Source organism: Bos mutus, chromosome 19 (genome assembly GCF_027580195.1).
Source record: "Bos mutus isolate GX-2022 chromosome 19, NWIPB_WYAK_1.1, whole genome shotgun sequence".
NCBI classification, from domain to species: domain Eukaryota; kingdom Metazoa; phylum Chordata; class Mammalia; order Artiodactyla; family Bovidae; genus Bos; species Bos mutus.
Window position 1 is genome coordinate 61,890,377 of NC_091635.1, and position 72,089 is coordinate 61,962,465.

Below are 72,089 nucleotides of genomic sequence, written 5' to 3' on the forward strand. Positions count from 1 at the left end.
CTTTTGGAAATGCCCCTTTCCTACCCTGGGTTTCAGATTCTTTTTAAGCAAAATGAAAAGAGTGAATTAGATACTTTCTAATAAACCCCTAATTCTCAATAACTAATATTTTATTAATTGCTTATTTATTTGTGGGCCTAATGCTGGCCTCTATACACTTTAATTCTAAAAAACCTCATTTGTAATATAATATGAAATCCATGATAATTATTCAGTTTATGGTGAAACATGTTCAACATTTCCCAGAATCTTCTAATTTTGGAGAGCTCTTAAATTCAGCTTGGAACTGAAACAGCAGAAGCAGGCTTTTAATTCTATTACTTACTGATTACCTCATCCTGGACAAGTGAAATAAATATTCTAATTCTCAGCTTTTCTATCTATGAGTTAGAAATTATGTATTTATCTCTGAGTTATATTCAAATTAAGTATGAATGATGATTACAAAAAATAAATACTCAATGTATGATAATTTTCTAAATAAGAAATTTAGGGCCGATGATATATGGGCAGGGTTGATTACATGCTATTTAACTGACTAAATAATTAAAATGCCTGTATAATTAGAAAGTTTCCTGAGAGAGGAGATGGGCAATTCTCAGTGGAAGAAGTTGACATCTTTGAAATTCCCAAGGGTTTTTTTTTTTTTTTTTTTAATGTTTCCACAGATTAGGCTGATAAATAGTTTTCTGAAAGCCTTGGTTGAAAGATGAACGTTAAAGAAATCTCCCGCTAAATATTTGGTGAATTTTTACATGGGAGGTAATGCAGGCTCAGGATCAAGACCAAGACTTGAGATCAGAGAGTTTTGAAATGTATTTTCAGGGTTGCTCCTCAGTAATTACATGTCCTAGAGTACAATGTTGAACTTCTCCATGTTTCAGTTTTTCTATTTTCAATGTTCTCAAAAAGATTCTTAAATGAGGTAATTTATAAAATTCTTCACACAATACCTAGCATATATGAAGCAATATTCCGTTTTGATCATTACTTATATTAATAATTGCACATCTTAAGGAAGAACTTTGTAACTTACCCAGTAATAACATCTCTCAAGAGGAAAATAGGCTTCATTTCCTTAGTCCTTTATCATCTCAGAACTTGTAATATTTTGGATACCATGGAAATATACACAGAGATGAGAAAGAGCTGTTGGACCATTTTACTTCACAGCAAGCTTTGAAGGAGATTTCTACAAACTGGCTATATATAAATGAATCAAAAAGAAAATAAACCAGAAAATATACGATGAAATAATCCACAAGGTAAAAATACATAGACTTTTATGAGTATTTTAGCTTATTTCTCTAAAATGCCATTATTTTTAATATATATTTATTTATTTTAGTTGTGTGCTAATTACTTTACAATATTGTATTGATTTTACCATACATCAATATGACTCCATCACAGGTATACACGTGTTACCCATCCTGAAGCCCCTTCCCACCTCCCTCCCTGTACCATCCCTCTGGGTCATCCCAGTGCAACAGCCCCAGGCATCCTGTATTATGCATCGAACCTGGACTGGTGATTCATTTCATATATGATATTATACATGTTTCAATGCCATTCTCCCAAATCATCCCACCCTCGCCCTCTCCCACAGAGTCCAAAAGACTGTTCTATATGTCAGAGTCTCTTTTGCTGTCTTGCATATAGGGTTATCGTTACCATCTTTCTAAATTCCATATATATGCGTTAGTATACTGTATTGGTGTTTTTCTTTCTGACTTACTTCATTCTGTATAATAGGCTCCAGTTTCATCCACTTCATTAGAGCTTAAACAATTCTGCATGTAAGTGTTGCTAGTAAGGTTTTACCTGAGGCTAAATGAGGACTGCAGCCCAGTAGACAATGTTTCAGAGAGCCCTGAGAAACTGCTCTGAGGAAGCAAGGGGAGGAGCTAGGCTCTATAGGAGCTTTGCAACAAAGGGCAGGTAGTTGGGATCATCAAAAGATTACTGTTAATTAAAGAAACCAGATACGTTAAGGAATTTACCACTGTCCTACATATAGGAAGATGCAAGAGTCTGGATTCACTGAAATATCTCATTTGATATACACTTCAGCTATCGGGGTCCAGTAACCTGTGGCTTCACATCATAAAATTCCTTTACCTTAGGGAGTGGCTGTCCTCTGAGGATCCTAAAACGGCATATACTCTTTTCTTCCAGAATTTCCTCAGGGCTCACAAGCTCACATTCTCATTGTTCAGCCTCTCAGTCCTGTCTGATTCTTTGTGACCCCATGGACTGCAGCATGCCTAGCCTCCCTGCCCTTCACTATCTTCTGGTGTTTGCTTAGATTCATATCCACTGAGTTGGCAATGCTATCCAACCATCTCATTCTCTGTCATCCCCTTCTCCTTCTGCCCTCAATCTTTCCCAACATCATGGTCTTTTACAGTGAGTCAGCTTTTCACATCAGGTGGCCAAAGTATTAGAGCTTCAGCTTAAGCATCAGTCTTTACAATGAATATTCAGAGTTGACTTCCTTTAGGGTTGATAGGTTGATCTCCTTGCAGCCCAGGAGATCCCCAAGAGTCTTCTCCAACACCACTGTGCAAAAGCACTAATTCTTCACTGCTTAGCCTTCTTAATGGTCCAACTCTCACATCTGTACATTAGCTTCCCTGGTAGCTCAGAGGTTAAAGAGTCTGCCTGCAGTGCGGGAGACCTGGGTTCGATCCCTGGGTTGGGAAGATCCCCTGGAGAAGGAAATGGCACCCCACTCCAGTATTCTTGCCTGGAGAATCCCATGGACAGAGGAGCCTGGCGGGCTACAGTCCATGGGGTCGCAAAGAGTCAGACACGATTGAGCAACTGAACTGAACTGGAAAAACCATGGCTTTGACTCTATGGATCATTGACAGCAAAATGATACCTCTGCTTTTTAATACACTGTCTAGGTTGGTCTCAGCTTTTCTTCCAGGAGCAATGATCTTTTAATTTTGTGGCTGTAGTCAATGACTGCAGTGATCTTGGAACCAAAGAAAATAAAGTCTGGCACTGTTTACAATTCTCCCCATCAATTTGCCATGAAGTGATGGGACTGGATGCCGTGATCTTAGTTTTTGGAATGCTGAGTTTTAGGCCAGCTTTATCACTCTCCTCTTTCACCTTCATCAAGAGGCTCTTTAGTTCCTCTTCGCTTTGCTTTCTCCCATTAGAGTGCTATCATCTGCATATCTGAGGTGGTTGATATTTCTCCTGGCAATCTTGATTTCTGCTTGTGATTCATCCAGCCTGACATTTAATATGATGCACTTTGGATAGAATTTAAATAAGCAGGGTAACAATATACAGCCTTTTCATATTCCTTTCCCAATTTTGAACCAGTCCATCTTTCCATATCTGGTTCTGACTGTTGCTTCTTGACCTGCATTCAAGTTTATAAGGAGGTAAGCCACATGGTCTGGTATTCCCATCTCTTTAAGAATTTTCCACAGCTTGTTGTGATCCAGTCAAAGCTTTCATATAATCTATGAAACAGAAGTAGATGCTTTTCTGAAATTCCCTTGCTTTCTCTATGATCCAACAGATGTTGGCAATTTGATCTCTGGTTCCTCTGTCTTTTATAAATCCAGCCTGTATATCTGGAAGTTTTGGGTTCATGTACTTCTGAAGCCAGCTTGAAGAATTTTGAGCATTACGTTGCTAGCATGTGAAATGAGGAAAATTGTATGGTACCTTGAACACTATTTCCCATTGCCTTTCTTTGGGATTGGGATGAAAACTGACCCTTTCCATCTCACAGTGGAGGGCTGCAATTGCTGAGGGCTGTGACACCCTTGTTTCCTGATATGGCAGAAATTTTTCCAATTCTCATTATAATATCCAGAGGAAAAAGACTTTTTTGAAAAGTGAAATCAGATTTTCATAAAACATGAAAAGAACACATCAGAGAAATTTTATTTAGCTCATTGATTAGTGAGAGAATTAGTACGATATAATCACAGTCAAAAGGAAAATTCACTGTACTATATTTAATATTGTTCAATCAGAGATATGTAATGACTTTATAAATAAATGCAAGATTTGTTTTATCTCTAATGATCAGGGAAATCAATCAAACTTGCATCTGACAGTATTTGTATATCTATGGAAAGTAATTACTTCCATTCTTGTCAGTTGTCTGTTACTCCAATAACTGTAAAATAGCTTACAGTCAGTAAAATATATAAATCTCATATAATTATGACTCCAAAGGGAATGCTACTGATAACACAAACATCTTTATTTTTGTTGCATATTAGTCTTTCACAGTAAATTTTTCTGAAAAAGTTAAATTTATTTATCAGGTTTATATAAAACAGGGACTGATGCCTTATGAATAAAACAGATTTATACAGAGAAAAGTGTTTTCAGACTTATATTTTTGCACTTCAGTTCAGTTCAATTTAGTCACACAGTCGTGTCCAAGTCTTTGCGACCCCATGAATTGCAGCATGCCAGTCCTTCCTGTCCATCACCAACTCCCAGAGTTCACTCAAACTCACGTCCATCGAGTCAGCATCTTCTGTCGTCCCCTTCTCCTCCTGCCCCCAATCCCTCCCAGCATCAGAGTCTTTTCCAAAGAGTCAACTCTTCATATGAGGTTGCCAAAGTATTGGAGTTTCAGCTTTAGCATCAGTCCTTCCAAAGGATACCCAAGACTGATCTCCTTTAGAATGGACTGGTTGGATCTCCTTGCGGTCCAAAGGGCTCTCAAGAGTCTTCTCCAATACCACAGATCCAAAGCATCCATTCTTCAGTGCTCAGCTTTCTTTATAGTCTAGTTCTCACATCCATACACGACTAGTGGAAAAACCATAGCCTTAACTAGATGGACCTTTATTGGCAAAGCAATGTCTCTGCTTTTTAATATACTGTCTAGGTTGGTCATAACTTTCCTTCCAAGGAATAAGTGTCTTTTAATTTCATGGCTGCAGTCACCATCTTCAGTGATTTTGGAGCCCCCATAAGTAAAGTAAGCCATTGTTTCCACATCTATTAGCCATGAAGTGATGGGACTGGATGCCATGATCTTAGTCTTCTGAATGTTGAGCTTTAAGCCAACTTTTTCACTCTCCAGCAGGAAAAAAAGAGCGCTTGCAATCCTTCTATGTTTATGGTCGGGGGAAACAGTCATAATTGTCCCATGCATGTTAGTCTTTCAGTCGTGTCCCACTCTTTGCATCCTTATGACTATAGACTGCCAGGCTTCTCTGTCCATGGGATTGTCCAGGCAAGAACACTACAGGGGGTTGACATTTTTTCCTCTAGGGGATCCTCCTGACCCAAGGATTGAACCCATGTCTCCTGCATTTCAGGCAGATCTTTTACCAGCTGAGCCACCAGGGAAGCCCTATTTGCCCATGGTGAATGGCAATTTATCAAACATTTGCTCATCACCTAATAGATTTCAGGCACTGAAGCCATAGTAGCAGATTCTATGGTAATAGCCTCAAATGGTGCTAGTGATAAAGAACCCACCTGCCAATTCAGGAGACATAAGAGATGCAGGTTCATTCCCTGGATTGGGAAGATTTCCTGGAGAAGGTCATGTCAACCCACTCTATTATTCTTGCCTGGAGAATCCCATGGACAAAGGAGCCTGATGAGCTATAGTCCATACAGTCACAAAGAGTTAGATACAACTGAAGTGACTTAGCATGCAGGCACACATGGTAAGAGCAGAAACAGAGCTGAAAAGCTTTTATGTTCTGGATGGTTCCAAGTGTAGTGTGTCATAAGTAGCATATATATTTCCTTATATTAAATACTTCTGATAAATACTTGTCAATGTTATATGTCTTTTCACAGTTAGAGCTGAGGGTTCAAATGTATATTCACGTGGAATAGAAAATAACTCTTATCTGTGTGTTCAGTTCAGTTCAGTTCATTCGCTCAGTTGTGTCCGACTCTTTGTGACCCCATGAACGCAGCACTCCAGGTCTCCCTGTCCATCATCAACTCCCAGAGTTTACCCAAACTCATGTCCATTGAGTCAATGATGCCATCTAGCCATCTCATCCTCTTTTTCCCCCTTCTCCTCCTGCCCCCAATCCCTCCCAGCATCATGGTCTTTTCCAATGAGTCAAATCTTCGCATGAGGTGGCCAAAGTATTGGCGTTTCAGCTTCATCATCAGTCCTTTCAATGAACACCGAGGACAGATCTCCTCTAGAATGAATTGGTTGGATCTCTTTGCAGTCCAAGGGACTCTCAAGAGTCTTCTCCAACACCACAGTTCAAAAGCATCAATTCTTTGTTGCTCAGCTTTCTTCACAGTCCAACTCTCACATCCATACATAACCACTGGAAAAACCATAGCCTTGACTAGATGGACCTCGGTTGGCAAAGTACTGTCTCTGCTTTTTCCTGTGTGTAGTACTTCTCACAGAGAAGGCAATGGCACCCCACTCCAGTGTTCTTGCCTGGAAAATCTCATGGATGGAGGAGCCTGGTGGGCTGCATTCCATGGGGTCACAAAGAGTTGGACACAACTGAGCAACTTCACTTTCACTTTTCACTTTCATGCATTGGAGAAGGAAATGGCAACCCACTCCAGTGTTCTTGCCTGAAGAATCCCTGGGACAGGGAAGCCTGGTGGGCTGCCATCTATGGGGTCACACAGAGTCAGCCACGACTGAAGTGACTTAGCAGCTGCAGCAGCACTTCTCAACTTACAACATACATCTGAGAATTATAATTTGTAAGCTGTTGGACAGATAGGCGGGCTCATGAGGCACTGAGATGACTTTGTAGATTCGCTTTCAGCAGAAATAATAGAAGAATCTAAATCTCATGTAGACAGAACACTGATTTCTCAATAAATTACACACGAAACATTGTTCTATGGGTGTTTAACAGGTGACAGGTGCTAGGTGTCTGTAGAGATGGAAATCATCTTGGAAACATTTATAAATGGCTTGAAACAAGAACTGAGACAAAAGTGACAAGGACATGCTCCACAGTAAAATAATCATTATTTCTTTGTTGTAAGAAATTCAGCTCAAATTTCTTACATGGTTAATTGGTATCTTTTTTTTTAAACTTATTTGTAGATAATTCAGGACATAGGAAGCTATTACTTCCTAAATGGATGTCCTCACATGTCCCAACAACGTGACTGAATTTGTTCTCTTGGGACTCACACAGAATCCACACTTGCAGAAAATGCTCTTCATTGTCTTTTTGCTCATTTTCCTGTTTACTGTGTTGGCCAACCTGCTCATTGTCATCCCCATCTCCTTCACCTCCACACTTTCTGCTCCCGTGTACTTCTTTCTCACTCACTTGTCCTTCATAGATGGCATCTTCACCTCTGTCACCACCACCAAACTCATCATTGACCTGCTGTACCAGAGGAGAACCATCTCCTGGAGTGGCTGCCTGATTCAGATCTTTCTGGAACACATAATGGGAGGTTCAGAGATCATCCTTCTCATTTCTATGTCCTATGACCTATACGTGGCCATCTGCATGCCTATGCACTACATGACCATCATGAGACAGGGGCTCTGCCAGCTCCTGGTGGTGGTGGCCTGGATTGGGGGCATCCTGCATACCACCGTGCAGATTCTTTTCTTTGTAAACTTGACCTTTTCTGGTCTCAACATCAATGATCACTTCATGTGTGATTTCTTCTCACTGTTGGAACTCACCTGCAGTGACACCTACAAACTTGGCATCATGGTGGCAGCTAACCCTTCAGGAATGTGCTTATTTTATTTTATTTTTATCATGCTTCTCATCTCCTACACAGTCATCCTGCACTCTCTGAAATCCCATAGCTCTGAAGCATGACACAAAGCCCTCTCTACATGTGGCTCCCATTTCACGGTAGTGGTGCTCTTTTTTGGTCCCTGTATATTCACCTCTATGTGTCCTGAGGTCACCTACCCTGTGGAAAAATTTGTGGTTATGTTCTTTGCAATCCTCACTCCCGTGTTAAATCCTATCACTTACACAATGAGAAACACAGAGGTGAAAAGTGCCATGAGGAGTTTGTTGAAGAGGAGAGTGACTCAGGCTATTCACGGTGCCAAGAAAGTAATTGTTTATATATATTCAGATGGCTACACCTGTTGTAAAGTGTGAATGAAAAGTAAGAAATTTTGTAGATCAAGAGGGAGAGAGATCCAGGAACTAACACTTGTTGGTTTCTTAATCTTGGCTAGTCATTATTTTAAACATACTGATATTTTAATGTACACTGTCAAAGTTTCATTGTTCATAGGTTCAGAATAGGCAATGAAAAGAACATTAAATCCACAGTTTGATGATTGTAGAGTAAGAAGTTTTTCTCCAGAGTCTTACTGCTGCTTTTTCAGATTTCTCATATGCTACTCTGATGAAATTGGCTTTTCCATAGGACCTTAATCTCATTTTTTTTTTCCATTTTTACTTACCCTGTGGTAATGCAAACATTGGATAGAATCATTGGGTAAATGCATGGTGAAGAAGGAGTTGAATGAGGGAATAATAGCTAATTTTTCCCCTGCACTATGGATTTATCAAAAGCAAAATGAGTGTCACTGACAAAAGAAGGAAAGAATATTTTACACTGTAACTCTAATTCTCTTTGTAATAGAGAAGATAAAGCAGAAATTTTGAAATTACTCTTAATTTGCTCTTTTTTCTTAAATATCCCTATGGCTCACATTTTTTTTTTATTGAATATAAAGAAAACATTTTCATTTTTTATACCAAGACTTGAGGAGCCATTTGAAACAAGAGTAAACATCTCTTGCAAATCTCAACAGAAAAGCAAATGGTTAATTTCCAAAGCTGTTGCTCTGCATATCTGATCCATATAAGTACATTATATGAACCCTTTATTATCTACCAGGCACATTCACTTCAGTTGATTTATCCACAACCAAAACCGGTAGTTTCTTTATCATTGTTCCCAAATTACAGAGAAGCAAATTGAAGCCAAGACAGGTTTACTGATTTACTTGCCTCACATCACACATGCTTCTCCCATAAAGTATGTCCAGGACCTATAACTCCAGAATGAAGTTCCCTTACAAACTTTCAACCTAGGGCTTCTAACTCAGTTTCTTTCAAATGAGTTGTCTGTTGTATGTTTTTTCAAGTAGATGGAAAAAATTATCTGTGATCTTATTGATTTACCTCTTTTGTGAAGATAGTGTTAATGTGTTGTAGCTTTGTCTCACGTGTTACAATATACTTCAGCTGTACAAGTTTATTCATTTATTGAAAGTTCAAGTTATACCACTTCACTTTTACAAAGAAACATTAGTATGGTAATGGTAATCTAAAATGGAAAAGAATCTCAAATATATATATATATATATATTCAGTTCAGTTCAGTTCAGTTCAGTCGCTCAGTCGTTTCCAACTCTTTGTGACCCCATGAATTACAGCACGCCAGGCCTCCCTGTCCATCACCAACTCCCAGAGTTCACTCAAACTCACGTCCGTCGAGTCGGTGATGCCATCCAGCCATCTCATCCTCTGTCGTCCCCTTTTCCTCCTGCCCCCAATCCCTCCCAGTATTATACATGTATGCTGCTGCTGCTGCTGCTAAGCAGCGTCAGTCTTGTCCGACTCTGTGCGACCCCATAGACGGCAGCCCACCAGGCTCCTCTGTCCCTGGGATTCTCCAGGCAAGAACACTGGAGTGGGTTTCCATTTCCTTCTCCAATGCAGGAAAGTGAAAAGTGAAAGTGAAGTCGCTCAGTCGTGTCCGACTCTTTGCGACCCCATGGACTACAGCTCACCAGGCTCCTCCATCCATGGGATTTTCCAGGCAAGAGTACTGGAGTGGGGTGCCATTGCCTTCTCCGTTATACATGTATAGATAGGTATATTTATAAATAAATCACCTTGCTGTGCACTTGAAAGGAACCCATTGCAAATTAACTGTGCTTCAATTTAAAAAAAAAAAAAAAAAGCAATATTTAAAACCTCACCAACATTTGTATGGTTATGGAGTCTTGTGTGTTGGCTTTTGTAAAAACAACGTGGTGGATGCATGTTGATGTATGGCAAAATCAATACAATATTGTAATTAGCCTCTAATTAAAATAAATAAATTTAAATTTTAAAAATCCCATTTTTTTAATTAGTAAAATCAAGTATTAATGTTGTTCTTCATAAAAACCAAGTGCTTAAAGTTAACTTCAGAAAACTGGGAGTACCTATAATGCTCCTCTATATACATGGTGAATACCAGGTCATCCTATATTGTTAATAACTATAAATCTAAGCTTGTCTGACTACAACACAGAAGCCCATGTTACTTATCACAGATGTCACTTTCTTAGACTCAATGATTAACTGGAGCTATTTATTCCATAATTTGAACATGTTTGAACATGGTACTGGGGTAATGGCATTTAGTAAATTGTGCATAATTATCTCAAATTCATAGGAAACAGCACTTTTTCTCACAATGTCTAAGCCTGGAAGATGATAGAATCAACATTTAATCTATTAAAATGGTCTTTTGAAATTTCTGGTGAGAATTAAACCATTCAACAAATCAAGGCTAAATGATATGTGGTTTATTATGATGAGGAGATAAGAGGAGATGAGAGTAATCCAAGGGCAGTGAATAGAAAAGTCTTGAGTACATGTTGTTTCTACTCTAAGACCAAAGGGAAGATTTGAAGATGAAAAATAAGACCAATGATTGTGTTTTAGGGGGCTGTATCAGAGGCTCAATAGAGGAATGAGAAAAGTAATGCTGCATGAATAATAAATTTTCAACAGAAAACTTGGAAGGTGTCAGAACTGAAGAAGGATGTGTAGGCTGTATGGAATCTCAGTGAGTGAAGTTTTGCTGGTTGTAAGTTTAAATCTCCTTTAGAAATTCCTTTTCACTCATTCCCAATAATCTCTCCTGAGGAACAACTGCCATGTAACTACTTTTGATTCATTAAAAAAAAAAAATCACATTAGGCACAGTTATGTTTCTCCATGGCAAAACTAATACAATATTGTAAAGTTAAAAAATAAAATAAATAAATATATTTTTTTAAAAAGTTAAGGAGACAAAATGTCTGGATCTGGTGTATAAGGATACATTGTTTTAATATGGAATTTTTATTTGGTTAAAATTTTAGGAGGCATTAAGTGAGTAAACTGAGTTCACTATTGTTGAAGGCCAACTATGAGGCATACATTTTGACAGGTTCTTTACAAACTTTAACTCTCTTATCGTAGGGACAGGTATTAGTTGATTGAGTTTCAGTCCATTGTATCCAAGAGGGAAATGAAACTCAATAAAGTTAAGCAAGAATATGAAGTCTCTTAGAGTTGGATTCCTTTATTCACTCCACTTCACAGAACTCCTCCTGTCATGAGGCGAAAACATCAAAACATGGATCTGACCACTGGCCACATTGTGAAAACTGTCATTGAGGCATTACTCTTTTTTTGGGAGGGAGGGGTTCAGTTTCTCTTTCTTATTCTCCATTTACCAGGCTACTTACACTCTCTTGACCCCTCTCTTTTGCTCGTGTTCATGCTCAGTCACTAAAGCATGACCCCTCCAATGTCAAGGAAAAATCATCTGATGATCTCTTTTCTGCACATATATTACCTTCATGGGCATCATGAAAAATGTACTCAAGAAATGGAATTCAAATGTCTGAGTTTCAAAGGAAGTGCCACTTGGGTGAAAGAGATGCTTAGTTGAAAACAAGGAACTCAGTCATTGAGGAGATTGACATTCTGTTTGAACATGAGATTAGCACCTTGAATAGTTAAGTAAGTACTATGTCCATAGGGCTTTTCACATTGCTATGCCATAGTGTTAACATGTATTACTGGAAAGAAAAATGGCTTAATGAGAAATTCACTTTCATAAATTTTGACTTATTTAGTTTATCCCCACATAATTGTTCTGTTTATTCAATGAGACAGAGAGTTATGAGACCTGGGTATACCTGTTGAAGATAAAGGGTTATTTTTATGTGAAAATAAGATTCCAGAGAAATAGATGGATAATAATCATGTAAAAATAAAAAAATTTAATATTTTTAGTAATGGGTAAGATGAAAAATATTTTTAAAGAGTGTGATAAGGTGAGACTAGCTGGATATAGATCTGTGTAGTTGTTTGCAACACAGCAAGAGTTTCGGTTTGGTCTGAGTTTAAATAATCACATTATGTCAATTTCTTTTATTTTTTTAGGGTTTTTTTTTTTTTTTCCCTAATGTGTATTTGAAATGTGTGCAATATCTCTTACCACAAAGTAAAAGTAATTTCTTTTGGGGTGAACATTTCTTACTGTTTTTATACATAATGCACAGATACACATAAAAACATACATAGGTAATATATTTGTGGTATTGCTATTTTAAATGAGGACGTGGTTACGAGAATATAATTTCTAAGAAAGGAATTTTAAGGGACAATAGTGGTCATTCCCTTCTCCAGGGGAGCTTCATGACCCAGGGATCAAACCTGGGTCTCCTGTATTGCAGGCATATTCTTTACCATCTGTGCCACAGGGGAAGACTAAAATCCCCCTAAATTGTAGAACTTTGAAAGACAATGAGGATTCTTTTTCAGAGAACCAAAGGCTTGTAGAAAACATATTTCGTATTGGTCACACACAAAATCACATACAGTCCAAGAAGAAATAGAACTCTGAGAGGAACCTGAGTCACACACCTTGCTGATATTGGGAAGAGCCTCCCAGAGAGGTGGAAAAAATATTACAATTCACATTGAAACATAATTACTAGTAACAAACATTTTAGCCAGCTATCCCATGACAAGGACATGGTGCTGACAAGCATTGCATTGTAATCCTCACCTAGCGTTTCAGTGGTGGAACCCAGTCCCACTCATCAACTAGGTGGCATCAGTCTTGGAAAACTCCAGACCAAACAGCTAGCTGGGCAAGGACACACCCCCACCCACCTGCCATCAAGATGGCTATCTTAGGACACCTTGATCCCATAGTGGACCTGGGACCCACCCAGGAGATGACCAGCACCAGCCCTGCATCCCTTCTTCCCAATTTTTCAGAGTTTAATATTTCTGTCTCCTAATCTGATGATCTTTACATTTCTCAAGACATTTAATACCATTGTGTCACATCTATCCTCAGGAGAGTTGATGTTGCAAAGGATTTTAAAATGTTCCTCAACCTAAAACTAAGAACTAAATTCTTTCTCATGGCATAACAATTATAGAAAGCATCATTTGAAAGTTTAATTACTTACATTTCTTTTTCACTCATATATTTCTATAAATTTTGAATTACAAAATTCTAGTTTTGATCTTATTTGTTTCAGATGCTTGACACCTTCAGTCAGAAGACCTGATATGTATTCCATGTAAATGGGAAGACTAGAATCCTAAGAGTTATACAGAGCTTTTCCTATCTGAACAATATTTGAACATTGTTTCCATTAGTGGCTCATAAAGTTGCTGCTGGGGTTTTTGTGGTGGCTCAGACAGTAAAGAATCCATCCTCAATGCAGGAGACCCAGGTTTGATCCCTGGATCCGGAAGATCCCCTGGAGAGGGAGTGGCTACCTGCTTCAGTATTCTTGCCTGGGTAATCCCATGGACAGAGTAGCCTGGTGGGTTATGGTCCATGGGGTCGCAAAGAGTTGGATACAACTGAGCAACTAACAGTTTCATTTTTTTTACTTTCCAAGTGTAGGAACCCTGGGCTGAGTAGCACTATGTGGGGCTCAGACACATATACTCCTTTGGGAGAAGCTCTACAACTGGATTTCCCCCCTTAGGTATGTTGCCTGCCTGAGGTATGAGACTTGACTCTACCCTGTATACCCGAGTCCTATTGGTCTTTGTGTAGTTCCTATTTCATGTATTTAGTCATAGAATATCTGCTAGTTTTCTGATTGTTCTCATTAACAGTGACAGAATGGCATTGAAACATGAATAATATCGTATATGAAATGAGTCGCCAGTCCAGGTTTGATGCATGATACTAGATGCTTGGGGCTGGTGCACTGGGACGACTCAGAGGGATGGTACGGGAAGGGAGGAGGGAGGAGGGTTCAGGATGGGGAACACATGTATACCTGTGGTGGATTCATATTGATATATGGCAAAACCTTTACAATATTTTAAAGTTAAAAATAAAATAAAAATAAATAAATTTTTAAAAAAGTAGTTGAAATTTTAGTGTTCTATGGGAGGATATGAATTCAGTGTCTTCCTATTTCACCATCACAGCCACTTCAACTTGTTTGTCTTGATGCCAGTGTCACATGCTTCATATTACCATAATTTTATAGTATGTTTTAGAATGAAGACCTGTGATCATTTTGGTTATCGCAAGTCCCTTGGTATTTCATATGAATTTTAGGATGGATTTTTTTTATTTTTGTCTACAAAAATTTTATGGGGGTTTCACAGAGATTGCATTGAATCTGTAGATCTTTAGGTCACCTTGATGTCTTAATAATATGAAATATTCTTGTTCTTGAACATTTTTCCATTTATGTACCTTCTCTAACATCTTTTGGTGATGTTTTGGAGTTCTCAGTGTGCAAAGCTTTTGCATCCCTACTTATGTTTACTCAATCATTTTGTTCTTATCATTGTTGTTATAAATGGAATTTTTCTTAATTTTTTTCCCTTCTTTGTATTATTCAGTGATAGTATAGAAATCCAACATCCTTTCTTGGTAAAAATAATTTTTTTCATCAAATTTGGAAGAGAAAGAAAGTATCTCAGCATATTAATATAATAATTAAGATTGTGCTAGACACACAGCTCACGTCATACTCAACATTGAAAGTTTGACAAGTTTTCCATTAAAATCAGGAAAAAGATATGAACTAACACTCAGCATAGTATTGGAATAAAAATTCTTGTTGTCTTTAGTGTTTTTACATATAAACCAGTTCATCTCTGAAATAAGATAATTACCTTTTACTTAATTTTACTGCCTGTAAAAGTGCTTCTAATGGAAGCCACTTTCTATCTTTTGGATCTCATCTGAAGCACAACTTTTAGGTTTGGCCATGATTGATTACCTTATTCATGATAGAATGAAATCCTCTTATTTCTATAGGAGCATAATGGGGACTTCAGCCTGAGAGACAGCACCTCAGATAGCTCTGTGAAGCTGTCCAAAGAGATGGGGAGGGGAGGTCATTATACATGTGGTTTAGGTGAAGGGGAGTTCATGCAATCCAGCATGTACTTTTTCAGAAGTTTTCTGCTAGTCACACGGACCAGATTTCACCATGAAGGAACTTAGTGCTTTTCTAGATATGGGGAAAATTTGACTCATAAAATCAGTTCCTGAGAGTATCTAACCATCTGAAAACCTATTCTCAGTTTTCCCCTGAGAATAGAGTGTCTCACGCTCCACCCTGAACTCCATGTAGAGTGTGTTGAATGCAGAAGCGTGTGATTTGATCCTTGTAGAGTAAATGACAAGTGCCCACCACAAGCACCAATTTGTAGTTGATAAGACTGCAAACAGTTTTTTAATCTGTCTCCTTCTTTTTTTGTCAAATCTATTGTAACAATATAAAATCCATGCAAGGGGGAACTTTTATATGATTTCACCCATTTTATTAATTGACATGACCTCACACAGAGCATAGTGTGTGTGAGATTTAGTCAGTAAGTAGTGTCTGACAACTTGAGACCCCATGGAATGTAGCCTGCCAGGATCCTCTGTCCATAGGATTTCCCAGGCTTCTTTTCCAGGGTATCTTCCCAACCCAGGGATGTAACCTGGGTCTCCTGCTTTGCAGGCAAATACTTTACTCAGTGATCTACCAGGGAAGCCCCACCCATAGCATAGTTTATGTACTGAAATAGACACATTAAATTCAATTTAATAATTGGTTACACATTTATATATTAATCTGAAGTGATGGCAAATGTTTATATACTCAACCAAACATCAACGCAGAATGAACTGAGTAATAAAGGAAAAGAAAAAAAAGGCCTTTCCTGGTGGCTCAGATGGTAAAGAATCTGCCTGAAATGAGGGAGACCTGAGTTCGATTCCTGGGTTGGGAAGATCCCCTGGAGGAGGGGATGCAACCCACTCCAGTATTCTTGCCTGGAGAATCCCCACGTACAGAAGAACCTGGCAAGCTGCAGTCCATGGGGTTGCAAAGTCAGACATGACTGAGTGACTAAGCATGCAGGCAAAAAGAAAAAACCTTGCTATGGCAAGTGGGAAAATACATGATAAATTATTCTCCACTGGAATAAAATGTTTGGGCTGATATTTTGTTGTTGATGGCAGTATTCTGAAAATGTAACCATTTTTTTTACCCTTGTCACATTTTTTAACATCAATGTGTGATGTGGTTTGTAGCATATTTATACAGATTTATTTTTTAAATTTAGTTAAAAATCCCAGCGATTTTAATTAAGAATGAATCAGTCTTCAACATATTAACATTTGGTTCTATGATTTAATGTTAAATATTGTAAGGGATAAATTTCCAGTGATCTTCAACTCTATTGGGAAAAAATGATATCCTTTTAAGAATTGATATAAAATTTTAAGTAGGTCTTTTGTGAGGCTTAAAGCAGACATGGAAGAAAGAAAGCACAAGAATATCTCTCAAAATCTCAAGTCAACTTGTCTGTCTACACCAACATGAGAGGATGAAAGAGACTAAAAAAAATGAAGGGTATTTTCTATTTTAAAGTTAGTAGAAGAAATTACTTGAGATAAATTTCCCTTAGAAATGGCTGGTTTCTTAGTATGGAAACATAGGATTGGCTGCTCTTTCCAATAAATTATCTTAACATGGTAAGCATTTCCCCCCTCCCACCCTGTGCACTGTGGAATTTCTTTTTCTTTTATTTTTAATTTTTATTTTGTTTTTAAGCTTTACAATATTGTATTGTTTTTGCCATACATCAATATGAATCCACCACAGGTATACACGTGTTCCCCATCCTGAACCCTCCTCCCTCCTCCCTCCGCATACCTTCCCTCTGGGTCGTCCCAGTGCACCAGCCCCAAGCATCCAGTATCATGCATCAAACCTGGACTGGCAACTCGTTTCATACATGATATTATACATGTTTCAATGTCATTCTCCCAAATCATCCCACCCTCTCCCTCTCCCACAGAGTCCAAAAGACTGTTCTATACATCAGTGTCTCTTTTGCTGTCTCATATACAGGGTTATTGTTACCATCTTTCTAAATTCCATATATATGTGTTAGTATACTGTATTGGTGTTTTTCTTTCTGGCTTACTTCACTCTGTATAATAGGCTCCAATTTCATCCACCTCATTAGAACTGATTCAAATGTCTTCTTTTTAATGGCTGAGTAACACTCCATTGTGTATATGTACCACAGCTTTCTTATCCATTCATCTGCTGATGGACATCTAGGTTGCTTCCATGTCCTGGCTATTAGAAACAGTGCTGCTATGAACATTGGGATATACGTGTCTCTTTCAATTCTGGTTTCCTCAGTGTGTATGCCCAGCAGTGGGATTGCTGGATCATAAGGCAGTTCTATTTCCCATTTTTTAAGGAATCTCCACACTGTTCTCCATAGTGGCTATACTAGTTTGCATTCCCACCAGCAGTGTAGGAGGGTTCCCTTTTCTCCACGCCCTCTCCAGCATTTATTGCTTGTAGACTTTTGGATCACAGCCATTCTGACTGGCGTGAAATGGTACCTCATAGTGCTTTTGATTTGCATTTCTCTGATAATGAGTGATGTAGAGCATCTTTTCATGTGTTTGTTAGCCATCTGTATGTCTTCTTTGGAGAAATGTCTATTTAGTTCTTTGGCCCATTTTTTGATCGGGTCATTTATTTTTCTGGAATTGAGCTGTAGGAGTTACTTGTATATTTTTGACATTAGTTGTTTGTCAGTTGCTTCATTTGCTATTATGTTCTCCCATTCTGAAGGCTGCCTTTTCACCTTGCTTATAGTTTCCTTTGTTGTGCAGAAGCTTTTAAATTTAATTAGGTCCCATTTGTTTATTTTTGCTTTTATTTCCAATATTCTGGGAGGTGGGTCATAGAGGATCCTGCTGTGATGTATGTTGGAGAGTGTTTTGCCTATGTTCTCCTCTAGGAGTTTTATAGTTTCTGCTCTTATGTTTAGATCTTTAATCCATTTTGAGTTTATTTTTGTGTATAGTGTTAGAAAGTGATCTAGTTTCATTCTTTTACAAGTGGTTTACCAGACTTCCCAGCACCACTTGTTAAAGAGATTGTCTTTAATCCACTGTATATTCTTGCCTCCTTTGTCAAAAATTAAGTGTCCATAGGTGCATGGATTTATCTCTGGGATTTCTATTTTGTTCCATTGATCTATATTTCTGTCTTTGTGCCAGTACCATACTGTTTTGATGACTGTGGCTTTATAGTAGAGCCTGAAGTCAGGCATGTTGATTCTTCCAGTTCCATTGTTCTTTCTCAAGATTGCTTTGGCTATTTGAGTTTTTTTGTATTTCCATACAAATTGTGAAATTATTCATTCTAGCTCTGTGAAGGCTACCATTGGTAGCTTGATAGGGATTGCATTGAATCTATAAATTGTTTTCGGTAGCGTACTCATTTTCACTATATTGATTCTTCCTATCCCTGAACATGGTATATTTCTCCATCTATTAGTGTCCTCTTTGATTTCTTTCACCAGTGTTTTATAGTTTTCTATATATAGGTCTTTAGTTTCTTTAGGTAGATATATTCCTAAGTATTTTATTCTTTTCGTTGCAAGGATTCTTCAATATCTGCAAATCAATCAATGTAATACACCACATTAATAAATTGAAAAAGGAGCATGTGATTTAAAAAAAAAAAAAATATTGAGAAAAAAAAAAAAAAAGAAACATATGATTATCTCAGTAGATGCAGAGAAAGCCTTTGACAAAATTCAACATCCATTTATGATAAAAACTCTCCAGAAAGCAGGAATAGAAGGAACATCCCTCAGCATAATAAAATTTATATATGACAAACCCACAGCAAACATTATCCTCAATGGTGAAAAATTGAAAGCATTTCCCCTGAAGTCAGGAACAAGACAAGGGTGCCCACTTTCACCATTACTATTCAACATAGTTTTGGAAGTTTTGGCCACAGCAATTAGAGCAGAAAAAGAAATAAAAGGAATCCAAATTGGAAAAGAAGAAGTAAAACCTTCAGTGTTTGCAGATGACATGATCCTCTACATAGGAAACCCTAAAGACCCCACCAGAAAATTACTAGAACTAATCAATCAATATAGTAAAGTTGCAGGATATAAAATCAACACACAGAAATCCCTTGCATTCATGTACGCTAATAATGAGAAAATAGAAAGAGAAATTAAGGAAACAATTCCATTCACCATTGTGGAATTTCTTTTAAATTATCTATAGTGTAAATAAAAACACTCTCTGAATAATCAGAAGACTCTTCGGAGAAAATTCACAGATAGTTGAACGAAATAAAATACTTCTTTAAGTAGTAATGCAGCTTTCAAGTTCCAGGTAAAAGAATTCCAAGATTTATGAATAGCTTAAAAAGTCTTTTTTCAGACTGTGATCAAGCCTCCACAAGGTAAGACTAAGTAGTGTGAATCAGGCTTCACAGTTGTATAACTTTATTAGTTAAGTAATTAAATTGTTTTGAAAGAAGACAGATTCTAATTCTAGTTTTATCACTTAAAAATTTTGTGACCTTACTGAAATTAATGAGATGATCTGAATCTTAATTTCTTCAAATGGAAAATGGGGATCCCCATTCTTGTTACTCTGAATGTTAAAAGTGATACATTAAACTGTGAGTATATGACTGGAATCCACCATGGGAGTTTTGAGCAATGCAGGGATATAATGGAACAAGAATTAAAGAGAACCATTGGACTGTTTTAGGATAACAAGTTGTCAAAAGCCAGAATTTTCATGGACGTACTTCAAGGAGGCTGCCCCAGTGACCAGGAAGAAAATGGGGTAGGGACGATCAATCTATGATACATTTTGAAAGCAGAGACAATAAGCTTTGCTAAAGGTATGGATAAGTCATGGGAGATCAATAAATGAGTAAATAACACGGTGAGCTTTCTTGTCTGAGCAGTGACATTGAACAAATGCAGTACCATTTAATGAGATGCAGAACACCTTTATACTGTGTAACATTTTAAATTACGTATCTAAATTGATGCCCAAATGCAGATGTCCAAAATTGGAGATGCTGCTGCTGCTGCTTCTAAGTCACTTCAGTCGTGTCTGACTCTGTGCAACCCCATAGATGGCAGCCCACCAGGCTCCACCATCCCTGGGATTCTCTAAGCAAGAATACTGGAGTGGGTTGCCATTTCCTTCTCCAATACATGAAAGTGAAAAGTGAAAGTGAAGTCGGTCAGTTGTGTCTGACTCCTAGCGACCCCATGGACTGCAGCCTACCAGGCTCCTCCATCCATGGGATTTTCCAGGCAAGATTACTGGAGTGGGTTGCCATTGCCTTCTCTGAAAATTGGAGATATTGCATACAAAAATTTGAAAATTATTATAGAGGTGAGAACAACATTGGACTGCATCAATATTTATTGGTCAGGAAATGGGAACATCTAACTAAAGATTTTCAGAAAGAAGTCTCAGTGAATTCTGAGATAATCCAGGGCAGTGATCTTCTAAATTCATAGTTTGATCTTTTCACACTGAATATGTAATTTAGTTTAAATGGGTCTCAGGTATTACTGGCTTTCCTTGTAGCTCAGATGATAAAGAATCCTTCTGTTAGTGCAGGAAATCTGGGTTTTATTCTTCGGTTGGGAAGATGCCCTGGAGCAGGAAATGACAACTCCCTCCACTATTCTTTCCTGGGAAATTCATTGAACAGAGGAGCTTTGAGGCCTATAGTCCATAGGGTTGTAAATAGTTGGACTTGACTGAGCAGCTAACACACACACACACACAGGTATTGCACCCTTTGTGACTTTATAAATGGTGTACCTTTTCATGGAATTCCTTTGCCATCTTTTCTGTTCTATCAATTTTATTTTAGAACTCAACTAAAATGTTGCTTATTTTTGGAAGACTTATCTGATTCTATCAACTTGCCTGTCTGAAATTATGTGACAAATTATGGGACAAACTTTATCTGCGTTTGAAATAAGCTTTAATGACTTATATTGAAATTTTCATTCATCATATTTGTAAATCAGTTCAGATATCATCTTCAAAGAAAGCTTAAGCTTAAAGATCTGCCACACTGGAAGGCCATGATTTAAATAGGAAAATGTTTACGTATTACATTTCTGCCCAGACTGGACTTTTCCCTTTTGTTGATAGGACCCAAGTTGTTTCTTAAGATTTTCTCTCAGAAGACAGGGTTCAATCCTGTTCTACACAGTGATTATCCTGGTGGTATCCCTGGAGATAAAGTCTACCTCAAAATTATGATTAAGGTCCCAGTGAATTTAATTAGAAAAAAATCACCCTTGGAGGTGCATCCATTGAATGACTCAATTATACATGATGTAGTTAAATGTAGACAAAGTGTTTATGGTCTTTCATGCTTACCTCATAGAGTGTTTGTAGCAGTAATCACATGGCAGTTTCCTCCTGAATTGAAATAAAAATGTAATAAAGTTTATATGAAATTATTCTCCATCCTTTACAAACTCAAAGTTCAACAATGCTGTAAAAAGACAGGAAAGCAGAACTGATTGAGACTCAAATGTTGCAAAGACTATTTCACTTTCACTGGTGTAAGAACAAATAGCAAAATTTTATTTGAAGCAATATATCACAGTTTGATGCTTTCTCTCATTCTGATCAAAGTGTTGCTTTAATATGTTTGTTACTAAGACAAATTCACACAATCAAGAACATTCTGAATTTCTTTTTATAATCAAGATTCAGAGCATTTAAGTAAGAGTACATTTATATTAATTTTGAAAACTTCAACAACTTGAAAATTAATATTTCTCTGAATGACTGAGATGAAGTAGGCTTTCTACAAGCATGGAGTTGGTCATACTGAACCAGTTCAAGGTCCAGTGATGATGCTGTCTGTTTCCAGAGAGGGTATCAGCTCGTGAAGGACAAGGAGAAGTCACCAGAGCCCAGAACATGGACTGAACACCATTCTCCTTATGCAGGTAACCCAGGAAGTGTATTAAAACACAACATTCTGAACAAAGCTTTATGTTTTCCAAGGGTACATTGGTGATGTAAGAATTAACTTTTCAAGAGTTGTCCTTTGTGATTTTCATGTCAGAAATCATTTGTTAGTATGAAATATGTGAAGATTGATTCTATTCTGTAACACTCTTTTTGGATGCTTTCATATTCTAATAATCTGAAATAAGTTTACCTTTTCAAGGTCATTCTTAAAGATTAATTTCAAGTGTAATTATTTGAGGATATTATCATGAGCAGATATTTGTAAATCAAAATATAGATTCAATTAATATCTTATCTAAATGCTGTTTCTTCATCTGCCAAAGAAAAAAAGATAGCACCTGTAGACCTGATTGAATAATTTTCAAGAACCTAAGCTAATGCTCTAAAAGCAAGCCATTTCTTCAATTCCCAGTTTTCTATTCACAAGTGAGCTTCAGCATTTGATCATATGTTTTTTGCCCATTTAGGGACAGTCTTCATTTAATTGTTTATATATTTTGTTATTATTTCATTTATTAGCTAATTATTCAGAAATCTTTATTCAATTTAGATATCTTTGTGTATATTGCTAAAATTTAAATAATTTCCATAAGCTATTTTTGTCTATTGTTGTGGTATCTTTTCCTAAGTCCTTAGACAAATTTGAAATTGTCGAATATATCTATTTGGGATTTTGATGATTGATTAAGAAGATTCTTCCACACAAAAATGTGGACAGTAACATGCTTTATTAAATGGAAAGTAAATATGAGGTAAACTTTGCTTTGCTTTTCTATTAAACCTTTAATTTGTGTTTATTTTTATATGTTTTCTCTATATGTACAATTAGCTTCAATATCAAAAGCTAGTTTTGGCACCTGATTTATTTAATAATGTGTAATTTCCCCACGTGTCTCTAGTCACATGCTTCTGAATTAGTCTGTAAATTTGTTGACGTTAGGAATTATCCTTTAACAAGCTGTGTGTTGTCATACCTGAAAGTAGTATTGGTGATTAATAATCCATACTGCCTACTTGTTGAAACAACAAGTTAGTTCAAGATTTCAGGAAGTCACTATACAGGGAATTATGAACTGAACTCTGGAATAAGACAAACAGAAGTGCCTATGGAACAAAGGAACAATGTAACTGAGTTTGTCCTCTTGGGGCTCACTCAGAGCCCCCAGGGTCAGAAAATATTATTTGCTGTGTTCTTGTTCATCTACATTGTCATGATGATGGGCAATGTACTCATAGTCATCACTGTGGTGGCCAGTCCAACGCTGGATTCCCCTATGTACTTCTTCCTTGGAAATTTGTCATTTCTGGATGCTGTTTATTCTACTAACTTCATCCTGAGTATGATTAAAAGCTTCATTTGTGGGAAGACAACCATTTTCTTCCAAGCTTGCATGGACCAGCTTTTTACGGAGCATTTATTTGGTGGTACTGAGATTTTACTCCTGGTGGTCATGGCCTATGACCACTATGTGGCCATCTGCAAACCCTTGCATTATTTGACAATCATGAATCAGCGAGTGTGTGTTCTGCTACTGCTCTTGGCCTGGGTTGGTGGATTTTTGCATGCTGTCCTTCATCCTTTTTTTGTTTACAACCTTCCATTCTGTGGCCCAAATGTCATGGACCACTTTGTGTGTGACGTGTACCCCTTGTTAAAACTAGCCTGCACTGACACCCATATCATTGCCCTCACAGTGCTGCCCCAAAATGAGGCCATCTGTGTGATCATCCTTACACTCTTACTCATATCCTATGGGGTCATTCTATGCTCCCTGAAGAAACTTAGTCAGGAAGGGAGGCTCAAAGCCTTGTCCACCTGTGGCTCCCACATCACTGTGGTGCTCCTCTTCTTTGTGCCCTGTATTTTTATGTATGTGATAACTCCTTCCACTTTAACTACTGACAAATTCTTGACTGTGTTTTACACTGTTTTCACTCCTATGCTGAATCCTCTAATCTATACTCTGAGAAATGGAGAAGTGAAAAATACCATGAAAAAGCTCTGGACCAGAAAAAGAAAATGAGGCACCTGGAAAATGTATCACATATTTTCAATCAAGACTTCTTCTTCCCAGGAAAGACATGTGTGATTATTTAACTTAGTAATGTATCCTCATGTTTAATAATATCAGCATGATGAGTGGATTTATTGTATGAATACTTCCAATGATCAAAATATGCTTTAAAATATTTTGTAATTTTCTAGTTCAATGCATATATTTTGTTGAAAAGATTTTTTAAGATATCCACAATTTCTTTGGGAAGGATGTATTGTTTGGGTTAAAATGTCTCTATTGAGACTACAGGTTTATATTCTGTATGATGAGTTAAGCTATAGCTAATACCATACATTTATTTAATTAGGGGAAGATTTTCCCATGTTTCTCTCTTAAATAATGTAATCTTTTTCAAAATTAATAGAGTTCATTACAAATAGTGACAGACTCTATTTCTTGGGCTCAAAAATCACTGCTGATGGTGACTGCAGCCATGAAATTAAAAGATGTTTGCTCCTTGGAAGAAAAGCTATGAACAACCTAGACAGCATATTAAAAACAGAAACATTACTTTGCCAACAAAGGTTTGTATAGTCAAAGCTATGGTTTTCCCAATAGTCATGTATGGATGTGAGAGTTGGACCATAAAGAAGGCTGAGCACTGAAGAACTGATCCTTTTGAACTGTGGTGTTGGAGAAGACTCTTGAGAGTCCCTTGGACAGTCAGGAGATCAAACCAGTCAATCCTAAAGGAAATCAATTGTGGATATTCATTGGAAGGACTGATGCTGAAGCTGAAACTCCATACTTTATAGTCATGTGATGCAAAGAGCCAAGTCATTGGAAAAGACAGAAGGCAGGAGGAGAAAGGGACAATAGAGGACATGACGGTTGGATGGACATGAGTTTGAGCAAGCCCTGGGAGATGGTGAAGGACAGGGAAGCCTGGAGTGCTGCAGTCCATGGGGTCGTAAAGAGATGGACATGACAGAGTGACTAAACAACAGCACAGATATTGAAAAGAATTAGAAATATGACATAAAACTTGGTTCATTGCTCTTCACATAAAGACAGCATATGTTTATATTTCACATATGTGTTACTTTTGTGTCTATTAGAACTTTACATGTATTTTTTTGTTTATAGAGCTTTGCATGTTACAATTTAAGTTGAATGTCTCCTTTATTTGCTTACAGTATTTCTATACATATCTTTTTTTTAATTTAATTTTATTTTTTAACTTTACAATATTGTATTGGTTTGCCATATATCAAAATGAATCTGCCACAGGTATACATGTGTTCCCCATCCTGAACCCTCCTCCCTCCTTCCTCCCCATGCCATCCCTCTGGGTCATCCCAGTGCACCAGCCCCAAGCATCCAGTATCATGCATCGAACCTGGACTGGCAACTCGTTTCATATATGATATTATACATGTTTCAATGCCATTCTCCCAAATCATCGCACCCTCTTCCTCTCCCACAGAGTCCAAAAGACTGTTCTATACATCTGTGTCTCTCTTGCTATCTCATATACAAGGTTATTGTTACCATCTTTCTAAATTCCATATATATGTGTTAGTATACTGTATTGGTGTTTTTCTTTCTGGCTTACTTTGCTCTGTATAAAAGGCTCCAGTTTCATATACAAATATAGCTTTTGCTGTTTATGTGTAAATTTAGAATAATTCACGAGCTTCAAATATACACTACAGAAGCTGTCACCAGATATTTTGGGTGATATCATTGTTAAGAAGAATGTTGACCATAGATATAATTCTTTTTGCTCTTATTAATGAACTAAAGATTATTATATAGTAAAGAGGCCAGGATATATTTTTCTTATTTGACAGAGATTTCATTCCTAATATTCTCCCTCTGTCTCTGAATCAATATTGAAGGAAAATATAATCTGCCTCTAATATATTTGGAAGCATGTGGTCAAAGAAGATTATTTGTATGCATACCTTATTCAGTCTCGATTTATGAAGGGTTAAGTCTAAGGGGTCAAGTCTACGGGGCAATATTTTTTGTTTTTGCTTTTTTTTTTTCCCCACTAGTAAACCACACTGTATGAGAAACCTTATATCCTAATTTTTATTCCTTTACCTGGAGATTCCTGACATTATCTCAAAGTCTTCCAACCACACTGCTGCTGATGCTAAGTCGCTTCAGTCATGTCTGACTCTGCGTGACACCATAGACGACAGCCCACCAGGCTCCCCCATCTCTGGGATTCTTCAGGCAAGAATACTGGAGTGGGTTGCCATTTCCTTCCAATGCATGAAAGTGAAAAGTGAAAGGGAAGTAGCTCAGTCGTGTCCAACTCTTCACGACCCCATGGACTGCAGCCTACCAGGTTCCTCCATCCATGGGATTTTCCAGGCAAGAGTACTGGAGTGGGTTGCCATTGCCTTCTTCGCTCAAAACACACTGCTGCTGCTGCTGCTAAGTCTCTTTCAGTTGTGTCCGATGCTGTACAACCCCATAGATGGCAGCCCACCAAATAATAGCAAGCATTTGGGTTTAACACATTTTCAACGAGCTGCTCAGAAAGGGTCAGTGTCTCTTTGTGGTATGAATTACAGTTTAGTCTCCAAAGCCATGAGACTTTGTATCCAAAGATCCAAACATCCATAGGCCTGATCCAACAACACACATGTATATATCCCACCACACACTCAGATTGTATCCAACCTCATGTTAATCTCTATAACTATTTACACCAAGATGCTCAATCTTATATAGGTTTCTACCAAGTTGCAGATATGTGCCTATATGTGAACACACCCAGATTCTGTACCTGACAACACATGGGCAGTATTTGCCTATGGATATTGGAAGGACTGATGCTGAAGCTGAAACTCCAATACTTTGGCCACCTCATGCAAAGAATTGACTCATTGGAAAAGACCCTGATGCTGGGAGGGATTGGAGGAAGGAGGAGAAGGAGTTGACAGAGGATGAGATGGCTGGATGGCATCACCAACTAGATGGACATGAGTTTGGGTAAACCCTGGGAGCTGATGATGGACAGGGAGGCCTGGTGTGCTGCAGTTCATGGGGTCACAAAGAGTCAGACACAACTGAGCAACTGAACTGACTTAACTGAGAGATGAGTTTGCATATGCATATACCTATGTATTTGATGTGATCACACACAGGCCTGTGTCTATTATGTATATGGGGTGTATTTTTCCTTTCACTGCTCTGCATATGATCATAATGAATTTAGGGAAAGCTTAACTAAACAATTCTTCTCTTCCGTATGGGGTGGGCAGAGGTCATTGTCTACTAATCAGCATATTGCTGGGCTTTACAGAGGGCAAAAAATGACTGCAATTACATGAATGATGCCTTGGCAGGGATGGCTAGAAGATCAGGTTCTTCTGTATACAGGACTGTGTGAACCATGTGTGAGAAGAGAGGTCATCAGACTTGTAAAAGAGCAGTTTAGGACCCTCAGAGGGAGGAAGCCAAAACTATCAAGTCAGGTAAGCATCATCCCAACATTGTATCAGCCTGAAGTCCTGGATCTCAAGTTTTAAATCCAGACTGCTTCTACACATGGAAGGAAGCAAAATGAAAAGGTAACCTTTAGGATGTGAGAAAATTTTTGCAAATCATGAATTTATGTAGAATTAATATCGAAATATATAAATAACTTCAACTAAATAATATAAAAGCAAATAACCCCATGTAAAATGGGCCAAGAACCTGAATAGATATTTTTCTAAAAAAATTATACAGATGCCAAGAGGAACATAAGAATGTGCTCAACATCACTAATCAGGAGGAAATGCAAATCAAAACCAAAGTGAGATGAAACCTCACACCTGTTAGGATGGCCATATTATATATATATAGCAGACTACAGGGCTTCCTCAATGGCTCAGGGAGTAAAGAATCAACCTGCAGTGTGGGCTACACAGGTATGTGAAGTATCAGTACTATAACAGGATACATAATTTTAAATTAGTGAACATCTAAAAACAGGATTTAAAAATCATGCTTTTGGAAATGGTAGATCAATTTAAAAACCAATTATTGTAATGAACATTTAAAAATCAGATAGTTACCTACCTAAATGTTTAATTTACACAACACTAAATATTAGGACTTTATAATAAACTCTTTCCATCAAATACATAAATGTGTAGGTGGTCACCTCTTTTTCTCTTGTCACAGTGTTTTGTCTTCATGTTGACTCAAAAGAGTTAAAAATTAAAGATGAGTGCCATAAAATTTCCCTCTGCTGTTTAGTTAACTTACATGAAATAATTGGATTTTGACAGGATCTGCTAAAGATGGTGAAATACCCCTGAGGTCCTATTAGCCACAGCTAAGTAACTTTACAGATTTTGCTGCAACAGGAAATGTGGTAGTACTTTTAAGGCTTATCCAGAGGTGCCATTTATAAATAGGCAAAGTCACTTATTGTAGCAGAACTAGTTGTAATTTTTAAATCTTACAACTTTTCTTTCTTGGTGAACTAACAGCTGCCTGAGTCCCTGGCCATGGACCTAAGTCAGATAAGTTCATAGGTGAGAATTTCTTTTTTTCAAGGAAATCATATTGTCATGGACTCTTTTAAATGGATCTTACAAAGCATACAATAGACTCTCTTAAATGGATCCTACAAATCATACAATCACTCCTCACCCACACTTATCTGACATTTAAATACATTTTGCAGTATACAAAGTGTTAAGAAAGACTCAAATACAATACTATCAGTTTAGAAGTGAAAATGTTTTGGGTCTTTTTCTTACATATATACATACATATATATATATATATATATATATATATATATATATATATAATATATAATGCATATATAAATTAGTTTGAATTAAATTAGAATAATTATACAATTCACATCTGCATTCAAAATTTTCTCAAGTGTATATTACAATTTAAGATTGTCCATCTGATATTGCACAGCTTTAAAAAAAGCTCTATAAAATCTACATATTTATCAAATGGATGTACTATAATTTACATCTTTACTATAATTCACCATTTCTCCAATGCTGAACATTCCATGTCATTTCTACATTTTTCCATAGTTTTTAATAATTGTGTTGAAAAAATTGTGTGAATTGTGAATTGTGTTTGTAAATGTTGATTTTTTTTTCCTTTAAGAAAACTTTCCATTAGGGTTTATTCCTAGAAAAAATAGTCTGGATACAAAGAAATGTGAAAAAAATATATATTTCTTCATAGTTATTTTAAAATATATTTATTAATTACTTCTAATTCTGACTTATATGTACACACCTACATCTCTTTTCTGGTCTGTCAGAGATCCCACATCAGAATAAGGAAATACAGTGAAATTACTATACTTGGTTTCTACAGAAGTGTACAATTTTCATCTTAGCAAAAAAAAAAATAATAATAATAAAGCTCTTCATTTATTTTTGAAAGATACACATATATATATATATATATATATATATATGCAGAATATATTTTACTATGTTTGTCTCCTCTCTAAGTTCCCAAATTTCTCATTCTATTAGTAATTCAGTATCCTGTAGCCAGGAATAGTGGATGATGTTTGCTATGAGAAGATGTGGAAAAAACAAAACAAAACATGAGAATGCATGTAGCATAAACACAAAGGAGTAGAAATTGTATTTCTATCATGGACGAATGCATTGCTGCTCTTTGGTAATGAGATTTCAGTTAGTCAGGGTATTTAAAAGGGACACTCTTCATGACTTTGTGGGAACAAAAAAACATTCATATACATAATAAGTGTCCAACAGATATCTGTTGAATGGATGAACTTGTAGTATGTACCAATCGTAAGTAATAGACTTTATATGTGCTTGTCTGTGAATGTAAGTGTGTATGTATAGTGTATTATCTATCTAACTTACCTAGCTGACTAGTGCTTTCCGATATCCACATTAAAAATTTATTTTTAGAACTTTGAAAATAAATACTTCTTTCGATGAAAGATCCTCAACCCCTATGCAAAATCTTTTTTTATCCAAGTCTATAGAAGCTATGTGTTAGTAGCTTAGTCATGTCCAACTCTTTGCAACCCCAAGGACTGTAGCCCACCAGGCCCTTATGTCCATGGAATTTTCCAGGCAAGAATACTGGAATGGGCTGCCATTTCCTTTTCCAATAGAAACTATAAATTGATTGAATATGACTATGTTTAAATTGAATGTGGAGTAGGATTTTGAAGGATAAAAAATATCAAATAATGAACACCAGTTTGGGCTTCTCTGGTAGCTTAGATGGTAAAGAATCTGCCTACAATTCTGAAAACTCAAGTCCAATCCCTGGGTTGGGGAGATCCCCTGGGAGAGGGAATGGCTACTCATTCCAGTTTTCTTGCCTGGAGAATCCCATGGACAGAGAAGCCTGGTGAGATACAGTCCAGGGGTCACAGAGAGTCAGACAAATTAACAGACTAACAGTTTCACCTTCACTTCCAGAGACTCGTAGACATTTCCCTAAGCTCTCTGCTTATTATAGATATTTAACATCTTTCCATAGTTACAGTTGAGGGTTCAAATGTAAAATCTCATGGATGAGGGAATAGCACTTACCTCTGTTAGATACCAATCAGCTTACAAGATATATCTGAGAATTACAGTTTTCAGACTCAGAGGTGGAGAGGAAGGCTCCTGAGAATGGGACACCGAGATGAGTTAGCATGGTCAAACAGAACTAGAATCAAGAGGAGAATCAAGAATGCATGTATACAGCACAATATTTTCTCAGTAAATCACACATTACAAGTCTACAGAAGCTGTAAACTTATTGAAAATTGCATTATATTGCATGTGGAATGGAATGTTGAGTAATAAAAAGTGTAATTTTACAAATGCCATAATTATCTTTACCAGCTGAGCCACAAGGGAAGCACAAAAGTACTGGAGTGGGTAGCCTATCCCTTCTCCAGGGGATCTTAAGGACCCAGGAATCAAGCAGGGGTCTCCTGCATTGCAGGGGGATTCTTTACCAACTGATCTATCTTGAAAGCAAAATTACCCTGTAGCATACTATTTCCTACAGACAAGTAAATATTCTCATACTTAACCCATAAAGGGTGTTAGAAACTATTAAACTAAGGTGAAGCTTCCTTTCAAATGTTTATTTATGTTGCTCATAAAGTAGAGAGTAATGATAAACACATCAGGAGAAAACAACATTCGAATTCTTCCTATGATTATGGTCTCAGGAAGCAGGCATACTTTATCCATGGAAAATGGCAATTCAAGCACTTACTCATCACCTAATAGGTTTCAGACACTGTCAATATCATGCCAGATATGATAGTAAGTGAGGAAACACAGCTGACTAACTTATGTGATCTGCTTGGTACCAGGTAAAGTGTATTGCAATTGATAGATATATTTCTCTAAACTCCCTATTTATTATAGATAGTTACTGATAGTATCTTTCTTTCCATAGTTACAATTGAAAGTTCACATGTAAACTGTCATGGAAGAAGAAATAATTATTACCTCTTTGATACAAATATAAACTTATCAGATATATCTGAAATTACAATTTGTGAACTCACAGGTGAAAAAGGACTGAAAAGCAAGGAACAGTAAGATGACTTAGCAGAATCACATGGAGTTGGAACCAGGAAAAGAGTCCAGATCTTATGTAGAGAGCCCAGTATTTGCTCAGTAAATTACACATCAACTATTGCCCTCTATATGTTTTACAGGGACAGGTGATGGGTGTCTGAAGAGATGGAAAGCATCATGGAGAAAAAAAAAAAGACTTGAAACAAGTACTGGGGCAAATGCCAAGGACATGCTCCACAGTTACAGTGGCTGAACTATTGATTTCCTAAGAAATTCAGGCTAAATTCTTTCATGATTAATATGTATCAGTCTTTATTCATTTGTAGGAAATTCAGTTCCTAGGAGAATGTCGCTTCCTAAATGGATGTCTCAATGCCTCCTAAAAATGTGACTGAATTTATTCTCTTGGGACTCACACAGAATCCACTCCTGCAGAAGATACTCTTCATTGTCTCTTTGTTCATTTTCCTGTTCACTATGATGTCCAATCTGCTCATTGTCATCACCATCTCACTCAGCTCTGCACTGTCAAAAACTCCCATGTACTTCTTTCTCACTCACTTGTCCTTCATAGATGCCACCTTGACTTCTGTCACCACCCCCAAAATTACCATTGACCTACTGTACCAGAGGAGATCCATCTCATGGGGTGGCTGCCTGACTCAGCTTTTTTTAGAACACTTCCTCGGAGGAGCAGAGGTCATCGTCCTCACTGTCATGGCCTATGACTGCTCCGTGGCCATCTGCAAGCCTCTGCACTACACGACCATCATGCGACAAGGGCTCTGCCAGCTCCTGGTGGTGGTGGCCTGGATCAGGGGTATCCTGCATGCCACCATGCAGATTCTTTTCATGTTCATGTCTGAACTGACCTTCTGTGGTCACAATGTCATTGACCACTTCATGTGTGATTTCTTCTCATTGATGGAACTTGCCTGCAGTGACACCTATAGACTTGGAATGGTAGTGGCAGCTAACACAGGGGGCATGTGCTTGCTCATTTTTTCCATACTATTTGTCTCCTACATAGTCATCCTGAGCTCTTTGAAATCTCATGGCTCTGAAGGACGGCGCAGAGCCCTCTCTACATGTGGCTCCCATTTTGCAGTAGTGGTGCTCTTTTTTGGTCCTTGTGTATTCACCTACATGCGTCCTGTGGTCACTTACCCTGTGGATAAGTGGGTGGCTGTGTTTTTTGCAATCCTTACTCCCATGTTAAATCCTAGCATTTACACAGTGAGAAACCCAGGTGAAAAATGCTGTGAGGAGTTTGTTTAAGAGGAGAGTAGCTTAGGATGCTCAAAATGACATGAAAGTTATGATTTATATACAAAGGGAGGATTATATCTGTTGTAAAACATTAAATTTAAGAAATTTTTCAGATGATTTAGTGGAAAAGAAGGGACAGAAACCAACATTTTGTTGTAGCCTGGAGGAAGAGAGACTAGAATCTGTCCCATGATGCAAGGGTATGGCAAACTGTAGGCATTTTTTAAGCACTTTTTTTTATTCTTTTTTAAAAATTTTATTTAGAGGCTATTTTAATATCTTATTATTAAATTTATTTTTAATATTTTATCTAGAGGCCTATTTTAATTAGAGGCTAATTACTTTACAATATTGTATTGGTTTTGCCATACATCGACATGAATGACTTTAATGTACTTTACCATGGCTTCAGTGTTCATGTTTAAACTGCAAAATAGGCAATGGAAAGAATATCTGTAAACCCAGTTTGATGATTACAGTAAGATTTTCTCTAGGGTCTTATTGCTTTGTTACTAAATTCTTCATATATGTTACTTGGATGAAATTGGATTTTCCATAGGATCTTGACTTCAGAACTTCTATATGTGGTTAGCCAGTGTCAAAGCAAGCACAGAGATAGAAATTCTTAGATACATGGAGGAAGAACAGTTGAGTGAAGGAGTAACAACTTTTTTTTTGTTTGTTTGTTTTTGTACTATGAATGTACCAAAAGCAAAACCAGAGACACCCACAAAAGGAGAACAGAATAATTCACAATATGTCTGTAATTCTCTCCTTAAAAATAAAGGACACATTTTGAAATTAGTCTTAATTTGCTTAATTTTCATAACTATCTCCATGGATCACTTTTTTAATATAAATAATATAATATAAATAAATATAGATATAAACATTTTCCATTTGAAGACTTAAGGGACCATTAGAAACAAGCTTAGGTATCTTTTGCAAATTTCAAAAAGCTTAGGTTCTAAATTTCAAAGCATAGGTTCCAAAGCTTTTGATCTGTAGGTCTGCCACATACATGTACATCAAATTGACACTTTATTATCTATCAGGCACTTTCACATCAGTTCACTTTTTTAAATATTAAACTGGTAGATACATTATTATTATCCCAGTTTTCCAGAGAAACAAATTTAAACCAAGAGAGTTTTACTAATTTGCTTGACTCAATTCACATATGTTTTCTTTACAAAATGTGTCAGGAACTATTACACTGGAATTCAGGTTCCTTTCAAAAGTTTAACCTAAAAACTTGCAATCCAGGTCCTTAAAACTCAATTTTACTTCCTTTCAGATGAAATATAGGTGTCCATAGTATGCTGAGGCAGAAATCTATCTGCAGTCTTAATGATTCGATTTTTCCTTGGAGGCAGTGTTATCAAACGTGTTGTAGCCTTCTTTCACATGTGGCAATATATTTCAGCAGCACAAGTGTATTCCTTTTTTTTAAAGTTCAAATTATGCCACTTCACTTTACAAAGACCAGCATTAGTACAGTAATGCAATCTATAAATGAAAATAATATGAAAAAGACCACACATGTATATAATATATGAGTACACATTCTATATATGTATATATATCACTTTGCTGTGCACTTGAAATTAACACAAAATTATGAATTAACTGTACTTCAATAAAAGAAAAATGGAAAAATATCTAAAAACTCCCCAACATTAGTGTAAATATAGGCTGTCATTTTCTTTTCTTTTTATTTTTTTTACCTTTTATTTTTTTTACTTTTTTATTTTATTTTTTAAATTTACAATATTGTATTGGTTTTGCCAAATATCAACATGAATCTGCCACAGGTATACACATGTTCCCCATCCTGAACCCTCTTCCCTCCTCCTTCCCCGTACCATCCCTCTGGGTCATCCCAGTGCACCAGCCCCAAGCATTCAGTATCATGCCTCGAACCTGGACTGGCGACTTGTTTCATATATGATATTAAACATGTTTCAATGCCATTCCCCAAAATCATTCCACCCTCTCCCTCTCGCACAGAATCCAAAAGACTCTTCTTCACATCAGTGTCTCTTTTGCTATCTCGTATACAGGGTTATTGTTACCATCTTTCTAATTCCATATATATGCGTTAGTATACTATATTGGTGTTTTTCTTTCTGGCTTACATCACTCTGTATAATAGGCTCCAGTTTCATCCACCTCATTAGAACTGATTCAAATGTATTCTTTTTAATGGTAGAGTAATACATGTCATTTTATTTTAAAATGAAAAAGCCATTTGTATTTATTTTCATTCATGGAAATAAGTCCTAAAGTAGGTCTTCATAAAAGCCAAATGGCTAAGGTTCACCTTCAGAAACTGGGGGATAGCTGCAATGCTTCTCTATGCAGGTAAACAATACCTCCATGCTCAGATATTACCAAATGTTCAAATTATTAATGAAAAAGCTCCAGTTGATCACTGAATTTGAGAAATTGATAATTGTGTAAAGTAACACACATTGTACTGGTGTGTGTTTCTCCTAAGAATCAATGGGGCAGAATATTTAGATTTGTTGTGTAAGGAAACTTTGGTTTAATCTGGAAACTTCATTTGATGAAAATATTAGGCATTAAGTGAAGGGAGTGAGCTCATTACCATTGCAGGCCAACTATGAGGTACATTTTCACAGGTTCTTTACAAACTTTAACTCTATTATTGGAGGAACAAGTATCAGTAGAAACATTTTTTTTCTCCATTTTATATTAGAGGAAAATGTGACTGAATAAAGTTAAGCAAGAATAGGAAGGTTTTTAGGTTTGACTACCTCTATTCCTTCACTTCACAATACTCCTTGTTGTCATGATGTGAAAATATCAAAACACAGGTCTGCTCATTGGCCATGTTACCACTGAGGTATCCTTCTCTTATTTCATTTGTGGAGGGGAAGCACTTTCTTCCCTTCATCTCCCTGTTGATCTCCTTTTCCCAGGTTACTTACCCTACATGGATTTCTGTTATGTCAAAAAAAAAAAAAAAAGAAAAGAAAAAGTCATCTGATGATCTCTTTTTGGCAGATATATTACCCTTCATGAAGATCATGATAAATGGGATATAGGGGGCTCAATAAATGAAATTAAAATGTTGAATTTCAAATAAAATGACAACTTGGGTGAAAGAGACATCTACAGGAAAACAGAGCAACTCTGTTATTGAGGAAGTTGATACTTCATTAGAACATGAAAGAAACACCTTGAAAAGCTAAATAGCTGCTATTTTCCATATGGCTTTTTGCATTGTTATCCTGTAGTGTTCACTCATTACTGGGAAAAGTGGCTCCATAATCAATTCATTTTAGGAAATTTTCAGTTATTTAATTTATCCAAACAATACTCTTCTGTGTTTACAGTGGGTTAGAGAGTTATGGGAGCTGGATATAAAAATGTGGATAATTAAAAATAACAACAGGATGGTTTATAGGTGAAATTAAGATTCCAGTGGGAAATAGATGGATAGTACGTGAATAAAGAAAGAAGCAAATATATATATATATATATATATATATATATATATATATATATATATATATAATTTTGTTGGTAATAGGTAAGATGAGGAACATTTTATAACTACAGGATAGAAGTGAGCATTGGATAGGGATTTATATAGTTATTGGAAGCATGGAAAGAATTCAGTTTGGTCTGAATTTAAATAGCCATATTAGCCCACCCCACCTTTTTAAAGAATAGGTCATTTAAAAATGTGTATTTGAAATGGGAGTAATAGTAGCTACCCAGAGTGTTTGCTAAAAGTGTCTACATCCCAATGTGAGTTCCAGTTTTCTCCTTCCAGCCTGGGTGGCTCTGCCCAATATCAGCAACTTGATCTGACTCAGACTCCATTCAGGTTTCTATTTCTTCTCAGACTCTGTATGATTTCATGTGTGACCTTTAAGGCTGGAGTCTGTTTTCTATAGCCCACTAGCTCTCTGGAAAGGAACTCTCACTGATTTTAAAGTCATATATGCACGGGGGATTACCTTCCCAGTTCAGGACCCCTGAACTGAGTAGTTCTCTTTGGATCTCAGGTCCACTGGCTCCTTTGGGAGTCTCTCTGCAACTGGATTGTCTCTTGTTTTGAGTGTTGCCTACCTGAGGTATAGGGCATGACTACACCCTGTATCTACCACTCCTATTGGTCTTGTTGTGAATCCTCTGTATATTTTTAGTAACAGAAGAACTGCTAGTCTCCAGGTCATTCTAATCAATAATGATTCTGTAAATACCTGTACTTTTATTGTTTTCTTTGAGAGTTACATGTATTCTTTGTCCTTCTACTCCATCATGGCCACTTCACCCTGTATGTCTGTCTGTCACAACTATTAGAGCCTGGCACATTTATAAATGGTGTAACTTTTCATAAATTCCTTTGGCATCTTTTCTTGTTCTATCACTTTTCCTTTAAAACTCAACTAAACATTGCTTTTGCTTGGAAGACTTCACTGATTCCAGTTAAATTGAAATATTCCTACCCTGTGACCCTTTTGTCAATGTTCTAATAATATGATTTTTTACATTAGTTTGGGATAGTTTGATGTGTCATTGTGTATCATATCACTGGAAATAGGAAACTATGCCTTTTTAACTTGGTCATCACAATGTCTGTGCCACGTTGGACACAAATCAATACTCTATAAACTGTTTTAATTTAAAAGATAAATTAAACAAGTTCAACTTATCATTCACTTAAAAATTTTCCCGTTTGTTCCATAGGAAAACTAATTCTAATGTGTTAATTCAGCTCCTGTACAGACTTGCCAGATGCAAGGGACAAAATAAGTTATTTTATCCTCTTGGGCCTAATGCAGAATCCGAAGGAGCAGAAAATCCTTTTAGTGATGTCTTGCTCTTCTATATTTTGACCTTGGTGGCCAACCTACTCATTGCCATGATTATAACCATCAACAGGATCCTGAACTCAACACAGTGCATTTTTGTTGGCTAATAATTTTTAGATCAAATGCATTCCTTTTCTTCCTTAGGAAGAATTACTATGAACAAAACTAGCAGAGGTGATTGCATTCCAGCTGAGTTACCTAAAATCCTAAAAGATGATGCTGTTAAAGTGCTGAACTCAATATGCCAGCAAATTTGAAAAACTCAATAGTAGCCACAGGACTGGAAAAAGGTTAGCTTTCATTCAAATCCCAAAGAAGGGCAAGCCAAATAATGTTAAAGTTACCATACAATTGCACTCATCCATTGTCCTCAAAATTTTGAGGACAGGACACTCAAAATCCTTCAAGCTAGGCTACAGTGGTACATGAACCAAAAACTTCGAGATCCACATGGTGAGTTTTGAACAGGCAGAGGAACCAGAGGTTAAATTGCCAACATTTGTTGGATTATGGAGAAAGCAAGAGAGTTCAGGAAAAAATCTTATAATTCATTGACTATGGTAAAGCCTTTCACTGTGCGGATCACAACAAATTGTGGAACATTCTTAAACAGAAATACCAGACGACCTTACCTGTCCCCTGAGAAACCTACCTTTTGGTCAAGAAGCAACAGAGGCTGGACATGAAACAACTGGTTGGTTCAAAATTGGGAAAGGGGTACAACAAGGCTGTATATTGTCTCCCTGCTTATTTAAATTTTGTATGCAGAATATTGCAGATAGTAATTGCAACCATGAAATTAAAAGATGCTTACTCCTTGGAAGGAAGGTTATGACCAACCTAGATAGCATATTGAAAAGCAGAGACATTACTTTGCCAACAAAGGTCCATCTAGTCAAGGCTATGGTTTTTCCTGTGGTCATGTATGGATATGAGATTTGGACTGTGAAGGAAGCTGAATGCTGAAGAATTGATGCTTTTGAACTGTGGTGTTGGAGAAGACTCTTGAGAGTCCCTCGGACTGCAAAGAGATCCAACCAGTCCATTCTAAAGGAGATCAGTCCTGGGTGTTCATTGGAAGGACTGATGCTAAAGCTGAAACACCAATGGCCACCTCATGTGAAGAGTTGACTCATTGGAAAAGACTCTGATGCTGGGAGGGATTGGGGGCTGGAGGAAAAGGGGACGACAGAGGGTGAGATGGCTGGATGGCATCACCGACTTGATGGACATGAGTTTGAGTGAACTCCAGGAGTTGGTGATGGACAGGGAGGCCTGGTGTGCTGTGATTTGTGGGGTCGCAAAGAGTCAGACACTGCTGAGCAACTGAACTGAACTGATGCAGAATATATCATGAAAAATGCCAGGCTGGAAGGCTCACAAACTGGAATCAATATTGTTGACAAAAATATCAACAACTTCAGATATGCAGATGATAACACTCTAATGCCAGAAAGTGAAGAGGAATTTAAAGATCTTCTTGATAAGGGTGAAAGAGGAGAGTGAAAAAGCTGGCTTGAAACTCAACATTAAAAAATCTAAAATCATGGCATCCAGTCCCATCATTTCATGGCAAATAGAAGGGGAAAAAGTAGAAACAGTGACAAACTTTATTTTCTTGGACTCCAAATTCACTGCAGATTGTGACTGCAGTTATGAACTTAAAAGAAGCTTGCTCCTTGGAAGGAAAAGAATGACAAATTGGACAGTGTATTAAAAAGCAGAGACATCACTTTGCCAACAATGGTCTGTATAATTAAAGCTATGTTTTTTCCAGACATCATGTATTGATGTGAGAGTCAGACCATAAAGAAAGCTGAGCACAGAAGAGCTAATGCTTTTCAATTGTGGTGATGGAGAACATTATTGAGAACCCCTTGGACAGAAAGATCAAACCAGTCAATCCTAAAGGAAATTAAGTATGACTATTCATTGGAAAAAATGATGCTGAAGATGAAGCTCCAATAATTTGGCCAACTGATGTGAAGAGTTGATTCATTTGAAAAGACCCTGATGGTGGGAAAGATTGATAGCAAAAGGAGAAGGGGGTGGCAGAGGATAAGAAGACTAGATAGCATCGCAGAGTCAGTGGAAATGAATCTGAACAAACTCCAGGAAATAGTAGTGGACAGAGGAGCCTGGCATGCTGCCATCCATGAAGCCACAGAGAGTCAGACATGACTTAGACATTGAACAAAAGCAATGCCAAATGAAATTTTTATAGAGTTGCTGGTTTCAAATTACTATCTATTTTGTTACTTTCTCATTCTTTTTTTTTTTTTTTGTAAATTTTTAATCATATTCTTATCTTTACCTTCATTCTATATACTGCCTTATGATCCAGCAATCCCATTGCTGGGCAAACACACTGAGGAAACCAGAATTGAAAGAGACACATGTACCCCAATGTTCATCGCAGCACTGTTTATAATAGCCAGGACATGGAAGCAACCTAGATGTCCATCAGCAGATGAATGAATAAGAAAGCTGTGGTACATATACACAATGGAGTATTACTCAGCCATAAAAAGAATACATTTGAATCAGTTCTAATGAGATGGATGAAACTGGAGCCTATTATACAGAGTGAAGTAAGCCAGAAAGAAAAACACCAATATAGTATACTAACGCATATATATGGAATTAGAAAGATGGTAATAATAACCCTGTATACGAGACAGCAAAAGAGACACTGATGTAAAGAACAGTCTTTTGGACTCTGTGGGAGAGGGAGAAGGTGGGATGATTTGGGAGAATGGCATTGAAACATGTCTAATATCATATATGAAACAAGTTGCCAGTCCAGGTTCGATGCACAATACTGGATGCTTGGGGCTGGTGCACTGGGACAACCCAGAGGGATGGTATGGGGAGGGAGGAGGGTTCAGGATGGGGAACACATGTATACCTGTGGAGGATTCATTTTGATATATGGCAAAACCTATACAATATTGTAAAGTCAAAAAATAAAGTAAAATTAAATTAAATTAAAAAGTGAATAAATGTGAAAGCTTACTAGAAAAATAAATATATTTTTATTTATATCATTAATTTTTATGTTAATGATATAGTAAAATTATTTTTCATTAAAAATAAACTGTTTAGTGCTGTATTAATTTTATTCAATTTCATTTGTCTTAAATATGAAATTTTAGTATAATATCTTAATTTATTAAATAAGCATTATAGATAAGATGGTTAGTAATAAATACTAAATAAAAATCCATGCAAAGTGAAATAATGTAGAATAAACCTCCTCCCATCCCAATTCAGATTCTCTCAGTCCTTCCAGATGCAGTCACTATATTCTTTTCTTAAGATTCTTCAAGTAATAATCATAAAATTAAGCAAGTTTTTGAAATTTTGTACATATAGGTTCCAGAATTAGCGCTGAGTCAACTTTTGATGTATCTAAAATTTTAATTTTCGTAGTTATTGCCAGCATGCGAATTCATTTAGGCATGTATTCCTAGGTTTTAACTGATTTGTATTTCTTTTCCATGACTGCTTATGAATGAGTTTTATATGTTTTCTTAGATTGCTAATCTTTTCCATACTGATTTTGATGGTGTGTTCACTTTGACAATATTTATGCTTTCAACTCATAAATATGGGACATCCTTGTGTCTTTAATTTTTTTCATCAATGTCATCTAGTTTTCAGTGCACGAATCTCCAGTCCTTGGATCCATTTATTCCTATGTATTTTATTCTGCTTGATGCTATTGTAAGTGGGATTATTTAATTCAATAATTAATTAAGTTCTGTTTTGGGTAGTTCATTGTAAATATATTTAGATACGACATTTCAATATGTTGATTTTATACCCTGAAAAGATGTTGGATTTGTTCTGCAGTTCTAAGAGTTGTGGTGTGATTATTTGCTTTTATATATGTAAGATTATGTCTACTCTGTAGTCTTTTAAATATGGTTTCTTGTTCTTAGTATCATACACATCACATTTATGCATATTAATATGTTAATCAGGAGTTTATTCATTTTATTGCTGAATAATATTCCATTTTATGGATGTATCACCATTCTTTATCTTTTATCTTAACTAAGATACATGTTGACTGTTTCCAGCTATTTACAATTATGATTAAAACCGCTCTAAATATTTACATAGAGTTTTGTGAGAAAAGCAAACAAACCAGAAACAATATGCACTAATTATTTTTAAAACACTAGTTGAGTTGTTGTGTTTTCATTTTCATTCGTTTCTATGCAAATTTTGATTTCTTTTTTGATTTCTTCTGTGATTTGTTGGTTATTCAGCAGCGTGTTGTTCAGCCTCCATATGTTGGAATTTTTAATAGTTTTTCTCCTGTAATTGAGATCTAATCTTACTGCATTGTGGTCAGAAAAGATGCTTGGAATGATTTCTATTTTTTTGAATTTACCAAGGCTAGCTTTATGGCCCAGGATGTGATCTATCCTGGAGAAGGTTCCATGTGCGCTTGAGAAAAAGGTGAAATTCATTGTTTTGGGATGAAATGTCCTATAGATATCAATTAGGTCTAACTGGTCTATTGTATCGTTTAAAGTTTGTGTTTCCTTGTTAATTTTCTGTTTAGTTGATCTATCCATAGGTGTGAGTGGGGTATTAAAGTCTCCCACTATTATTGTGTTATTGTTAATTTCTCCTTTCATACTTGTTAGCATTTGTCTTACATACTGCGGTGCTCCCGTGTTGGGTGCATATATATTTATAATTGTTATATCTTCTTCTTGGATTGATCCTTTGATCATTATGTAGTGACCATCTTTGTGTCTTTTCACAGCCTTTGTTTTAAAGTCTTTTTTATCTGATATGAGTATTGCTACTCCTGCTTTCTTTTGGTCCCTATTTGCATGGAAAATCTTTTTCCAGCCCTTCACTTTCAGTCTGTATGTGTCCCCTGTTTTGAGGTGGGTCTCCTGTAGACAACATATGTAGGGGTCTTGTTTTTGTATCCATTCAGCCAGTCTTTGTCTTTTGGTTGGGGCATTCAACCCATTTACGTTTAAGGTAATTACTGATAAGTAAACCACTATGAGGTACCATTTCACACCAGTCAGAATGGCTGCGATCCAAAAGTCTATAAATAATAAATGCTGGAGAGGGTGTGGAGAAAAGGGAACCCTCTTACACTGTTGGTGGGAATGCAAACTAGTACAGCCACTATGGAGAACAGTGTGGAGATTCCTTAAAAAACTGGAAATAGAACTGCCTTATGATCCAGCAATCCCACTGCTGGGCATACACACTGAGGAAACCAGAAGGGAAAGAGACACGTGTACCCCAATGTTCATCGCAGCACTGTTTATAATAGCCAGGACATGGAAGCAACCTAGATGTCCATCAGCAGATGAATGGATAAGAAAGCTGTGGTACATATACACAATGGAATATTACTCAGCCATTAAAAAGAAGACATTTGAATCAGTTCTAATGAGGTGGATGAAACTGGAGCCTATTATACAGAGTGAAGTAAGCCAGAAGGAAAAACATAAATACAGTATACTAACGCATATATATGGATTTTAGAAAGATGGTAACGATAACCCTGTATACGAGACAGCAAAAGAGACACTGATGTATAGAACAGTCTTATGGACTCTGTGGGAGAGGGTGGGAAGATTTGGGAGAATGGCATTGAAACATGTGAAATGTCATGTATGAAACGAGATGCCAGTCCAGGTTCAGTGCACGATGCTGGATGCTTGGGGCTGGTGCGCTGGGAAGGCCCAGGGGGATGGTATGGGGAGGTTGGGAGGGAGGAGGGTTCAGGATGGGGAGCATGCGTATATCTGAAATTAAAAAAAATAAAAAAAGAATAAAAAAAAAAAAACACTAGTTGGGAGAAATAAGAAACAATGATCAATAAAAGATAAGAAACAAGTTGAGTTCTCAGATTTTCCCATTTTACCTTTAAAAAGTTTCCATGTTGTTGTGCAAAGACGTATATCTCAGAAAGATCCTGGTAGATTCACTGAGTTGAGGACATGACTTTCAGAGTCTGAGGAGACCAAAGCACATAGAATTCTTAGGCTAGAACACTATGGAGGGCAGAGCTATAGACTTAGGGTTGGGAGGGTGGAGTTGGAGAGCAAGAGAGAAAGATTTACCAAAGACCTGGAGAGCTAGAGAGAGAGAATTCAGAACTAAAGAGCATACCCCTCAAATGTTTATGAGAGAACTGATCTGAGCTTGCATTTGAGGAAAATACCTGAGGCTGGGGAAAGATTTACCAGATGGATTAGAGAGAAGAAGGCTTGGTCCCCGCATTGGGTAGGAAGAAAGCCTGTTCTCACCAGCTGGAAAACTCATAGTTCCCAGAGGCAGTGCTGTTGGTTGAATACTTAGAAAGACTTTACCTCAGTAGTAGGTCTTGATTAGTACTCACCTGAGCACTTCTGACGACCTGGCTCAAAACTGTATCAAAAAATTTTTAAAAAATCTTAAAGAGAACATCCAAACAAATCAAAATAACTAACGTGTTCAGAACTTTGTACCTGTAATTGTGAGATATTAATCCTTATTTTCCTTTTGATGCCCTTGTTTCATTCTAAGAGTTATGTTTGGTGCATAAAATGCATTAGTATGAATATTAATTATCTCCTTTCTTTAAAGGTGTTTATCTAAGATTGGTACTATACCTGGATTAGTTGTTATGCAGAATTGATTAATTACATTTACAAACAATGAAATTTTGTGGAGAGGAAAAGAAGGATTATAAGCTGCTTAGGTATTAGATTATTCCAGCTTTTAATTATTTTTCTGTGTGTGTTTATAAACTTGTCTTTTTCTGTAGCATAGGTCCATTTTCTTTCAGTTGGCAGTTATGATGTCATAAATTCATTTAAGATATCATTGTGCCTGGATTTATCTCTGGGCTTTCTATTAAATCCACGCACATATGGACACCTTATCTTTGACAAAGGAGGCAAGAATATACAATAGATTAAAGACAATCTCTTTAACAAGTGGAGCTAGGAAATCTGGTCAACCACTTGTAAAAGAATGAAACTAGACCACTTTCTAACACCATACACAAAAATAAACTCAAAATGGATTAAAGATCTAAATGTAAGACCAGAAACTATAAAACTCCTAGAGGAGAACATAGGCAAAACACTCTCTGACATACATCACAGCAGGATCCTCTATGACCCCCCTCCCAGAATATTGGAAATAAAATCAAAAATAAACAAATGGGACCTAATTAACCTTAAAAGCTTCTGCACATCAAAGGAAACTATTAGCAAGGTGAAAAGACAGCCTTCAGAATGGGAGAATATAATAACAAATGAAGCAACCGACAAACAACTAATCTCAAAAATATACAAGCAACTCCTACAGCTCAACTCCAGAAAAATAAACGACCCAATCAAAAAATGGGCCAAAGAACTAAATAGACATTTCTCCAAAGAAGACATACAGATGGCTAACAAACACATGAAAAGATGCTCAACATCACTCATTATCAGAGAAATGCAAATCAAAACCACTATGAGGTACCATTTCACGCCAGTCAGAATGGCTGCGATCCAAAAGTCTACAAATAATAAATGCTGGAGAGGGCGTGGAGAAAAGGGAACCCTCTTACACTGCTGGTGGGAATGCAAACTAGTACAGCCACTATGGAGAACAGTGTGAAGATTCCTTAAAAAACTGGAAATAGAACTGCCTTATGATCCAGCAATCCCACTGCTGGGCATACACACTGAGGAAACCAGAAGGGAAGGAGACACGTGTACCCCAATGTTCATCGCAGCACTGTTTCTAATAGCCAGGACATGGAAGCAACCTAGATGCCCATCAGCAGATGAATGGATAAGAAAGCTGTGGTACATATACACAATGGAGTATTACTCAGCCATTAAAAAGAATACATTTGAATCAGTTCTAATGAGGTGGATGAAACTGGAGCCTATTATACAGAGTGAAGTAAGCCAGAAGGAAAAACATAAATACAGTATACTAACGCATATATATGGAATTTAGAAAGATGGTAACAAATAACCCGTGTAATACGAGACAGCAAAAAAAGACACTGATGTATAGAACAGTCTTATGGACTCTGTGGGAGGGAGGGGTGGGAAGATTTGGGAGAATGGCATTGAAACATGTAAAATATCATGTAAGAAATGAGTTGCCAGTCCAGGTTCGATGCACGATACTGGATGCTTGGGGCTAGTGCACTGGGACGACCCAGAGGGATGGTATGGGGAGGGAGGAGGGAGGAGGGTTCAGGATGGGGAACACATGTATACCTGTGGCGGATTCATTTTGATATTTGGCAAAACTAATACAATTATGTAAAGTTTAAAAATAAAATAAAATTAGAAAAAAAGAGATATCATTGTATTAACTTTCTACAATATGTGAAATCTGAAGTGATGATCTGCTTTTCAATCTTGATTCTGTTAATTAGGCATTTTTTTTTCTTGTTTTCCCTTAGTCCATTTTCTAGAAACTTATCAATTTATTTAATGTTCAAAGAGTCAATTTTTAGTTTTCAATAGATTTGTTATTTTCAATCACTTTTTCAATGAAGTTTGTATTCTCAATACTGTTTCTATACTACAGTGTTTTCTGGGTTTGTTTTAATTTTTCTTTCTAATAAAAAGAAAACTCAGTTCATTCCTGAAAATATTTATTTATTGTTTTCTAATATTTGCCTTTGAAGTCATAAATTTGTCTTTACACACTCCTCTAGCTGTATACAGTTAATTTATATATACAGCATTATATTGTTATAGCTAGTCTTTCTTATATATGTGTATATATATGTGTATATTTCATAGATGCCTTTCATATTTTTTAATACATGTATATCACACTCTTTCTGTTGAAAATATACCTGAAAATGTTCATGATTAATTTCAGGCCTTTGTTTGCTAGGTAATTGAAAAATATTATACTTTTGTTATCAATTTCTAACTGAACTACATTATATGTATATATAAACTGTATGATATTGCAACTTGTGTCATGGTCTAGTGTATTTTCTACTTTGGTGAATGCCCCATGAGCATTCTGAGATGAATGAAATAGCTCCATAATGTTTTCTCTTTCTGGACTTTGATAAACAGATTCTATCAACTTACCTGTCTGAAATTAGGTGACAATTTTATCTGCATTTAAAATAAACTTTAAATGACTTGCTCTGAAATTAGTATTCATCATTTTTGAAAATCAGTTCAGAAATAATCTTCAAAGACAGTTTAAGCTTAAAGAGATTTGCCAATTTTGAAGGTCATAATTAAAATGAGGTTTTTGCATGTATCTTTTCTGCTCATACTGGACTTTTCTGTTTTAATGAAATGTTCTCAAGTTATTTTTTAGTATTTTCCCCCAGAGGACAGAGTTCTATAAGTTATTTTCTACACAATGACCATCCTTGCATCTCTGGAGATAAATTATATGCCCTCAGAATTATGATTATGGTCTCAAAGAATTTAATTAGAAAAAAAAATCACCATTAGAGATGCACTAATTGAATGACTCAATAGTAGTTACTTCAGTTAAATGTAGATAAAGTTTAGAATCATTTACCCTTATCACAGAGACAATTTGTCTATAGTAGTAATCACATGATGGGCTTCTTCTCAAATCAAAGGGACAGAATCAAAGCACAATAATGTAAGTATATGAAATTATTCTCCTTCTTTCAGGAAATCCAAAGAACAATGCTGTATGAAAACAGGGCAGTCTAACTGATTGAGAATCAAAATGTTGCAAAGGCTATTTCACTTTCATTGGTATAAATGAAAACAGCAAAAATTTATTGTGAACAAATCTTACATAATCTGGATAGTTTCCTCCATCAAAATATTGATTTAACATGTGTTTGTTATCAGCACACATTGCCCAATGGTGGATATTTTGAGCTCCTCTTCACAATCAAGATTCAGAGTTTTTAGGTAACAGGACATTGATATTCACTTTGAAAATCCAAACAATTTGAGAGTTTTTTTTTTTTTTTCCTTGAATGTCTGAGATGGATTAGATTTCCTGCAACCATAGAATATGTTGGTCACTTGGAACCAGTTCAAAGTCCAGTGATGCTGCATGTATCTTGCTCACTGTGTTTCCAGAGATGGCATCAGTGAACAAAAGTCAATGCTTTGAGAAGGCACTAGAGCCCAGAACGTGAGTTGAATGGCTTTCTCCATATGCAGGTAAACCTGGAAGTATATTTAGACACAAAATTCTGAACTAGGCTCACCATTTTGCTACAGTACATTGATGTTCTGAGAATTCAGTTATTTAAGAGTTTTATTTTGTGATTTTCATAAATCAGCCATGTTATGAACCCTTTGTGATTCCTAAAATATGTGAAGACTGATTCTATTTTGTTATACTTTTTTTTAGATATTTTCATATTTTAATGATCTGGAATAAATTTGCCTTCTGGAAGACATTCTTAGAAATTAATTTCAACTGTAACAATTTGGGGATATTTTCATGGGCAGATTTTTGTAAATCTTAAGATAGATTCAATATGTTCTCTAAACATAACTTATTAACCTGATGAAATTAAAAGATGAAGCAGCAGCTTTACACCTTGATTCAGTGATATTTAAGAAAGTAATTTAATGCTATAGTAATCAAGCTGTGACTTCAATTTCTACTTCTTCTGTACATAGGTGAGCTTCAGCATCATATCACATGTTTGTTCACCATTTAGAGGTATTCTTCCTTTAACTTTCATTTATATTTTTATCTTTATTAGTTAATTGTTTATGCATATTTGTCAATTTTATATATTAACTGTATGTTACCAGCTCAGCTGGTAAGGAATTTGCCTGCAATGCGGGAGACCTGGGTTCGATCCCTGGATTGGGGAGATCTCCTGGAGAAGGGAACCCACTCCAGTAGTCTGGCCTGGAGAATTCCATGGACTATATAGTCCATGGGGTTGCAAAGAGTCGGACATGACTGGGTAACTTTCAGTTTCACTTGATATTTTTATTCATGTAAATTTGTTTCCAAGCTACTTTTGTCTATTGGTGTTGTGGCATCATTTCCTAAATTATTTAAAAAAATTGAAATTGTCAGATATGTCTATTTTGTATTCAAAAATTCATTAAAAAGATTCTTCTACTTCTAGAATGTAATGTCACATTTTATTAAATGGAAAGTAAATGAAAGGTAAACTTTGCTTTCCTTTTTCATTAAATGTTTAATCAGTTTTTATTTTATATGTTACTAGCTTATGTACAATTTAATTAGCATCTTCATGGAAAGCTAGTTGTGGCAACTCATTTATTTAATACTGTGTCTTTTCCCCAGAAATATCTCTAATCACTTGCTTCTCCATGAGTTTACAATATTGTTAAGTTTAGGGACAATGTTTTAATCAGTCTGTATTATAATATCTGAAAGCATCAGAACATAATAAAACATATAAAAGACTTCAATAACTCATCTCTAATAATTTTATTCACAGGTAATTTGGTGCTGAACTCTGAACTAAGACATAAAGAAGCACCTATGGAACATAGGAATAATGCTATTGGGTTTGTCCTCTTAGGGCTTGCTCAGAGATCCCAGGGACAGAAAATACTGTTTGTGGTGTTCTTGCTCATCTACATTGTGACCGTGGTGGGCAACTTACTCATTGTCCTGACTGTGGTGTTCAGCCCAACCCTGGATGACTCATGTACTTCTTTCTTGGCTACTTATCATTTTTGGATGCTCTTTATTATACAATCTTCACCCCAAATATGATTAAAAACTTCATTTGTGAGAAGAAAACCATTTCCTTCCAAGCCTGCATGGCCCAGCTTTTTTTTTTTTTTTTTTAAATTTTAATTTTATTTTTAAACTTTACAAATTGTATTAGTTTTGCCAAATATCAAAATGAATCCACCACAGGTATACATGTGTTCCCCATCCTGAACCCTCCTCCCACCTCCCTCCCCATACCATCCCTCTGGGTCGTCCCAGTGCACTAGCCCCAAGCATCCAGTATCCTGCATCAAACCTGTACTGGCAACTCATTTCATACATGATATTATACATGTTTCAATGCCATTCTCCCAAATCTTCCCACCCTCTCCCTCTCCCACGGAGACCAAAAGACTGTTCTATAAATCTGTGTCTCTTTTGCTGTCTCGTATACAGGGTTATTGTTACCATCTTTCTAAATTCCATATATATGCATTATTATACTGTATTGGTGTTTTTCTTTTGGCTTACTTCACTCTGTATAATAGGCTACAGTTTCATCCACCTCATTAGAACTGATTCAAATGTATTCTTTTTTAATGGCTGAGTAATACTCCATTGTGTATATGTACCACAGCTTTCTTATTCATTCATCTGCTGATGGACATCTAGGTTGCTTCCATGTCCTGGCTATTATAAACAGTGCTGCGATGAACATTGGGGTACACGTGTCTCTTTCTCTTCTGGTTTCCTCTTAAAAAACTGGAAATGGCCCAGCTTTTTATGGAGAACTTATTTGGTGGTGCTGAGATTTTACTCCTGGTGGTCATGGCTTATGACCGCTTCATGACCATCTGCAAACCCTTGCATTATTTGACAATCGTGAATCAGCGAGTGCATATTTATGCTCTTGGCGTGGGTTGGTGGGTTTTTACATGCTGTTCTTCATCCTATCTTTATTTACAATCTTCCCTTCTGTGGCCCCAATGTCATTGACCATTTCTTCTGTGACTTGTACCCCTTGTAAAAACTTGCCTGCACTGACATCCACATTACTGCCCTCTCATTAGTTGTCAATGATGGCACAATATCTGTGGTCATCTTTGCACTCTTATTCATCTCCTATGTGGTCATTCTGCACTCCCTGAAGAATCTTAGTCAGAAAGGAAAGCACAAAGCTTTTTCCATCTGTGGCTTCTACATTACTGTGGTGCTTCTCTTGTTTGTGCCCTGTATTTTTCTGTATGTGAGACCACCTTGTACTTTACCTGTTGATAAATCTTTGGCTGTGTTTTATACCACAGTCACCCCTATGTTGAACCCTCTATTCTATACTCCAAGAAATGGAGAAATGCAAAACGCCATGAAAAAGCTCTGGATCAGAAAAAGAAATTGAAGCACCAGGGAAAAGCATCACCTATTTTCCCTGAAGAATTGCTCTTCCCAGGAAAGTCATGTGTGACTACTAGGTCTCCTGAAATGCAGGAGACCTGCATTTGATTCCTGGGTTGGGAAGATCCCCTGGAAAAGGGAATGGCAACCCACTATAGTATTCTTGCCTGGAGAATCTCATGAACAGAGGAGCCTGGCGGGCTACAGTCCATGAGGTCACAAAAAGTTGAATATAACTGAGCAACTACCACACACACACACACACACACAAAACAACACCAATAACAAATGTCTCATGTTTAATAACTTTAGCAAGATGAAAAAAATTATTATGTGAATAATTCCAATGATCAAAAATATTTAAGATTTTCCTTCTTCAAAGTATATATATATATATATATATATATATATATATATATTTAAAATACATTTGTAAGATTTCTGCAATTAAAAATGTCAAAAAAAAAATGTCTCTATTGAGAATTCCCTTGTGGCTCAGTTAGTAAAGAATCTGCCTGAAATGTGGGAGACCTAGGTTTGATCCCTGGGTTGGGAAGATCCCCTGGAGAAGGGAAAGGCTACCTACTCCAGTATTCTGGTCTAGAGAATTCCATGGACTGTATAGTCCATGGGGACGCAAAGAGTTGGACACAACTGGGCGACTTTCACTTTCACTTTCATTGCGACTACAGATTTATGTTCCATGTAAATTTATTTAATTAGTGGAAGATTTCCTCATGTTTTTGTCTTAAATAATATAACCTTTTTCAGAATTAATGACTCGTTACAAATATTAAAAGAATAGCATAGAAATATGATAGAAAATCTTTGTTCACTCATACTCCCACAGAGACAACCTGTATTAATATTTGAAGTATATGTCTTATTTTTGTCTGCAAGATAATATAAAATATATATATATATATATATATATATATATATAAATAAAAATCTTTCTTTGTATGTCTTAGCATGATGAGGTTGAAGGTGAATATTTCAGAGCTGTAATATTAAACATAAGGAGACTGTCTTTATAAATAAATCTGATCGAACAAGGTACATATACATAAAAACACGGACATCTTACATATTTTCCCAATTGGGCAATCACATTATCTCTTCAAATTTACCTGCATTGTTTGGAGTTATATTTTCATAAAGGTGACCAATCCTTCTTCTCAGATAGTTTGGAATATCTGGTAAAGCCTCCAATATTTTTAAATATCCCAATCTACTCTTTGGCTTATATGTTTCATAGCCTTCTATAGTGATCCAGCCTCTGTCCTTTACATGTAAATTTAGCATAATCCATGATCATAAGCATCTAATATGCATGATGGAGCTTGACACCAGATATTTTGGTGATATCATCGTTAAAAAAGATGTTGACTTCATATGCCATGACTTTGTATGCCATGTTCATCTCTTTTATTAATGTTACACAAATTGCTAGTGATAAACAAGTCAAAATATACTGTTTTATCTTTCAGAGACATCATTCATAAAATTCTCTCCCTGTCTAAATCAAGCTTGAAACAACATATTATCCTCCTCTAATGTGTTTGGAAGCATACGATCAAAGAAACCTATTTGTATGTTTCCCATATAGTGAGCTGGTAAAGAATCCACCTTCAATGTAGGAGACCCCGGTTTGATTCCTGGGTTGGGAAGATCCCCTGGAGAAGGGAACATCCTCCCATTCCAGTATTCTTACCTGGAGAGTCACAAACAGTCAGACAAGATTGAGTGAGTTTCACTTTTCACTTTCATATTTACTCTGGATCCATGAGGGGGCAAGGCTATGGGGTGATGGGTGTATTTGGCTAGTAAATCACAGTGTGTGAGAAACCTCATATCCTGATGATTTTTATCCTGTTACATGGAGATTTCTTAATATTATTTTTTGTCTTCTCAAACTCAATAGTGTTCACAAATTATAATAAGCATCTGTGTTTGTTGGATATTATATAATTTGTTCTTCTACTTTTGGATGCTATTATAGACTGAGAGTTTGTTTCCCTATCTAAAATCATAAATTAAATTCTTTCTAATGTGGTGGTATTTGGAGGGTGTCCATTGGAAATTGATTAGGTCATGAAGGCAGTGCCCTGATGAGTGGGATTAATCCCCTAATAAAAAGACATCTTGTACTTTACAGGAGCCTCTGTGGTCAAGTATCTGCTTGCCAATACAGGAGCCAGTGGAGATTCTACAGAGCCATAAAAAAGAATGCCATTTCTAGCAACATGGAAGGACCTAACGATTATCATACTTAAGGCAACCAGAAAGAAAAAGACAAATAACATATGTCACTGTTACAGGGAATCTAAAATATGACACAAATAAATTTATCTATGAAACAGACTCATAGACACAGAAAGCAGATTTGTGGTTGCTAAGTGGGAGGTGTGTGGCAGGAAAAGATTGGGAGTTTGGGATGAGCACATGGATACTGTTATGTATAGAATGTATAACCAATAAGGTCCCACTGCAAAGGACAGGGAACTATGTCCAATATCTAATGATAAATCATCACAAAAATATTTTCAACAATAAGTCTGTTTTCTGTGTCTATGAGTCTGTTTCATAGATAAATTTATTTGTGCCATATTTAGATTCTCCATATGGGTGACATGTTATTTGTCTTTCTCTTTCTGACTGCCTTTAGTATGATAATCTCTAGCTCCCTCCCCTGGAGAAGTGATAGGCTACCCCACTGTAGTATTCTTGGGCTCCCCTGGTGGCTCAGACTGTAAAGAATCTGGCTGCAATGTGGGAGACCTAGGTTCAATCGCTGGTTTGGGAAGATCCCTTGAAGGAGGGCATGACAACCTACTCCACTATTCTTGCCTGGAGAATCCCCATGGACAGAGGATCCTGGAAAGCTACAGTCTATGGAGTTGCAAAGAGTCAGACATGACTGAGTGACTAAGCACTTACACAAATATATAACTGAATACTTTTGCTGTTAAAAATAAATTAACATTGTAAATCAACTATATTTCAAAAAAAAATTTTTTAAAAATACTTTATTTACCCATCTACAATTTATTTTTGTCTGTGTAAGTAAAATATGTAACCCTATTTTCCCCAACATTTAAAATGATATGTCAACATAATTATTAATTTCAGCTAATTTCATAATTTTCTATTTACTATGTCAGGTTTTACAATATCTATAAGTTTGAATTCTGAGGCACTTTCCCTTCCTCCTCCCTTTCCTTCTCTTCTTCCTTTAAACAGTCATTAGGCAAAGTTTGAAAACTTCCCATAAAAATTTATTTAGAATGCCACAATGCTTTATATTTTGAGGAGAATGACATAGTTTAGTATTGTGTTTTCCCATCCAGAACAGGACACATATTGAGAAGGATTTACTGATGTCTCAATAAAAATCTGTAATTATCTCCATAGAGTGTACATATGACTGACATTTTGGTTTTGTTGTTTAAAAAAATAAAAAAAGAGGATGCTATTTATGTTTGATTTGCATTTTCAATGAACTGCTCAGAAAGTGCTCAATGACATTCATTGTCATGAATTACAGTTCAGTCCTCAAGGCCACAGATGTTTGTTAAATGCAAATATCCATATCCCTGAGCCAACAACACACAAGTATGTTGGTATCCCTTGTACCTACATATTCAATGTTATGTAGGTTTCCACCCAATTACACATTATGTCTGTATGTGAACACACAGAGGTCTTTAGCTGATAATACATGGGTCAGTATTTGACTATCAATATGGATACATTTGTATATGTATATGCATGTGTATTTGATATATCACACACAGGTCTATATATTTCTATAAAGAAGGCTGTATATTGTCACACACAGGTCTATGTTTAATCACACATGTGGCTATATATGTCGACACAAAGGGCTATATCTTTCTGTTCATTGCTTTGCTTTGTATGTGACCATAATGAATTTAGGGAGAACTTGGTTGTACAATTATTTCATTCCATGTGATATGGACTGAGGTCATTCTCTGGTAAACAACACATTGCTGAACTTTTAATGTGAGTCCAAGATAACTGCACTTCTATGAATGGTGCATTGGCAGAGAGGGCTAGAAAACCAGCCTCTTTTGGGTCTTTTTCCATCTCCATGCAGACACAGAACTATGTAGATAAACTTTATCCAGTGAGGTTGTCAGGCTTGTAAAAGGCCCAATCAGGGCTCCCAGATGCAAAAGCTAACAGATCAGTTAAGCTTTCTCCCATCATGACATTAGTCTGAAGTTTAGGATCTCAAGTTCTAAACCCAGGCTGTTTCTACACATTGAAGGAAACAAATAACTTGAAAATGTAACCTATAGAATGGGAAGAAAAAACAAAAACAAAAAGCTTGCAAAGTATATGTTCATAAGGAGTTAATATCTAAATATATAAGGGACTTCTACAACTAAATAACATAAGAGCAAATAACTTAATTTAAAAATGGCCAAAGGACCTGAATAGGTATTTTTCCAAAGAAAATATAAAAATGCTAATAGGACCATGAGAAGGTGCTCAACATCACTAATCAAGGAGGAAATGTAAATCAAAACCAAAAGATAAATCACCTCAAATCTTTAGGATGACTAACTTTGTGAGAACATAGAGAAAATGAAGTCCTAATAAAACTCACTCCTGGTGATACAAAGCTGGGTTCTATGGGGCTCCTGGGCACAAAAGCTTTTCTGTGTCTCTCACTTCCTTGATTACAGGAAATAGGTTTCATTCAGTCTCCCTGACTTTCTCTGAGTTTAATGGGCAGGTTTGCAGTTGTTAATTAGGGTGAAAGTAGATGGGAAACAAGGGAGAAACAAGCACCCAGCAGAAACAATAGTGCAGCCTTGGAGCAAGTTTCTGGTTCCCCTTCAAAGGATACAGACACTTTCTTTGAGTTGTTTGGTAGATACTGAAGCAGAGATACATTTTATTTTCTTGGGCTTCAAAATCAATGTCGCTATGAAATTAAAAGATGTTTGCTCCTTGGGAGGAAAGCTGTGACAAAACTAGACAGCATATTCAAAAGCAGAGACATTATTTTGCTGAAAAATATTCTCATAGTCAAAGCTATGGTTTTATCCAGTTGTCATGTACAGATGCTAGAGTTGGACCATAAAGAATGCCAAGAGACAAAGAATAAATGCTTGTGAATTGTGGTGTTGGAGAAGACTCTTGAGAGACCCTTGGAGTGCAAGGAGATCAAACCAGTTGATCCTAGAGGAAATCAACTGTGAATAGTCATCAAAAGGACTGCTGCTAAAGCTGAAGCTCAAACACTTTGTCCATCTGGTGCAAAGAGCAGACTCATTGAAAAATATCTTCATGCTTAGAAAGGTTGAAGGCCAAAGAAGAGGGTGGCAGAGAATGAGATGGTTAGATAGCATCACCAACTCAGTGGACATGAATCTGAGCAAACTCCAGGAAATAGTGAAGGGGAGCCTGGTGTGCTGTAGTCCATGAAGTCAAAAACAGTCAGAGATGACTTAGCAATGGAATGACATAAACAACACAGATAGATGAAAAGTGCTGATGATAACTACCAATTCGTAGTTGACAAGTAATGTCCTGTTAATTAAGAAAGTAAAGAAAACAACTAAAATTCTAAATTCTCCTAAGAGAGGAAATGAAAACTTCTCAGAGGAAGAAGGTAACATCTTTGAAATTCCCAATTTTCCAATCCATTTTTTTAATGCCTCCATGAATTAGGGCAAGAAACAGTGCTCTGAAAGAGTTTGTTAATGGATGTTAAAGAAGGCTTCTGCTGAATATTTGGTAATTTTTTACATGGAAAGTAAGGTGAGGTCAAGACCATGATCAGTCTTGAGGTCAGGCAGTCTTGAACTGTACTTTCAGGTCTGCTCCTCATTAGCTGCATGCCCTGAGACACAAAGCTGAATGTCTCCATGTCTTAATTTTCCTATAGTCCAGCCTATAACTCATTTTAAAACTTTTAAAGGAGAAAGTTTAAAACTAAAAGTCTTTGCATAATACTTAGCATACAGTCAATATTAGATTTTGATCATTACTTATCCTAATATCCCTGATCTATAAAAAGTTTCAAATTTATCCAAAAATAACATATCAAAAGAAAAATAGGCTTACTTTCCTTAGTCCTTAACCATCTAAGAACCTGCAATCTTTTGGGCTCTACAAAAATAGAAGCAGAGATGAGAAAGTGCTATTGAAACATTTAACTTCAAAATAAGTTTTAAAGGATATTTATTTTGCAAATTGATTAAATAGAAGCAAGACCCTCCCCCAAATAGAACAGAAAACCTGTGGTAAAGTATCACACAGGATAAGATTATCTAAACTTATATGAGTCTTTTATCACTACTCATACAAATATAAAATGAACACATGGCAAAATTTTTATTTAGCTCATTGAATAATGAGGGAAAAAGTAACATATAATAATCAGTCCAAAGGAGAATCCACTTTTACTTTGTTCCATCAGACATGTAAAATGGGGCTTTAACGGGGTCCAGCCCGGTTGGATCCCAGGATTTCCTCGGGAGGACAGCATTGGTGAAAAGGATAGCTAAGTGGAAAGAATCAGAGACTTATTATAATTGGTTTAGGCAGAAAATCAATAAAACCCATGACACCAGATTTGCTCTGACCACGGAGGCTGCAGGCGCTGTCTCCCACCTTAGGCACCTTCTAGAGTGGGTCTTAGAAGCCCAGGCAATAAGTGGTCTCAGAGGACCCCCACACTCCAATTATTTTGGCCTGTAAGAAGAACAGAAAGGAAAAGGAGAGAAAAGGACGGAAGAACGACGCAGGCAGACCAAGCCTGTTGAGCAAGGTCTGAAGCTTTATTTTCAAAAGGAGCTTTTATACCCTAAGTTGTGCATAGAAAGTAATAGGGTGTGCAAAGTCATTCAAGGTCAGCAGACCTTGGCCATTATTGAAACCAGGCTTTTTTCCTGCAAACTTATCAGATACAAAGGCTTTAGGTGATTTACATCATCTTCTGGTCAGGAGACCTGCTTTTTTTTTTTTTTTTTTTTTTTTTTTTTTCTGATAAGGGTTAGTCAACCAGAAAAACTTATTTTCTCCAGAGGTGATTTTTCTTAAAGTTTGGTGCCACTCCCTGAAAGCACTAGACAGAGTTGCATTCCTATAGGGCAAAGGTGCAGTGGGGATAATCAAGGGAAGAATTTATTAGCTCAAGGGTCTAGGGTTAGTATTAACATTAAGGCTTCTACTTATATTTATATATACCAACTATATTAATCAATACACTCCCAGGGACAAAGGGGGTAAGGGATATGGAAACTTGGCAGCAGGCATTAGTTCAACAAAGAAATTCTCTGTTAGTTCTATTTAACAATTTCTAACTCACCAAGAGGCTCTGCATCGTTAGAATATCTTAAGCCTCCCATGCCTCTCATGGTTGGGAGGCTGCAAACAATCACATGCGTAGCTGTAAGAGTCTGGAAACCTGTCAGGCAGGTTAGAAAGCTTTCTGAGGGATTTGAATTGGAACACACCTTATTATACCCTGGAGACTTATTAACTAGAGCTCTAGGTTAATTTTCTTACGGAGAAAGGTTGTCGGGGATAGCCCCCCGTGATTGTCAGAGGAGTTGGTGAAAGTCATAAAATAGTAAAACAGACAGATTCTGGTTTTGGGGTAGACGCTCAGGCAGGTCCAGAGGGGAGCCTCTTGAGCTCTGACTCGCCTTGCCCATCAGAGCTCTCCTGCATGACCTTGTCATTGATGGGGACTCCCATGCTGGCTCCCGACAGGGCTTCTCCTGTGGCTCAGTGGTAAAGATTTTGCCTGCAGTGCAGGAGGTGCAGGAGACACGAGTTTGATTCCTAGTTTTGGAAAATTCCCTGGAGAAGGGCATGGAAACCCACTCCAGTACTCTAGCCTGGATAATCCAATGGACGGAGGAGCCTGGCAGGCTCAAAGAGTCAAACACATTTGAGGTGACTGAGCACACATACATAAATGAATTTACAAATGAAAAGAAAGCTGTCTTTATCTGTAATGGTCAGGGAAATTGATCAAACTTCCACTGGACAACATTTGCATTTTGCTTAACAAGAATTATTTGAAATTGTATTAATTTTTTCAAAGTAAAGACTTACAAAATAGCTAATAGACAGTAAAAGGCATAAATCCCTTGGAGTCATAAACTCCAAAGAGAATGCTATAAATAACACACAGATTTCCATAAAGACATCCAATACTCTTTAGGTTGCATTTTTCTCTTTCACGAAACTTTCCTGACAAATGTTAAACTTATTTAGCAGCTGTACATCAAAAGAAGTACAGATGCTATATAAATAAACTAAATTTATTAAAAAGAAAGCTAATTTCTGATTTACTGTTATTTTTTTACAAAGGAAAAACACAAACTTTCTGCATCAATTGGAAACCTGACAAGAAACAACATATTTAAAGTGGAAGACAAGATTTTGGATTTCCCTGGTGACTCAGTGGTAAAGAATCTGTCTGCCAATGTAGGAGATATAGGTTCGGTCCCTGTGTTGGAAATATTCCCTGGAGAAAGAAATGACAACTCACTCCAATATTCTTGACTGGGAAATCCCATGGACAGAGGAGCCTGGTAGGCTACAGTCCAGGGGGTCACAGAAGAATCAGACACAACTTAGTGACTAAAAAACAATAACAAAAATATTTTAACATGTTTACATAGCAAAGCATGCATAGAGTTAAAGGAAACTGATAAGGGATGATACAGTAGCACTAATTGGCTAGTGAAAGTAGGAAACATAATTATCATAATACGACCTAGGATAGCAGGGGACACAGTCCATCACCCAGAAGCTTCCATCCCTGGTAAACAACATAGACATCCTTCTGGGACGAAGATTCCTCGGATTGGACTGACAATGTGAGCTCTGTTTTAAATGCTCTGTTACTTGGAGAACATGTTTCTCTAAATATTGAAAGGCATAAAGCTGCCCTAAGTACACTTTGCCAGGTACCTGGTTTTGTGAAATTAGTCCCTGAATCTATCAAAGCTCAAACTGTTCTTCAACTAGTTTCTGATCAACTGTGATATGATCTATGATATTATCCTCCTGATTTCACTCTGGTTTACCCTTCAAATTTGAGAATCTGTATTGCTATCTCCCCAGGGTTTTAAACCACTCTATCCTTGGATTTGTATGAAACAGACTTTCCTTGTTATATCTCCAGGAATCCCTCTTTTGAAAAAAAAATATTTTAAGTAACAACCTTTATTGATTTTAGACATAACTCCTCTCTCTTTCCCTTTTATGCTTCTCTAGGGCTTGGGAAGTTGGACTAAGTAGGTGATTAGGTTCAAAAACAATCTCTTTACCAAGAAATGCATCTATTTAATTAGAGTCTGGATAACCACTCAATATGCCGTTGTTAAGGAATTTCAATCTTTTATGGAATTGGAAATGACAACTTTGTCAGTACATGCTAATTCTCTGACCTGATTCCAATTTTCATTCCAGAGCTGAAAGACAAGTTCAAACAATTTCATGATAACATTTCTGCAAAATCCATACCCCTTATAGAATGTAAAGTTTTAAATTTTCATTCAGACTGTCTTTGGCACCTGTAATCATAATATTTTTACTACACTCTAATATTGGAGTGTCCAATCAAACTAGATTTAGTCAAGTGATTTCAGCTTCCTTAAACTATTTTCCTTCACGACACACAATGCTCACAGTTCCACCTTCTCTGGATCCAATGAGAATCATATACAATTTAATGCAAGCATATTTGAACATGATGAGTGAGTGCTGATCTATATAGGCCTATTTCTGTGTTGAATTGGTTTAAATATATTTAGAAAATAATTTCATACATCAGTATTTACTTATATTCATAGATCTTTGTAGTGGACCTTATAGTTGGTGATAGCATAAACATCTCATGCCACTTCAGTTGTAAAAAATAGTTTAATATAAGGATCCTGGTCCAGGATTTAGTGCCCCCATTTTTATTTCCCCTTGGCAAATGGCATTCTTACTCTTTCTCTTGCATTTCCTTATTATAAATTGTGAATGCTATTGCCTATTTTTGTATCCCAATGGATAGTAAACAATTTCATTTAAATAACTGAAAAAATATATTTTACCATCTCTAAATATGTTGAAGTGTAGAATTATTTTCATCACTATCATGTTAATGTATTTGGACAATTTGAACAATAAAAAACTAATTTGAAGTACTGTAAACTTTAAAGCTGTGAAGTGCTAGTACCATGAAAGAATTCAGTATTATCAGTGAATGCACATCTAAAAACAATATTTAAAAATTATTATTTCAATAAATTGTAAATCAATTAAAATAAACTATTATAAGAGAAGTTTAAAAACCAGATAGTTGCACAACGAAGGGTTTAATTTACACAATACTAAATAGTCAGACACCCAATAAGCTCATGTCATATTAAATATTTAAATTCATAAGTGGTCAACCTTTTTTTATTTCTTGTCATAGTATTTTATCTATGATAAAATGAGTTCAAAATTAAAAATGAGTGCCATAAAAGTTCTTTGCTGCTCAGTTCAGTTCAGTACAATTCAGTCACTCAGTCATGTCTGACTCTTTGCGACCCCATGAATCACAGCACGCCAGGCCTCCCTGTCCATCATCAACTCCCAGAGTTCACTAAAACTCATGTCCATTGAGTCAGTGATGCCATTTAGCCATCTCATCCTCTGTCATCTCCGTCTCTTTCTGCCCCGAATCCCTCCCAGCATCATGGTCTTTTCAAATGAGTCAACTCTTCACACGAGGTGGCCAGAGTATTGGAGTTTCAGCCTCAGCATCAGTCCTTCCAATGAACACCAAGGACTGATCTCCTTCAGAATGGACTGGTTGGATCTCCTTGCAGTCCAAGGAACTCTCAAGAGTCTTCTCCAAAACCACAGTTCAAAAGCATTAATTCTTCGGTGCTCAGCTTTCTTCACAGTCCAAATCTCACATCCATACATGACCACTGGAAAAACCATAGCCTTGATTAGATGGACCTTTGTTGGCAAAGTAATATCTGTGCTTTTCAATATACAATCTAGGATGGTCATAACTTTGCTTCCAAGAAGTAAGCGCCTTTTAATTTCATGGCTGCAGTCACCATCTGCAGTGATTTTGGAGCCTAAAAAAAATAAAGTCTGACACTGTTTCCCCATCTGTTTTCCATGAAGTGATGGGCCCAGATGCCATGATCTTCGTTTTCTGAATGTGGAGCTTTAAGCCAACTTTTTGCTCTCCTCTTTCACTTTCATCAAGAGGCTTTTTAGTTCCTCTTCACTTTCTGCCATAAGGGTGGTATCATCTGCATATCTGAGGTTATTGATATTTCTCCCAACAATCTTGATTCCAGCTTGTGTTGCTTCTAGCCCAGTGTTTCTTATTGTGTACTCTGCATATAAGTTAAATAAGCAGGGTGACAATATACAGCCTTGACGTACTCCTTTTCCTATTTGGAACCAGTCAGTTTTTCCATGTCCAGTTCTAACTGTTGCTTCCTGACCTGCACACAGGCTTCTCAAGAGACAGGTTAGGTGGTCTGGTATTCCCATCTGTTTCAGAATTTTTCACATTTTATTGTGATCCACACAGTCAAAGGCTTTGGCATAGTCAATAAAGCAGAAATAGATGTTTTCCTGGAACTCTCTTGCTTTTTCAATGATCGAGTGGATGTTGACAATTTGATATCTGGTTCCTCTGACTTTTAAAACCAGCTTGAACACATGGAAGTTTACAGTTCACGTACTGCTGAAGCCTGGCTAAGGAGAATTTTGAGCATTGCTCAGTTAACTCATATGAAATAATTGGGTTGTTGGCTAGGCCTGCTAATAATGTTGAAATCCCCCTGAGGCTCTATTAGCTACACCTAAGGAGCTACTGAATTTGCCTGTGAACAAGTTATGTGGTTGTACTTTTAAGACTTACCCAAATATACATTTATAAGTCAGTAAAGGCACTTACTGAAGCTGAGCTAGCTGGCATTTTTTAACAGTATACCCTTACTTCTTTCCTGATGAGCTAACAGCTGCCTGGACTTTGCATGGACCTGTGTCAAACAAGTTCATAGGTAAGGTCTCTTTTTATTCCTTTTTTTCCAGAAAATCACATATTCATAGACTCTTAGTTTCTAATCATTCTTAAAAATCATATAAACACCTCTTATCCTCACCTGTCTGACATTTAAATTCCTCTTTCAATATACAAGCTTTCAAGAAAGATAGATTCAAATACCATGCTATCAATTTAAAAGCGAAAATATTTTAATCTTTTTTCTTGTTGATATATATTTAAATTAGTCTTTCAATAAATTAGTTGATACTATATTAGTTAGAACAATTACATATTTAAAAATTGCATCTAAACTTCTCTTCACTTATAACACGACTTAAAAATGTTTCAAAGATATTGTACAATTAAGAAAAAAAAAAACTCTGCAAAAATTGCATGCTACCAAAGAAATGAATTATGTCATTTCTGAATTTTGCACAGCTCTTAATATTTATGCTAAACAAATTGTAAATAATGATTTTTTTCTTTCTAAAAATATTTTCCATTATGGTTTATTCCTAGAAAGAAAAATGAAACAAAGGAAAATGAAAAACTAATTTGTATTTATTCAGAGCTATTTCTAAAATACATCAATTACTTGTAAGACTTATTTTATGTATATTATAGTCTTTTCTGAACTTTTGGGGAATTTTATTGTATTTATGTCCCCAAATTTATCCTTTAGATAGTAATACAGTGTCCCTAACCAAGAATGATGGAAGATGGATCTTACAGAAAGATGGGAGAAGGCAAGACAATGACTGTATCAGAAACAGAAAGGAGTGGGAACATTCCTCTCATGGATGGGTGCCATGTTGCTGTTTGGTAATGTTTCAATTATTAAGGACATAAACAGGAATACTGTTCTTGATTTTGTAGGAGCAAACATACATTCACATACACAGTAAGGCTCCAGTTATTTGTCAAATGAGTGAGTTTGTAATTGGTACTCATTGTATGTCATAGATTTTATATGTGTTTGTATTATTTGTATATAGATATGGGTGCATACCTATATACATTGTCTGTCTTTCCACCTTACCTAGAGGACTATTTCTTTCTGTTCTCCCTGTTTAGAGCTGAGGCTTAACATGTAAAACCTCATGGAAGAGGCAGTAGCACTTATCTCTGTGGGGCAAATCTCAGCTTGCAAGATACATCTGATTATGCTGATTTGTGACCAAGGACACAGAGGAGGGCTCAGCCCGGTGCACTGACATGACTCAGCAGACGCAGAAGGAATTGGAACTAAGAGGAGAATCCAGATTCCATGTAGATAGTAGGGTGTTTTCTCAGTAAATTGTACATCATGTGTTGCCCTATAGATGTTTTGCAGATGACAGGTGTCTGTAGAAACGCAAAACACGAGGAAAGTAATAAACATGTGAAACATGTACTGGGGCAAAATTGTCAAGGACATGTTCCACAGTTCTACTGATTGCTCTAGCCTTCTTCTAAGAAATTCTACCATGCTTTCATGATGAAGCTGTATTACTGATTCTTCTTTTTAGGTAATTCAAGCCATGGGACTGTCTTTGTTCCTAAATGAATCTCACGTCTTCTTACAATGTGACTGAATTTGTTCTCTTGGGATTCACACAGAATCCACATTTGCAGAGAATACTCTTAACTGTCATTTTGTTCATTTTCCTATTTACCATACTGACCAGCCTGCTCATTACCCTTACCATTTCCCTAAGCCCTACACTCTTAGCTCTCATGTACTTCTTTCTCACTCACTTGTCCTTCTTAGATGCCTCCTTCACCTCTGTCACCACCCCGAAAATGGTCATCGACCCACTGTACCAGAAGAGAACTATCTTCTGGGGTGGCTGCCTGACTCAGCTTTTTGTGGAACACCCCCAAGAGGACCATAGATTATTGTCCTCACTGTCATGGCCTATGACCGCTATGCAGCCATCTGGAAGCCTCTACACTTCACGACCATCATGTGACAGGGGCTCTGCCAGCTCCTGGTGGTGGTGGCCTGTATCAACGGGATCCTACAAACCACTGTGCAGATTCTTTTCATGATCAACTTGACCTTTTGTGGACCCAAAGTCACTGACCACTTCATGTGTGATTTCTTCTCACTGTTGAAACTTGCCTGCAGTGACACCTACAAGCTCAGTATAGTGGTGGCAGCCAACCCTGGGGCCATGTGCTTGCTCATTTTTGCATGCTCCTCATTTCCTACGTCATCCTGAGCTCCCTGAAAACTCACGGCTCTGAAGGACGATGTAAACTGCTCTCTACATGTGCCTCCCACTTTACAGTGGTGGTGCTCCTTTTCGTCCCTTGTATATTCACCCATATGCATCCTGTGGCCACTTACCCTGCTGACAAGTGGGTGACTGTGTTCTTTTCAGTCTTCACTCCCATGTTAAATCCTATCATTTACACAGTGAGAAACACAGAGGTGAAAAATTCCATGAGAATTTTGTTGAAGAGGACAGTAATTTAGGCTGTCCATGGTACAAAGGAAGTAATTGTTTATATATAGAGAGAAGATTAGGGGCGTCCCAGGTGACTCAGTGGTAAAATAATTTCCTGCCAATGCAGGAGACTCAAGAGATGTGGGTTCAATCCCTGGGTCAGGAAAATCCCTTGGAGTAGGAAAGGGGAAACCCCCTCCAGTATTCTTGCATGGAAAATTTCAGGGACAGAGGAACCTGGCAGGTGACAGTCTACACTGATGCAAAGAGGCAGATTTACTCCCCACAGAGAGGATTATGTGTGTGTGGAGGGGGATACTCAGTCATGTGCAACTCTGCGTGACCCCATGGACTGTAGCCCGTCAGGCTCCCCATCCATGGAACTTGCCAGGCAAGAATACTGGAAGGGGTTGCCATTTCCTACTTCAGGGGATCTTCCCAACCAAGGAATGGAACCCACATCTCTTGAGTTTCCTACATTGGCAGGTGAATTCTTTACAACCTGAGCCACCAGGGAAGTGCCTCTTGCAAATTCTGAAAGAAAATTAAGAAATTTTGCAGACCACTGATAGAAAAAAGTAGACCCAGGAACTAACATTTGTTGACTAATTTATGTTTGTTAAACAATCTTTATGCATTTTAATAACTTTTAACATACTTTCCAGAGACTTCAGTGTTCAGGTTTGTAGCTTCAGATTAGGTAATGGAAAGGACAGCTATAAATCCATAAGTTGATGATTGTAGAGTAAGATTTTGTCCAGAGTCTTACTACTAATTTACCAAATGCCTCATATATGTTGCTTGAATGAAATCAGCTTTCCATAGGACATTGATCTCAGAACATCTTCCATTTTTTTGTTTAGCCTGTGTTATAGCAAACAAGGAATATAAATTCTTAGGTAAACACATGTGGAAGGGACAGTTGAGTGAAGGAATAACAGTTCAATATTTTTTTTGTACTATGAATTTATCAAAAGCAAAAAGAGAAGAGACCAATTCACAATCTATCTATATTTTCTTAACACAAAAATATAAGCAGAAAATTTGAAATTACTCAACTTTTTATGTTTTAAATAAGTTTATGGCTCATGGTTTTTCTTGAGTGTAAAAAACTGTTTTTCTTTTTTTACCAATATTTGAAGAACCATTTGAAACAGGGGTAAATGTGCTTTACAAATCTCAACAAAAAGCTTATAGTTAGGTTCCAAAGCTATTGTTCTGTAGTTCTCTTACATATATTTACATTAAATGAAGCCCTTACCATGTATCAGGCAGATCTACTTCAGTTTATTTATCCAGGTACTAAACTGGTGGTTCCATTATAATTATTTCTATCTTACAGAGAAGAAAGTTGAAATCAAGAGTTTTACTAACTGACTTGCTTCACATCATATATTGTTGTTCAATCACTCAGTTGTGTCCAACTCTTTGCAACCTATGGATGGAAGCACACCAGACTTCCCTGTCCTTCATCATCTCCTAGAGATTCCTAAACTCATGTCTGCTGAGTCAGTGATGCCATCTAACCATTCCATCCTTTGTTGTTCCCTTCTCCTGCCTTCATTCTTTCCCAGCATCAGAATCTTTTCTGAGTTGGCTCTTCACATAAGGTGGCCAAGGTATTTTAGCTTCATCTTCAGCATCAGTCCTTCCAATGAGTATTCAGGATTGATCTCCTTTAGGATGGACTGGTTTGATCTTGCAGCCCAAAGGACTCTCAAGAGTCTTTTCAACAACACAGTTCAAAAGCATCAATTCTTTGACACTCAAGCTTCTTTATGGTCCAACTCTCACATCCACACATGACTATTGGAAAAACTACATCTTTGATTATACAGAGTTTTGTTGGCAAAATAATGTCTCTGCTTTTTAGGTTTGTCATAGCTTTTTGTCCAAGGAGCAAACAAGAATCACATCATATGTGATTCCCCCATAAATTGTGTTCAAAACTATTATACTGGAATGCAGCTCCCTTTTAAAAATTTCAACTACTAACTTCCAATCCAGGTCTTTAGAACTCAGGTTTACTTTCTTACAAATTTTCTGTGATAGGTTTAGGTGTATAGATAACAAAACTGCAGTCTAAATGATTGAATTTGTCCTTCAAGAAGATGCTGTCAAATTTGTTGTAGCTTTGTGCCAGGGTCCAGCCCCGGCTGATCCAGGATATTCGAAGCGGGGACGGTGTCGGCGACCTATTTATTTAAATATTTTATCAAAGATATAAAGAGTAATAGGATGAGGATAGCTCAGTAGGAAATTCAGTGGAGAAAAAGGCTGAGTAGCTTGGTTTATGCGGGAGACCAATAAAACTTCAAGACAAGAAGTTTGCACCACTTATGTAGCCCGCAGGCGTCCTTCTGTTCTCCGGAAGGAGAGGAGACACTGAGGCCTCCCCAGTCGGATCTTAGAAGCCCAGGCATAATTAGCAAGCATGGCGGGTTCCGCGCTCCAGATGGAGACTCAGCCAGAATTTGAGAGAGAGAGCGACATGGGGAGACCAAGTTTCGGTGAACAAGGCCCGCACTTTATTTTCCAAAGTAGTTTTTATACCTTAAGTTGTGCATAGAGGATAATGGGGGAAGGGGCGGGGTCATGCAAGGACAGCAGTTCCTGGTCCTAATTGAAGCCAGACTTTCAAACTTATCATATGCAAAAGTTCAGGTGAATTACATCATCTTCTGGCCAGGAGGCCTGTTAACATTTTAAGAAATTTATCTTTCTCTAAAGGTGATTATTCCAAAGTCAGGCACCAGCCTCCAAAAAAGCACTGGACAAAGCTTCATTCCTATAGGGCAAAGGTGAGGTGGGCTCAATCAAGAAAAGAATTAACTCAAGGGTCCAAGGTTACAAACACTAAAGCTACTACTTACATTTCTACACACCCATTATATCAATCAATACACTGCCAAGGACACAGTAGGTAAGGAGTATGGAGACTTAGCAGCAAACATTGGCCCAATAAGTGAAAAACCCTTCACCAATACAATTTCTAATCAATCTTTTAACTACTCAAAGGAATCTGTGTTTAGACAGTTTAGAACATCTCCTGCCTTTCACAGTTGGGAGGCTCTGAACAATCACATGTGGCCGGAAAAACCTATTCAGGCAGGCTAGAGGATTTCCAAAGGAGTTTGTAGGTTAAACACTGTCACACCCAGGAATTATTAACTGGAGCTGTAAGCTAACTCTTTTTTCAGAGAGAGGCAGTAGGGGACAGCCCCCTGTAAAGTCAGAGGTGTAGGTGAAAGCACAAAGCAGAAAGTAGGCAGACTCTGGTTTGGGGGGTAGATGCTCGAGAATTTCCAGGGGGACTCCTGAGGCTCGATCCCACCTTTGCGTATGCTGAGCCTCCTTCCTCATGACCTTTGTCATGGGTGGAGCTCCTCACGCTGGCTCCCGGCAGTGATAGAATTCCAGTTGAGCTATTCCAGATCCTGAAAGATGATGCTGTGGAAAGTGCTGCACTCCATATGCAATATGCACTCAATATACAATATGCCAGCTCCTGGCAGCTTTGTCTCTCATAGAGCAACATATTTCAGCAGAACAATTTTCTTTTTTTGAAAGTTCAAGTTATGCCACTTCACTTTTACAAAGAACAACATTAGTATGGTAATGGTAACCTTATTGGTAAAGAATCTGAAAACTATTATATATGTGTGTGTGTGTGTGTGTGTGTGTGTGTATGTACATGTACATAAATAACTAATTTTGTACTTTTGAATTTGGACTTCCCAGGTGGTCTTAATAGTAAAGAACCTGCCTGACAATGCAGGAGACATAAAAGATGCTGGTTTGATGTCTGGGTTGGGAAGATCCCCTGGAGGAGGGCATGGCAACTCAGTCCAGTATTCTTGCCTGGAGAATTCCATAGACAGAGGAGCCTGGCTGGCTACGATCTATAGGGTCCAAAGAACTGGACACAACAGAAGTGATTTAGCATGCATGCATGCATGCACGCACACTAGAACTCAGACAACATTGTAAATTAAGTGCATTTCAATAGAAGAAAAGTGGAAAAAAATAAAAATCACTGATAATTAATTTCTTTTTTGTAAAAATAAAAATTGCCTTCAGATTTCTTTCCCTTTGGTGAAGACGAGCATAAGTGTTGGTCTTAAAAACAACAACAACAACAGTGGCTAAGGTGAATTTTCAGACACTAGGAGAGACCTGCAATGCTTCTCTATGAATGTGCAGAATACCAGATCATCCTACATTATTAAAATCTCTCTACAAATCTAAGTTTGACTGACTACAATACTTCCTGGTGTGTTACTTCTCTCAAAAATAAGAATTGGTAAATTACAGATCCTGTTGCAAATTGAACCTAGGTAGAACAGTTCTCTCTGACAGAGTGACTTCTTAAATAGATGTAAATGCTGAGTGATATCATGTTCTGATTAAAATATGATATTGATTTTCTACCATCTTTTATGAGTATTGATATTTTTCAAGTGGTGAGCAGCCAGCCGTGCTTCTGTAGCACCAATTCTGTTTTCCACTACCTTGTAATACCCCTGTTTTCATGTGTAAAATCTATTTATCTATTATTCTATTTCTTATCTTTCTATTTCATTCCATTAGTGTATCTATCAATGAGCCAATACTCTACTGTCTAAATTTCTTCAGCATTTCAGATATAATTGCCATATAAAAAATCACCTCCAAATTTAGGGGTTTAAAACACCAACACTTATTATTTCAGATGTTTTCAGTGGGTGTTGATTTAATCAGTCCAGTTGAGTACTTGAGACTCAGCATCTCTTATGAGATTAGTTAGAAATTGGCTGGGGCTGAAGTCATTTAAAAAGTTTCTTTACTTTTTAAATATACCTTAAAGTCTTGAAGACTGAAGACTTAAATAGCAGGTATACCTTTATTTGTAAGGGTGAAGCCATAGTCCAAAAGAATTGGTGTTCTAAGAAGAAACTGAAAGCATGCCAGAGCTTGTTGTCTCACATTTACTTAGAGGAAAGTCTCTTTAGGGCTGGACTGAGAAGGTGGCCATGTGCAAGCTAGGAAGAGAGGCCTCATCTGAAACCAAACCTAAAGTCAATTTGATCTTGGACTTCCAGCCTCCATAACGTGAAAAAATAGATTTTTTGTTTGTTGTTTAAGCTATCCAATTTGTTCATTTAGTTACAGCAAAATAAGCCAACTGACTTGACTATGATGAAGCTGATGATGATGATGGTGAAAAAATATGGGTTTAGTGAAAGAGGTCTGAATTGAATGGACAGGAATCGATTCAGAAAAAAAATCATGGCTACTGACTACATTTGGATAATTTCTAAATCCAGAGATTTTTGAATAGAATAAATATCAGGTATTTTTAAGTAGGGACTCTGTAATATCACCAGGAATAGGTTTTGAAAATCTTCAACCTGATCTTTACCTGAGGAATCTGAAACCATTTATCAGAGTAATTATGCTGTTCAGTTCAGTTCAGTTGCTCAGTCGGGTCCGACTCTTTGTGACCCCATGAATTGCAGCATGCCAGGCCTCCCTGTCCATCACCAACTCCCGGAGTTCACCCAGACTCACGTCCATCGAGTCAGTGATGCCATCCAGCCATCTCATCCTCTGTTGTTCCCTTCTCCTCCTGCCCCCAATTCCTCCCAGCATCAGAGTCTTTTCCAATGAGTCAACTCTTCGCATGAGGTGGCCAAACTACTGGAGTTTCAGCTTTAGCATCATTCCTTCCAAAGAACATCCAGGGCTGATCTTCAGAATGGATTGGTTGGATCTCCTTGCAGTCAAAGGGACTCTCAAGAATCTTCTCCAACACTACAGTTCAAAAGCATCAATTCTTCGGTGCTCAGCCTTCTTCACAGTCCAACTCTCACATCCATACATGACCACAAGAAAAACCATAGCCTTGACAAGATGGAACTTTGTTGGCAAAGTGATGTCTCTGCTTTTGAATATGCTATCTAGGTTGGTCATAACTTTCCTTCCAAGGAGTAGGCATCTTTTAATTTCATGGCTGCAGTCACCATCTGCAGTGATTTTGGAGCACAGAAAAATAAAGTCTGACACTGTTTCCACTGTTTCCCCATCTATTATCCCATGAAGTGATGGGACCGGATGCCATGATCTTCGTTTTCTGAATGTTGAGCTTTAAGCCAACTTTTTCACTCTCCACTTTCACTTTCATCAAGAGGCTTGTGAGTTCCTCTTCACTTTCTGCCATAAGGGTGGTGTCATCTGCATATCTGAGGTTATTGATATTTCTCCCGACAATCTTGATTCCAGCTTGTATTTCTTCCAGTCCAGTGTTTCTCATGATGTACTCTGCATATAAGTTAAATAAGCAGGGTGACAATATACAGCTTTGACATACTCCTTTTCCTATTTGGAACCAGTCTGTTTTTCCATGTCCAGTTCTAACTGTTGCTTCCTGACCTGCATACAGATTTCTCAAGAGGCAGATCAGGTGGTCTGGTATTCCCATCTCTTTCAGAATTTTCCCCAGTTTATTGTGATTAACACTGCCAAAGGCTTTGGCATAGTCAATAAAGCAGAAATAGATATTTTTCTGGAACTCTCTTGCTTTTTCCATGATCCAGCAGATGTTGGCAATTTGATCTCTGGTTCCTCTGCCTTTTCTAAAACCAACTTGAACATCAGGAAGCTCACAGTTCACGTATTGCTGAAGCCTGGCATGGAGAATTTTGAGCATTACTTTACTAGCATGTGAAATAAGTGCAATTGTCCTGTAGGTAAGTAGAAATCCTCATGTCTTTCCTGACATTACTTGAAATAGTTTCTAAGCTAAAGCTCATTTCTGGGCA

At 37.0% G+C, this 72,089-nt stretch overlaps 3 protein-coding genes and 2 pseudogenes across 3 annotated transcripts; all 5 read left to right on the forward strand.

Moving 5' to 3' along the window:
- The first annotated feature begins 7,085 nt into the window (after positions 1–7,085).
- LOC102281881 (olfactory receptor 4C3D-like) lies at positions 7,086–8,087 on the forward strand. The gene is given in 1 exon segment (XM_014483276.2): positions 7,086–8,087. A coding segment is annotated over 1 exon segment (1,002 nt).
- Positions 8,088–23,177: 15,090 nt separating this feature from the next.
- On the forward strand, positions 23,178–24,095 carry LOC138992045 (olfactory receptor 4A47-like). The gene has a single exon (XM_070388902.1). It carries the CDS (start codon positions 23,178–23,180, stop codon positions 24,093–24,095), a length of 918 nt encoding a protein of 305 aa, XP_070245003.1.
- A 7,901-nt stretch (positions 24,096–31,996) lies between these two features.
- On the forward strand, positions 31,997–32,914 carry LOC102281321 (olfactory receptor 4C3D-like). Its single transcript, XM_014483275.2, has one exon. It carries the CDS (start codon positions 31,997–31,999, stop codon positions 32,912–32,914), a length of 918 nt encoding a protein of 305 aa, XP_014338761.2.
- A 16,325-nt stretch (positions 32,915–49,239) lies between these two features.
- On the forward strand, positions 49,240–50,812 carry LOC102281038 (olfactory receptor 4A15-like; annotated as a pseudogene).
- Positions 50,813–64,399: 13,587 nt separating this feature from the next.
- On the forward strand, positions 64,400–65,318 carry LOC102280758 (olfactory receptor 4C13-like; annotated as a pseudogene).
- The last annotated feature ends 6,771 nt before the right edge of the window (positions 65,319–72,089 follow it).

What these genes read in the sequence shown, in the direction of transcription:
- LOC102281321 (XM_014483275.2), top strand. Translation starts at nt 31,997, where the DNA reads ATGGATGTCTCAATGCCTCCTAAAAATGTGACTGAATTTATTCTCTTG.
- LOC138992045 (XM_070388902.1), top strand. Translation starts at nt 23,178, where the DNA reads ATGGAACAAAGGAACAATGTAACTGAGTTTGTCCTCTTGGGGCTCACT.